The 72089-nt window shown below is 34.9% G+C and overlaps 3 protein-coding genes and 1 long non-coding RNA gene across 6 annotated transcripts; 2 read left to right on the forward strand and 2 right to left on the reverse strand.

Annotated features, from left to right (window-relative positions):
• Positions 1-2925: 2925 nt before the first annotated feature.
• On the reverse strand, positions 2926-15006 carry Sse (extra spindle pole bodies like 1, separase). The gene is made up of 25 exons (XM_090168239.1): positions 14738-15006; positions 13021-13242; positions 11084-11996; positions 10422-10517; positions 10217-10362; positions 9971-10158; positions 9815-9913; positions 9621-9758; positions 9152-9566; positions 8843-9094; positions 8488-8773; positions 8258-8411; positions 6752-8203; positions 6480-6661; positions 6285-6397; positions 5988-6079; positions 5798-5931; positions 5594-5739; positions 5419-5538; positions 5184-5351; positions 4626-4799; positions 4305-4525; positions 4167-4247; positions 3356-3523; positions 2926-3241 (listed from the first exon to the last, which is right to left on the reverse strand). The coding sequence occupies exons 1-25, from the start codon at positions 14798-14800 to the stop codon at positions 2995-2997; spliced, it is 6270 nt and encodes a 2089-aa protein (XP_090024365.1). The 5' UTR covers positions 14801-15006; the 3' UTR covers positions 2926-2994.
• Positions 15007-17367: 2361 nt separating this feature from the next.
• On the forward strand, positions 17368-34624 carry Cip4 (formin-binding protein 1-like Cip4). Of its 3 annotated transcripts, none has more exons than XM_090168241.1 (14): positions 17368-17803; positions 27156-27271; positions 27337-27387; positions 27454-27601; positions 27886-27948; positions 28181-28285; positions 28352-28480; positions 28567-28713; positions 28776-28985; positions 31002-31120; positions 31302-31434; positions 31517-31686; positions 31807-31985; positions 32060-34624. In XM_090168241.1, exons 1-14 carry the CDS (start codon positions 17780-17782, stop codon positions 32215-32217), a joined length of 1752 nt encoding a protein of 583 aa, XP_090024367.1. In that variant the 5' UTR covers positions 17368-17779; the 3' UTR covers positions 32218-34624. The 3 variants fall into 3 exon arrangements, with proteins under 3 accessions (XP_090024367.1, XP_090024368.1, XP_090024369.1); XM_090168242.1 differs by having other exon boundaries at positions 17369-17803; positions 31819-31985; XM_090168243.1 differs by having other exon boundaries at positions 17369-17803; positions 31023-31120.
• Positions 34625-35013: 389 nt separating this feature from the next.
• THADA (Thyroid adenoma-associated protein homolog) lies at positions 35014-46918 on the forward strand. The gene is made up of 29 exons (XM_090168244.1): positions 35014-35283; positions 35342-35457; positions 35698-35882; positions 35943-35991; positions 36065-36317; positions 37521-37720; positions 37790-37855; positions 37918-38038; positions 38391-38460; positions 38522-38706; positions 39528-39665; positions 39733-39820; positions 40026-40180; positions 40235-40390; positions 40980-41081; positions 41147-41428; positions 41555-41886; positions 41946-42333; positions 42396-42644; positions 42765-43007; positions 43071-43267; positions 43344-43605; positions 44906-45083; positions 45139-45521; positions 45581-45690; positions 45746-45815; positions 45887-46043; positions 46113-46390; positions 46459-46918. The coding sequence occupies exons 1-29, from the start codon at positions 35191-35193 to the stop codon at positions 46903-46905; spliced, it is 5553 nt and encodes a 1850-aa protein (XP_090024370.1). The 5' UTR covers positions 35014-35190; the 3' UTR covers positions 46906-46918.
• On the reverse strand, positions 37851-39097 carry LOC149951815 (uncharacterized). The gene is made up of 3 exons (XR_016479872.1): positions 38805-39097; positions 38570-38725; positions 37851-37924 (listed from the first exon to the last, which is right to left on the reverse strand). It is a non-coding gene; the product is annotated as an uncharacterized LOC149951815 (long non-coding RNA).
• Positions 46919-72089: the final 25171 nt, after the last annotated feature.

Raw genomic sequence — 72089 nt, forward strand, 5'->3', positions numbered from 1 at the left:
TCCTTTATTATATTAACTCGAAACTTATTATATCAACGTTTCTTATTGTTTTTTTCTGTATTACCATTATGTACCTGCGAGCCTTTGCTCCTCCCTGATTTAAAAGGTATCTTATGGGAAAATAAAATTCATTCTTTCATTCATTCATACCTGGCTACGCGGTAACGGACCGGGGACTCTGGAGTTACGGGGCCTAGCGAAAGAGAGATAATAAGGGATGTGCGAGTAGTGGTTTTTGGTGATCGAGTCGGGTATCGAGTACTCGACAAGCTTTCGTCGAGTAGTCGAGTCGGGTAATATTTTTCCTTATTCGAGTATCGAGTATTTAAGAAAAATCGTTCGGGTACTCGAGTAGTTTGAAAAATCGCCCGGGGTTGTCGATTAAAGAAAAACCAGTAGCTAATTAAAATTTTTAATTAATTTTAATAACTTTAAAATCTAAATTAACTTAATTATATTATTCTTCTACTTAGCTTTAACATAGTTCCGTACGGTTTTTAATTGTTAAAAGAATACGTTAAGCCTTAAGCTTGTTTTCCACCAGCGCGCGTCAAAAAGCGACACTCAGCTTTGAAACGTGCAAATGTTCTTACGCGCGACAAAAAATTAACATTATGACGCGCTCTTACGCGCGTTGGTGGAAACCAAGCTTAACACCCGAAAAACGCCGCCGTAAGAGTCGTGAAAAACCGCCTAAGTGAAGCTCGATTCGAAACCGAAACTTTAGAGAAAGTTCTAGAAGTACAGGAAGTCCGCCTTACTTGTTACTACTACCAATTCAAAGCTAGCCGTCGTACCGTATGCCTAAGAGCACCAGGTAACGGTGGCATTTATTTATATCATAGCTGTGTACTGCGCAGCCGCGTGTTGAAGATAAAATAAAACGCTTCATCGGTGGAGAAAAGGGCTAGACGAAGAGAAAGAGACTCTTTTAGAGGGGGAGTGTGGCGTTTTTTAGACGATTACACGACGGGCTGAAATAACTCGACGAGTTTAGCAAGCGGTTTATTCGAGTAGTCGAGTACTCGAATAAGGCAAATTTGTACTACTCGATAATCGACGAGTATTTAAATTTTCTTATTCGAGTTCGAGTTTCGAGTACTCGACCTAAAAAAATGTCGGGTACTCGATGATGATCGAGTACTCGCACACCCCAGATAATACGGTAAATTACGAGGGTCTTCTAGGCTATGGTAGAAGTCTTAGGTGAGATAGTACTATATTGTACTATTCTTGTGGTACTCATAAAATAAAGTTAACTATTTTGAATACGTGTAAAGTTAATGTTACCAACATAATCTAACTTCTAAACATGTAGTATAGGTTTTTTTTGGCTTATAAATGACATTAGAACATTTTATATAAGAACAGTTTAATAATGCATAAGCTAGGGGGTCACTGGTCATAAGGACCAGTTTAAAAAAACCTTATTTCCAAGGCTGTGCACCACACGGGATTAGAGAAACGTCAACACGATGCGGAGAGAGTTTAAGCTTAGGAAATATAGGGTACGTTCAGCAGAGCTCATCGGACTCACCGATTACTAATCGGTGACATCGGTTTCCTACTGTACGCTTTGTCGCGTTTCCGGTTTTGACGTCACGATAGTCATCGGTTACTCACCGAAGTCATCGGCTGGAGGAGTCGGTTTTTGCGATGACTGACGTCATTTCTGACGTAAAACTACTATAAAAGCTACGGCATTTTAAAAAACACCGATGACTGAATAAAAGCGTTCAGCAACTTACGACGTCATTATGACGAAAAAGCTCATCGGTGGAAAATATCAAATCCATTGGGTTTTTTCCCGTTGACTGCTGCTGAACGCAGTGTTGCCAATGTGTGGGGTAAATCCATAGAAATCTCATAGGTAACTAGAATGCTGCCGCCTACGGCCGAGCTTGACGCCAGTTCGCCTTGAACCTTCAGCCAATGAGAGGCCGTAGAGTGGTTCCGCCAAGGAGGATAATAATCCTCCTTAGATCCGCTACTATAGCGGGAGATAGGTGACGTCATTCTCTCTGGTGACATTAAATTCTTGGCAGAACCACTCTTTGAGCTCTGATTGGCTGAGATCTGGCTATCGTCTGCCACGGCGTTTGGCCCATTTTCCAGTTACACGGCAGCATTCTAGTTACCTATGAGATTTCTATGGATAAATCCCACATTGTGGGATTTTTTGGGCTGTGTGGGATAAAGGGATTTTTAAGCGAAAATCGTTGATTTGGTGGGATTTTTGGCCTGCATTTTTGAAAAAGCACTATTTCCAGAAATTCATAAACCGAAAATATCAGACTTCTATAATCACAATAACCATAATATTAAATCTCTTGCAATTTTAAAAATACTGCTCATTTAAGCGTACGTTTCAATCAAAGAAGATGGTAAAATGACTTAACAAAACATTTCCTAAAGATTTTTTTAGAAAAATTATTAGTAATTTTTATTTAATTTTTTTCCCGCGCTGGCCTACGAAACTTGAAAATATTTGGCATGTTTTCCGCTGAGTTTTGGGAGTGGGCATGGCTAGAAACGTGTAGGGGGTTTGGCTGGAAATTTTGGAACTGGACTGTGGGATTTTCACTCGTCAAACATTGGCAACACTGGCTGAACGTAGCCATAGCGCCATCTGCCTCAATATCCGTAAACTAAATATGTAAAGAAATAACAGACACCTTTTGAATTTCTAGGTTTTCCGGTGGAACTTTCAGCTGTTATGCACAGAGAATTTTGAACGAGCAGACAGCTTTCATATATTTAATTTAAAACTCGGTCGATAGGCGGCGATACTTATGACCAAATTTAAACTAGACAGGAAGCTGAGACTTCACCCGCAAATAGAAAAAGTTTAAGAAAGATACAAAGAATTCGAAATATAATGCAAACTTAGAAATTCCATCACAACATTAAATTAAAAAACAATAATTTCTCATTTAAAAATTTTATTAAGTCTAAAAATTTTTGTAAAGTGTTATTTAAAAACTCAAAATAATTTTAAACATTTGAACGAACTTCCAAAAACTTGGAAATGGGAGCAGGAACTCCATAAATAATAGGAGCAGCTCCTACTAGGTACTTTAATCTACAACTGTCCCTTCCATTTGAGATGGCTTCAGATAACCTATTAAGATCATTTGCATTATAGTTTTTGTTCTTTGTTAGCCAGGTACATAAGACTTTGAGCGTAAAATTATCAATGTCAACATCAGTAACGTCCCACAAGTTTGACACAACCAATGGGCTGAAAAATAAAACCACACAAAATATAATGAAGATATACAAGCCTAAATCCAAAGCTTAATGATATGAACACTCCCTGTCTTCGGTTAAAAAGGAAAAACAAATAAAATGTTACCATCCTCCCATCCAATATTGCCAAGTTATCCCAAGATTTGGTTCCAGCCCTCCTAACTGCTTTAATTTTCCACTGCTGCAGCCCATCAAAATGACTGCTGCTCGACATTTTTTCTGCTGGATAGACTCTCCTTTAAAAAAGACTTTGCCAGAACCATGTCCACAGTATCTGGAATTAAAAAAGGTTTAAAATATTGGAGTAGAATCAAATCAGTGGTGCATTTACACCAGGGCTGTGCGAATACTCTGACTCTAACTCTAATATTGTTATTTTATTACTCGAATGGACTAGCGAAGCCTTCACCAAGGCCTCAAAATTACTCGCTAATCCCTTATTTTCCAACAAGTCCACAGACTTCTTTAATTTTTTTTTAATTTTTTTATTTTTTTATTAAAATTCCCCTATTGGCGCTGCTGTGATTGGTACGAATTTTAAATATTAATTAATCATTTCATTTTTGGAATGATTCTGACCAATATAACGCTCAGATTGGGCTCAACTGCAAATTGTAGACTCTGAATATATTTAAGACTCAAACTGGACTCTTAAAATATCTCTGACTCATTCTGGACTTGATTATAAATTTAGGACTCGTGGCTAATTCTTAAGGACTCTGATGAGTACCCAAAAATGGGACTCGAGAATTGGTGTGCCGAATTTTTGGGACTGACTCGACTCGAAATCGCAAAAAGAGGACTCACACAGCCCTAATTTACACCAACTGGAGCTCATGATTTTGAGCTCCTAAACTATTGCTGAAACATAGGCCTACAATTTCCATTGGATGAAAACAATTACCAAGTTTACTTACACATACAAGTCATTGTCCGTAACAGAACGAACCATTTCTTCTGGAGTTGGTGTTTTTGAACAAATCATTGGCCAACTTGCACTAGAAAAGACCAGATTATACGAACTAAATAAATACAGTACAGTTCATTGGACTTACCTCCTAAAAAATGGTTCAAGTTTCTGTTCAGTCTTTGAAAGGTTTGAATCTGGATTTAATATGCAAAATCCTTTCTCAGAGTTTATTCCTGAATTGACTAAACAGTTTTCCTCCTGCCTGTATGCCAGGAGCTGAGTTTTGAGCATGGCTAAGGATGGAATACGGAATACTGCCTTAGTCCTTAGAATCGGCATTGATTCCCAAGGCAAGCTGTGTAAGAACTGGAATAATGTACGAGAAATTCAAAGTTATAATATATCATTACTCTTTGCGTTAATCTGAAGTCCAGTTCACTTAAATAGAAATCATCAAAAATATTACTTTGTCCAAGATAAGAAACACGGGATGCCTTTTATGGTTCCCTATTTCTTGAATGTATGTGTTGAGTTTTGAGATTAATTCAGCTTGTTGGTCCAATGTGGAACAGTTAAATAAAGTAGCTACGACTTCTTGGCAATCACCTTCATTCATGACTGAGCCCCCGGACAAGAAAACCTTGCAAATAAATTATTTTTAAAAAAATATTACAAAGACCACTGTATTATAATACTAATAATTTGCCTTCTTTTAAATAGTCACACTGGCATTCGAATTTTATTAATTCCCGAGCAAACTCTGGAAATAGTGCTGGAAAACCCCAAGAATTCAATTGGTTGGACTTGCCATCAACCATATTACGAAATACTAGCTTCCTAAATGGCCTTTAATTAAGGGATATCCTCTTCAATTAGTTACCTTTGGGGAAAGGTGGTGGATAGCCAGCTCGGAATGCTAACTACTACCATTCCAAAGCTTAGTTTTAACGTATGAATATTACCTTGCTACAAGGTAATAATGCATACCAATGATACCACTTTTATAAAAACTAAAAATACATACTTGAAACATGTTTCTATCGAGGCACATGATGCCATTTTCCTCACATTCATGCAGGAAAGCGTTACACATTTCATCCACATAGACACTTTTTTCTGTGGACACAAAGGCACCGAGAAGAAGACATTTATAAAATCGAAACCATTGTGATTCCATATCTTTTAAGAGTTCCTAAAATATACAATCAAAATTAACGTGAGGAAATCGAACCACAAATTGGTCAGTTACTCTAAAATACCTCAAGTAGGCGATCAAGTTTGTTTCTTTCTTGCCACCAAATAGTAGGGGGAGCTTTCTTAAGCGACTGGCTTTGTTTCACAAATAGATCTTCTAACTTCAACCAGAACGAGCATTTGAACTAAAATATCAAAAATAAGCATTATACAAATCAAGAATTTCACTAAGAAAAATACCTGTTCATCTTCAATTTTGATAATAGACATCACAGGCTCTTTATTTTTTTGATAACGGGTAACAACCAACGTTGGCGTTTCGCTGAGTTTGTTTATTGGCATATACAATGGTTTTCTTAAAATATTAAGCTGAATTGCAGTCCAACCTTAAAATAAAAAAATTTAACACCTTCATGGTAGCAAATATTTAGAAGAAAAATTTACCTTCAGGAATGAACTCAAAGCTCGGCATGAGCATTTGATTAGCCTTTTGGTTGCTTCCGGACAAATGAAATAATTCATTAAAAAGGGATTCCTCCCTGACTCTATGAACAATATCTACTTCTTGAGAACAACACCTGAAATTTTTTAATTTCTTTTGTAAGTTTTAAAATAAAAATGGCCAATAACTTGCCTTATGTTCTGCAAAGAAGCAATCCATTGATGATGAAGTGATACTGAGACATTTTGGCTCATGTAGTAGCCAGCAAGAACTGGATTTCTTAACTAAAAATTAGAGTTAATATTGTTTATAAAATAGTTGTTTACTTCAAATAAAATTTTAAATGTATTTAGCAAAATTTAGTTTAAGTTAATAAAAAAAATGTTCTTGGGTAAAAAATAGATCAATAGTAAAGAAAATAATGACCTTCGTTAAAAATTAGTTGAGATTACTTAAAATATTTAAATGTGACCAAGTGTATAAAAATACCTCATTATTCAAAATCCCAAGTAAAAAATGTATGTCTTGATAAAGTGAGCAAATTGGATAATGCTGAATCAAAGACTTAGCATGCAAAAGCGTTTCATTAAGAGATTGCAAACCTGAAAAAGTATTGATACACAAAAGTAAATTAATACAATAACATAAAAAATGTGACTCTTTTAATTAAAGATTTAAACTAACTTTCCATTTCAATGCATTGGTGCTCTTTTTCAGGTGGCTGAGTGTAAATTTTGAAGGGTGAATTTTGCAATGTTTCATGATCCCTACGACTAATTTCACTTTGATCAGTACTAGCATTTACTTTCGCTTGGTTTGGGCTTTGATCATTGGACCGAATATTTTCAGTGGCTAATCTCGTGGTTCTTAATTTTAACGATAAAAGTAATAAAAAATGAATTATAAACTAAACTTATTCTAATAAACATTTGAATTTGTTTGGTTAAAGCATTCACCTAGAAGATTTGGGCTTTCTTTTTGTGGAAGCTTTCTGAAATTTGTCAGGCTTTCCAATCTCATCCTCGTCCGTTGACTCAACGATTTTCATTTCATGCATTTTTTTAGCAAGCCTCGTCACTCTGCCCTGATTGGGAACTACTTTTTCGAAAGTTGGTGGTGTATCAGTTGAACTACTTGAACTTAACAAATCAACCACTTTTTTTGTTGAAGATTTCCTTGTTGAATTGGTGTTAGACATTTTAACTTTTGAACTAATTGGCCTTTTAAACTTCTCAGCTGGAACTCGTGTGGGTTTCGATTTGCTAGAATATGGAGTGGTGAACGTAGATACTTTGGATGATGGAGGAACGTTTTCTTGTCCTACAGGATTAGTTTCTGGGGACGTTTGTGAGTCTGATGAAAAAGTGACATTTTTATCTCTTAATACTCTTTTTTTAACAAGTGGTGATATATGTACAATGTCTGGTAAAGGATTGATGGTAATTTTGTCATATATTGATTGTGGCTTTTTCTTTGGTGCATTAACAACATGAGATGATGACAATTTTTCTTTTTCGGGTGTAAGAGATAACATATTTCCTGTATTTGGAATTTGTTCAATGACTCGTTGGTTTATATGAGATGTTAAACTGAAATAGTTCTCTAGAGTCAAATTACTTAACTGACAACTAAGAACAATTTTTATGGTGGTTAATCGATTGATTAATGCGGCTTCAATATGGTTAATCATATGGTGTCCGCAATAACTTTTAACTTCTTTAAGTGCATCTGTAAGAATTTCAGTAGCTTTGGAGAAATTTTTCAAGTTCAAGGAAGAGTAACACTCAGCGAGAGCATCTTTTACTTGTAATTTAAAGGCAAAAGTAATTGGTAATGGTAGCGAATAAGAATTTTTTTTCATTTTGTCAATGTTGTTATTAAATTTAAAACTTGAAAGCATGTTACTAACATTCCTGTGTGTAGCATTTATGAATGAAATGTCTTTCTGTATGGTAGTCACTAGATGTGATTCAACAACTCTGAGTAAGTTTAATGCCTCAGAGGCTTTTCCTTCAAACAGTAACGTCCTTGCACTGATAACCAACGCTTTCATGTAAACCAACTCGTAACCGACAAATTGGCAGTAAGTGCAGCAGCAATTGGGTTTATGAAAGAAAGCTTCCGGGAATTTCGTACGTTTGAGCTTAGCCATGTGCCAATCAGTAAGAAATATATCTTCGCTCACATCCAAAACGTTTTCATTTACATTTTCAATGACATTTAACATGTATCCACAATCATCCTTCTCAGAGCTTTCCAAGGATGTAGTCTCAACTACCTCAGGAAGAGACTTCTCAAGCCTTTTATAAGTTAGCATGTAAAATATTCCTTCTATCTTAATATCACAGTCAATATTTTCTTTCGCGAGAATGTTATAATTGGCCAACTCCAACAATGAAAGTGCACCACTGAAAACAAATAAATTAAATCCAATCCAATATGATAAATCAATAACATCTTACAAAATATTTCTAATGCCCATTTTTGTTTGTCGCACGCATTCTAGCCAATGCACTCTTGCGTCAGAGGAGGCCCCAATATCTAGGCAGCATTTCCCCAATTCCATCAATACAATAATATAAAGACTCTTGCAATAACGTTCAAAGCTCAAATGAACTATAACCAAATTAAAAATTGTTAAACACACGCATGTAAAAAAATAAGAGGAATAAGAACGGAAGCAAATATTTACGATTGCTGTCCAGTCGTGTATAATCAAATCTTTCATGGAAATGGAGGTCTTTAATAATGTTGTAGCACTCTTTTAAAACTATAATTGGCATCCATGAAAAATACTCCAGGTAATTTGCGTGTAGCACCGAGCTAGCAACAGTAGCGAGTGGAGTGACTTTCTTATACTTGAAAAGTAATAAAAAGGATTTTACTTTAACTATCTTGGAAAATAAACCTAGTTGAGAAGAATCAGCGTCGTATATTTTTTGGAGTGAAATAGTCAACAGTTTTATTCCATCCTCAACCTATAAAAATCAATGTTAAAAATAATAAATATTCTGGATAGAAATCAATAAATGTTTGAAATAAAATACCTTTCCAGTTTCTAAGTAGATCTCTGATTTAATAAGTCTGTAATAATTCTCCATAAATGTAGTATCTGGACTTTGAACCAATAATTTTATGTTTTGTTCCACTTTTGGACACATTTCTAAAGCTGTTGAAGACATTCCGTTGTTTACCAGCAATTCCATAAGTTTAAAGATTCCATGAACCCAGAAAGACTTTTTCTCCAACCCAAATGAAAGCTTGAGCAAAGTAAAAGCTGCTCCAATAGCTTCAGTAATCTGTAAAAGCAGAAGTCAATGTACAGTTAATATTATATAAAGAAAAAAGATTCTTACCAAATTTGCACCAGAGAAAATATCCACCGCCAATCCAGTCAATTCCACTAGCATGTTTTTGTAATATAGATCTATTTTCTTGTCACGAATGCTATCACATAACTCTTCTGCCAAGCTAGAGAATTTTTTCAGAGAGCTAAGCACATCAGCTTCAGTGATCATATTGTAAAACGCATATGATGTTGTTATATCAGATATTTCAGGCGTTTCTTCATCTCCCCTAGGTACAAATGGGACTGAAATTTCTTGCAGAGTCTTTCCATTATCTTCCTCGCTTATTGTTTTGGCAATTCGCAATGATTTCTCTTTCCATACCACAAAATGCGCAATAGCGGTGTGAATTTTAATTTGATCATCAATGTTCTCCGCTTTTTCCAAAACTTCGATACAATCCAAACAAACTTGCTCAAAATTCCTGTCAATTTAATTTTTAAACATTTTACCTAAGAAAATTGTGAAAGTGGCGTACCAGTCAGTTGGTTTGCCTTTGGAAGTGACTGAAAAACAGAGTATAATCTTTGCAATAGCAACATCGACTAAAGTAGCGGAAGGATGGTTGACTATTTGAAGAGCAGCAAAGTTTTTAAGTCTTAGATACGCATCACAACTAAAAATGAATGAGCTTGTGTAAACAATTTTTTATATAAATTAGTTTTAAGTTACTTCTTATTAGAATAACTTGAAATTTCTCGTTTCAATAGTTCTAAAGTTCTTCCATCAGGCTCGCACAAATTCAATTTGACAAGTTGATCTTGAATAGTTCTGCACAAGCAAGAAAATGGTCTTTCAAAGTAGATTATTTATAGTAAAAAAACTCACCTAGTAACGCAATCCTCATTTTTGTCCCAAAACCGATTCTTGAGACTGCGCCATGTGTTCAATATTTCACTCTTATGCATACCAAAATAGTAAATCCATGTTCCACACGCTTCAAAGGCGGCGTTCGCACGAAAGCTTTGCTGATAACACAACCGGGGTAGTTCGCAATTTTGAACGAAATCAAGGCTCTATAAAATGATAAATTTCAATACATAAAAGGTACAATCTGCACTTCTGGTAACATACCTCTGAAGAATGTTCCATCAAAATATCATATGAATAGAGGTCTATGAAGCGGTATATGGCTTTACAAAATGCCTCACCATATTTTGCAGCGATGTTGTACAGTTTTAACTTATGTGTAACAACTCCCAAGTTATACAGCCATATAGCTGGAAACAATGAAAATTAGTAAAATTTTCTTGATAAAAAATAAAAATTAAATAATTACAAAGATTGATATATAAATCCTGGTTCTGTTCCAAACAGGTCATGCTGTATGACAAAATTTCCACTGGTGGTTCCATAAAAACCGATTGGGAAGTGTCTATTCACAAAGAACAAAACATGAATTTAATTACAGGGGCGGCGATCGGAAAATATTTCTGTGGGGGCGAGGGCCATTATTTTTTCATCCAAAAATTCATATACTTTAAACTTAAGCAAGAAAATGTACAGCTCTAAATTTTTATTACTATGTATATTTCTTTCTTATATCTCATCCGTCAATGAATTCAATGACAACCAAATTTAAGTCGATATCTTTAGAAAAATATCCATGTACATTGCTAGATTATTAAGCCCTACTTGGTCACATACTTAACAAAGGTATTTTAGGTAAAATAGGGTGCACGACGGGTCGATTTTCTGTTTGGACGAATCTATCGAAATCAATTTTACTCGCATCTGTAATTTCAAAATAACTTCTGTAAAGAGACTGAATTTGGAGCCAAATAAAGGCAGTGAGATTATAAATTTTTCCCTGATTGCTATTTTTCCTCAATTTTATTTCTGTGGGGGCTCTGCCCTCGTTTGTTTTTCCTGTGGGGGCCCGAGCCCCAGAGCCCCCACGGGATCGCCGTCACTGTCTCATTATAAAGCTGAAAAACTCACCTCCTTTATTAAACACGCTATGAACGAAGCGTGCATAATTGTGCATTAGCGTATAAATTGTACCAGAATGTGAATTTTGTTGCTTCAGAACAGTTAGTGACCATTTCACAATATCCTTCCAATAGCAAATATCTCCAATGGAACATGACTGGTAACTACTTTTCCATTTGCTGCTATCTTGGGCAATACATATGGCTACTTTAGTTTCGAGATCATTGTCTTTAAAAATACCGAAACTTTCTCTTCCTGACAACTTGGATAACAATTCACAGGAGGGTTTATTCATGTTTTTCATTGCATTTTGCAGAACATCGCCATCTCCACAAAACAATTCCACAACTAAATTTATCAGCTGTTTTTTCTCTTGCGAGACTCCGCATATAGTACAGCTATCACAATTTTCAAAAACCATTCTTTCACACCAATTTTTAACGTCACATATAACTCTGATATGGTCTCTCCTTAAATTGGTAAACAGCATGATTAACATTATGAAATAATGAACCAAGTCAGATTTTTTTAAACAGTTATTAGTGCAAGTTTCGTTTCTCTTTAAAATACAAGCCCATATGCTGTTCAAATACGATTTCAATTCACTATTCGGGCCTTTGTGTAACGTATGTAATTTAATCAAGTCTTCGAGTTTAGAGCTTAGACAAAGAATTTCTGAGTGACCGTTAAACAAAAGTAGATACATATTCAGTGAGCACTGATAAAATGCGAATGCCAGCTTGAAATCATCAGAAGCAACAATTTTTCCTTTCTCCCAAAGAATTAAGTGGAGATTATTCAACATATGTGGTAATTCGGCAGCCATAAAATCATTTTCATTACTTTCTCGCAAATATGGCAAATCTTCCTGACATAACTCGTAAAGTTTTTCTGCGAGTTTTAAAAGATACTTCGAAGAATTCTACATATTAAAAGATAATATGTATTAATAATAATGAAATGTTAATTATTATTTTAAAATTAGAGGAACACGGATTGTAAAATTTCAAGTTTTGTTTTGTGTTATCTAAAAAAAAATTTTCAGATCTAAAAAATTCAAAACATTTAACAAATAAGAATTATATATCCTTTTACCGTGTTGAATGAAAGAAATTAAACATCCAATTTAAAAAGCATATTAATTTTAACATTGTAAATTATCTAGTATAATAATACCCCTCTGAAAAATTACAGGTGGCTTGGAAAGATCTGAACTTTAATACAGTAAAACCGTGATGCAACCTGAAGGAGCTCCATGATGTACAGAATTACTTATTTTCTAAACTAAACCTAAACTCGAAAATTCACCTTATAGGTATCTCAAAAAAAAATTGGTTTCATGCCTTTGGTTTCTTACAAGACAAAGTGGATGGTAAATATGGCAAAAGTTAAGTTTCTGAAAATAACTGCCGATTGATTAGTTATTAACCTGGCGACCCAAATTTAAACGCTAGATGACTTGGGGCTAGGGGGGGGGGGGGGGTGGAGAGGACTAATATATAAAATTTTAATAGTTAAATTAGATTTCTTATTTTAATTTGTGGCGTCCAAAATATTTATATATTTTTTTAAGCGCCACTCCCTCTAATTTCCTTTAAAAGTAGATTTCTTAGCTGAACTGTTCTACTTTAATTGTACCAGGAATATAATGTGTGTAGGGGGGTGGATCAGCAAAAACTACCTTGGCATTGGAGCCCAAAATGTCTTAATCCGGCCCTGTATGTAAATAACTAATACAAAAGCGGGGTCACTAAAGGCAGCTTTCATGGGTTAAGAAAATAATTGAATATTTCATACCTCCAAAAATACTGACTGTAACTTTATATCATAAAACATAAATATTTAAAAAATCTACCTTTAAAATGGTTTAGACATAATGGGAATCTCAGACTTCAATTTACATATTACGCTAATGCAAGAAATCTTTAATTCAACTATTGTCTTACCTCTTTGGCAAAAATGGTGATAACATGATACAGGTGTTTATAAACTTTGGAGTAGGATTCATGGTTGAAATTCTCCAATAGTTGGGTGCAGCAAAAGTATAGTGCTTTTGATAAAGTAATTAGATTCTCAGTGTTATCGGCTTTCAAAACTTTGCTAATCGATCTCCTCACGAAGAAGACCACTTTATCATCAGGGATTTCAACATGGGAATTGAATAAACCCTAGAAATAGAGAAAATTCTAAACTTGTACTCTTATTTATTTATTTATTTATTTGAACAGTAAACATCTGTGAAGCCGTTGCCGACTTATATACAGACTGCGGATTAGATACAAAAGTAATGTGATTCCAGAATATAATGAGATCATATGAGTGAGAAAAAGAAAAGAATACATAAAAAAAAATTAAAAATTATTTACAGACAATGCCCGATAGGGACTAGAGTATAACAGAAAAAAAGGGGGGCAAATGTTAGTTATACATGATTAGGGAACAGTAATAAACAGGTTATTAAACACAAAAGAAAGAAAAAAATATCTAATACTAATTGAAATGGTCTATTAAAGAGGTCCAAAATTTGGAATAGGTTTTAAGGGAAATAATTTCTTGGGGCAAAGAGTTCCAGTCGTTTATAACGGTGTGAGCAAATGAATTAAGTCGAGTGGCAGTGAGAACTCGGGGCTTACTTAATTTTAGGGAATGACCTCTTGTGTGCGAACCAACAGGTACAGTGAAGAATTCATTGAAGTCAAGAACCAGGTTATATAAACCAAATTTTTCACTTTAACCATATCATCTATGAGCAACAAACACAGCACCCCACACAAGGAGAACGCAACCCGTCAAAAGTCGTGCATTTTCTTGTGTACGTTTTTCATTGGCTAGACGCTTTAGCGCCTACTGCCGTCGGAAGGGGAAAATTCGGAAATTGTCTTCCCCTCCGCCCGTAAAACGTTCAGCGTAAAGGCTCGTGACGCTCGTCCAATGAAATTCGTACACAACCCTTCGTTAGCGTGTTTAAAGGCTAGCTGCGTTCTCCTTGTGTTTGTTGCTCCTAGGTATCATTAACTAACCATGCAACAAAATAATTCAGAAATTTGATAAACGCCTTTTTTGAAAATCTTTGAAGTTATTTTATAAATGTAAATGCATGACCACTATTTCACGCGAGAAACTTGAGTTTTAAAATTTCAGAGCCTTCTAAAACCCTTTTGGCTTTGACAGGTACTATTACGTATATATAAAATAAATTATGAGTTGGAGTACTACTAAATTTATTTTCCTGTAATTTTATTACGAAATTAAAAGCTATTGAAAAAAGTAGCTATAGCTATAATTTTGCTTTTGAATCCAGATTGAACTGTGGAAAGAATGCAGCTCAGTATGCCCTAAAAATTATATAGTTATATAACCATCATAACCAATATTCACACTAACCTTTTAAGTTAAGGGTCAAAAAGGCGAGCAAAGAGGTAAAACAATAAAAACTGATACAAAAAATTAAACGGAACATTAGTAATAATGTAACTATAACAGTAAACTGCGCTTCACACCCAACCCAGGCTTTTCATAGCTTGAAGAAAAACCTAGTGTAAAGCTTGAAATAAAGCAACGACCATGGTATTTTACATGAATTGGTGTAAACGGGTACACAGTACTTATTTTAATGGTAGACTTCATTGCATCAATAATTAAAAAGGTAAGTTTGGTACTTACGATTAACTTCTTGCTAGCATCTTCTAGAGCGTTATCATGAATTAACTTAACTATAGTATCCATGATTCAGATACTCAGTCCCATTTCCATACGAATACACATTAAATAAGTTTCAATTCCAGTGCGAGTAAAACTGGTAGGTTTATAACAGAAAAGCAACACAATAGAATAAATAATGAATTGGTATCCTAAGCAAAAACAAAACAACAGTTACAATCTTCAAAATGAGCGGGACGCCTAGTCCTAATAACATCCAACTGTACAGTATTGCAGACAACTTCACACGTGACTAAAAATTAAGAGCTAGAAATAAGAATTAGTTAAAAAAAAATTATTATTATGTCTATAGTAAAAAACAAGGATAATGGAGATTTATATAGTGTAAAAAAGTCACACTTCTATGATATATCTATATTGTTGCATAAGATCGGGCCACTGTAATAAAGTGAAATCGGAATAACGTGAGAAGGGAATAACGTGGCAAATGTAAAAACCGAAAAACGTGGAATCGGAATAACTTGGAAAATGTTAAAGTTCGATTAACATGGAACCTGAAAAGGTGGAAACTGCGGAAACTGGAATAACGTGGAAACTGCAGAACAATGATACTTGGATTTTAATATATTTTTTGCATCGTTTGCTTATATTTTGATAAGTTTTTTTTATTCAAGGAAGGAAGATACAAGCAGAGATCATCTCTGATACAAGGGCTGAGTGGGTCTGAGAAGACCGCGAGCCCGGCGAAGATTTTTGAGGCGTGAGCGGGACGGGGGGGACAAATGCGGTCCGCCCGTCCACCGGATTAATCAGGGTGAGATATGTGTAACGGCCACGCCAACGGGGGGATACGTGCAAGATACGTGGGGACAGGGGTGGGGACACCCGTGGCGGATGTATTCCGACCACCCAGCCATCCACAAACTCTGCCTCCCAGACGTTTGGGATTACAGGAGTACGCCACTACTCCCGGCTTGATAAGTTTATTTAAGAAAAATTGTTCTTATGACTGTTTAATTTGTCTGTAGCAGACGCTAGATCATAGACGCAACCTAGGAGAAGCTGCTAGCGCCGTTACGCCTTGGAGGAATTAAACAAGTATACAGGAGTTGCGGAGAGCTGCGAAATCGGTTACGTCAGTGACCGTGAACTCGCGCGAGACGGAGGGGTTCAAACGCGACTAGCGCCAACTGCATACGGAATTTTGCAACTATTATCATTTTACAGCATTGTTTTCACGTCGTCTGGTTTGTTTTGAAACATTTCTAAATTCTTTGCGCTTTTTTCCAAAATGACTCGTATTTGTTTGGAGGAATAAAACAAACCAGACGACGCGAAAACAATGATATAAAACGATAATAGTTGCAAAATTCCATATGCAGTTGGCGCTAGTCGCGTTTGAACCCCTCCGTCTCGCACGAGTTCACGGTCACTGACGAAACCGATTTCGCAGCTCTCCGCAACTCCTGTATACTTGTTTTATTCCTCCAAGGTTACGCCACCTAGACTCGTTTCGGTCGCGAATACTCTAACCAACTACATTTTCTTAAAACAAAGTGTAACAGACTCGAAAATTTAAATTGATGAAACTGAAATCGTTGTTTAAAAAAATGTACTTTAAATTAAATTTTTCCGTTAAAGTTTTCCCAAAATAATTGGCTTTGCACCGTGAAAACATCGGGGGCGGCATGGAAAATAGTTCACATTGGTAGAGCCATAGAAATCTCATAAGTAACTAGAATGCTGTCGTGTAACTGGCAAATGGACCAAACGCCGTGGCAGACGATAGCCAGATCTCAGCCAACCAGAGCTCAAAGAGTGGTTCTGCCAAGAATTTAATGTCATCAGAGAGAATGACGTCACCTAGCTCCCGCGATAGTAGCGGAAGTGTGGAACCAAGGTGGATTATTATCCTCCTTGGCGGAACCACTTTACGGCCTCTCATTGTCTGAAGGTTTAAAACGAACTGGCGACAAGCTCGGCCGTAGGCAAGGGCGTATTTAAGGGGGGGGGGGTTCAACCCCCCCCCCCGAAATGCTGATGAGGGGGTGGTTGCCTAATAAAAATCAGTGAAACTTCCGTCAGCACCCCCCCCTTGAAATTTTCCGCCAAAACCCCCCCTGAAATAAAATCCTGGATACGCCCTTGGCCGTAGGCGGCAGCATTCTAGTTACCTATGAGATTTCTATGGGTAGAGCGGCGGTATAAGGGTCTACCAAAGATAATTTAAACTCGTACCCTAGATTCGAATACTGAGAGCTTTCCCACTGACGGTTTTGTTATGAAGCGTTTACCCTTTTCCAGCACGTGACCTCAGAAAAATCGTGCTCCATCGGTTGCGGTAAGGCGCAAACCATGGAGCGAATTTTTTCTGAGCTCCAGCGGGAAGTTGGTAAACGCTATCGGCAACGCGCGAGAGAGTGATTTCGAATCTAGGGTACGAGTTTAAATTATCTTTGGGTCTACTAAACTGTAATTCATTTGAGTTAATAATTAAAAATTAATTTTTATAAAATTTTGATCGGCTGCTTTTGTTGAAAGGTTGACCTAAATAACTAGACAAAATAGGCCTACAGAAATATAATTGCCGAACTCAACGCTTCCAAAAATTGTAAGTTCCCAGAAACATGCCAGAAACAGGCCTTGCCTCTGGCATTCTGGCAAACCTGTTAAGCGTTCGAGTGCATTTTTTCCATCAAACGCCAAATGATGTTTTATCGGCGAGACAGGGAATTCACGCAGTTTTGAAAGAGCGAGTAAAATCGGTATTGGGTATTTTCTTTAAATTATTGTGCTAAAATGATAAAATTAAAATTGTCAATTTCGCGAACGAAGTGCAAAAGTGCCCCGTCGGATTAAGTGTCAAGAAAATAAACGAAACGGATATTCGAAATTCCAAATTGGATAGACATTTCTTTGGGCCTTGGCCAATTGTGGCGTCTAACGTCTTACTCCTCAGTCTCTTCAGTCTAAACTCCGAAGACTAAAATCAAAGTTCTGTATCATTAGCCTCTTTCTCACGAAAATATCAACAGATGTGAAATCATGACTTGGGGAGTAGAGCTTTGGGTGAGTTTAATTTTTGATATTTACTAATAACGAGACATTGATACAAATAAATTTGAACAGAATTATGCCTTAACTTACTGAACTTAAGAAATCTCAAGGAGGGGCTATAAGAGTTTTATATCTCAAAAAACTATAATTTTGGTTATTTAAGAGGATTTCTTATATTTTACCGTTGTATGAAAGAAACTATGAATTTCCAGCATAGTTCATGTATAAATGTACAGTTGAGGCTAGTAAACCTGTTAACAAAATTGTTCAACCTCTTGTTACCGTATTTAAGGAATTTGTAACTCGCTTTTTAAACTGGTAACTCTCTTAGTTTTACATTATTTAATATTACATATTACATTAAAAATGTTAATAATTTTAAAACAGAGATTTCACCCAACAGTTAATTTTCAGAATTCTTATATACCAAAATTCCTAAATCATGCGAATCGCAGCGAACTGAATCATATTAGACACAACCAATTGTCACGCTTAAGATCTATAACATTTCATCTTTGATTTGAAATTACATACTACACTCATTTACAACTAGTCCTATGTCCTATAGAATATCGCCCACTTTTCTTGTTTCTTAAAAAGAAAGAAATTCTAAACTATTAAACCAGTTGAAAATGAATCTATGGTGAGCCACCCATATTAAATGACTCCAATGTGTTTCTCCGTATCTGGATCATCTGATCCTAGTTTTTTAAGAAGCCATAGAAGTTCTGACTGAGCCCCAATTTGTTCTCCCTAAGAAGTAACCCACCCTTTCATTAACGGTTTTCGGTAGCATTGTTACCCCATATATTTCTTCCCATTATATTTTCCGCTCCCCATCCGCGCGTAGGATTCTTAACCCCAGTGCTAAGGATACTCGCTCAATTTAAGACGGCCGCAGCCCGTACCTCTTGCTCCGCCTGCCAACAAACTATGATCGAATTTGAAGCTACACCGTGGCGGAAATTGGCGCGACTAATTTTAATTGCTTTCGCAGCCGATTCAACTCGGGTCTATTACCAATTTAAGCTTCGCATTACCATCTTTCCTACTGTACGGTCGCATCCTAAATTTCATTAATATAAATATGTTATTGCCACGCGCAGGGGCGTATGGCTCAGTAACTTTCAAAGCGGAAAAAATGAACGGATTTTTCATAATTTCCTAGTATACGAAATTATAACATAAAATACCTCCGTAAAAAATGTCGCCATAAAAAAAACTGAAATTTCTGGATAACTGCTCTTAATTCGTTATCTTTTAGTCACTGAACGCTCCACTTGAGCGATTACAAGTTCTATTCCATGTAAGAGAAATTACGAGTTTAATTGAAATGGAATCGGAAATATCAGTCGTGTAAATGCTAGTATCTAAAGCCCTCTTTTTTTTTCAATTTGGATAGCTACTAGGAAACATGACTATCCCCTTTAAAGGCTGGAGAGAAACCACCTTTGAACGTATGTCTGCATGACGAGGGTTAAAAATCCCAGGTTTTTTTAGGGTCTTTTCGATAGTTAAAGGTCTGGTATACCTGATACAATCGCGATGAAAGAGAGTCTATGTCGCAGCTGTTCGGTCTGGTACCAGACGCTGTTGGCCATCAGTTGAATTTTTTGAATTTAATAGTCTAGCCGTCATTTTAGGCGATGGGAGGGGGGTCTTGTACAGGGCGTTTTTATGAATAGGCATTTTTTGGTAAATATATTGACTCAAATTTTCCTTAGTTGGACTTGTAATCATTGCGTGACTCTCTGTATATTCTTAAACATATATTAAAGGAATAGGAGCTTTTACGAGGCTTCAAAATGTTCTCGAAGGGTTTGCACCGGGTACTTCCGGTAAATTTATTTTCTTTAGGCGAGGATTTAGTCATAACATTACCGGAAATTAATAGGCCTAAAATACCCCCTAGACGATAAATCGGCGGAGTTGTTATTCCTCTTTTATATTTTCTGTGGTATTATTCAGACAGTAATTGCACCATAGCTTTAAATATATCTGGTGTATGAATCATACCTAACGAATGTTTTTATTGCCATCGCTAAACGATATCCTTGTTCGGATTTCCATTGAAAAGTAAACACAAAAATAAATACTCTGTCTCGCCTTCCGCCCAGTTTCGATAAATTTAATTATTTCTGGTTATCAATAGTATTTAATATTTAATTGGGGAAAAATGATATTAAGATTACCCGAAGTAATAATTAAAAAATTTTAGTAATAATTTCAATTTGTGTTTCATTAATTGAATCATTAATCTTTTAGTTGGAAAAATAAACAAAATTAATTAATTTAATAGAAGTTAGGGGTGATTAGCGCTAGTTACGTTAAGAACGAGACGTAGCGTGATTTGGCGGACTATTTTTCGGTTAATTTCAGACTCCCTTTAAGATTACCATAAAATTCAGTAAGCATTTGAATTTTTTGTATCATAAAGTGGATTTTTTTATTCGTTGAAAATAAACAATTTAAGATTAAGATTTTTATAAATTTTAGTAAGCAACAATTTTCTGTTTCATAAAATAGTAAAATTGAATTTTTTTGGCGTTAAAAAGAAACAAATATTAAAGATTTTAACAATTTTTATGCTCGATTTGGTAAACTTGTATAAACAGGGTTCGTACACTACCTGGAAAAGTCAGGGAATTTGAAAATGTTTCCAAAGGTCAGGAAAAGGCAGGGAATTTGAAAATGTTTCCAAAATGTCAGAGAAAAGTCAAGAAATCTGAAAATGGTCTCAAAAAGTAAGGGAAAAGTCAGGGAATTTGAAAATTATTTAAAAATGTCAGAGAAAAGTCAAGAAATCTAAAAATGGTCCCAAAAAGTCAGGGAATTTGAAAATTATTCCAAAATGTCAGAGAAAAGTCAAGAAATCTGAAAATGGTCCCAAAAAGTAAGGGAATTTTAAAATGACCCCCAAAAAAATCGGGCAAATAAATATTTGAAAGTAAATATTTTTCAAGATTTTCATCTCAAACCATTCATTTATTCTACAAAAATGGTCAGGGAAAATCTGGAAATGTCAGAGAATTTAATTCCTGAAATTTTGTACGAACCCTGATAAAGGACTACTTATTCGCATCTAAAACATTTGGAATTCCTAGCATTCTATGGTATCATATTAATAATAATAAAAAATTTATTAATTTATCGTATAGCTCGAAAATATTTCTCAGTTCAAGGGCTCGTAATTATTTACTCTACGGCGTAAAATTATATATAAAAAAAAAGTCCGCCTTAGGCATGGCGTTAATGAAACTGCCGTTTCGGGTACTAGGAACCAAAGAGAGACAAAAAAGAAAAGAAATTATAAACATTTATTTTGCTTTTGCCGGGTTGGGGAAACGTTCGCTTGGAGGGCTTTTGGAAATCATTTCCTATCTCTTCTTTAATTTGGCCGATATAGGGAAGGCAAATGGAAATTTGGTTTCTTTTAATCCGCTTCGTCCAAAGAACTGTCATTCTTAGTCGTGCTTTCCAATGGGGTATTGTTCTCTGGTTTGCCCCCTTTATTTTTCAAACTATAAAAGACGATATTTTGTAAAGGGGTTTGTTTGTGAGCGTTCGAGAATGAAAGTGTAGCTCTTTTTCGTATGAAGGAAATCGAGGGGGTTGTCATATCGGGAAATCCGTTAGCATTTTTTTGCTTTATTTGGTTTGCGAGATAACTCGGTCGTTATCGGTTGGCGTTACGTGAAATTACAAGTGGTTAAATAGCCGTATTACACGGGTGTAGTTTATGCCAAAATATTTGTTTATTAATTCTGTTTGCCGTAAATTCAGGGACCCTCAGAGATCCCATAATTCCTACAAAATCCTATATTTTCAGAAATGTTCTGTAACATCCTATATTTTCAGAAATGTTCTGTAACATCCTATATTTTCAGAAATGTTCTATAACATCCTATATTTTCAGAAATGTTCTATAACATCCTATATTTTCAGAAATGTTCTATAACATCCTATATTTTCAGAAATGTTTTGTAACATCCTATATTTTCAGAAATGTTCTATAACATCCTATATTTTCAGAAATGTTCTATAACATCCTATATTTTCAGAAATGTTCTGTAACATCCTATATTTTCAGAAATGTTCTGTAACATCCTATATTTTCAGAAATGTTCTGTAACATCCTATATTTTCAGAAATGTTCTATAACCTCCTATATTTTCAGACATGTTCTGTAACCTCCTATATTTTCAGAAATGTTCTGTAACATCCTATATTTTCAGAAATGTTCTGTAACATCCTATATTTTCAGAAATGTTCTGTAACATCCTATATTTTCAGAAATGTTCTGTAACATCCTATATTTTCAGAAATGTTCTGTAACATCCTATATTTTCAGAAATGTTCTGTAACATCCTATATTTTCAGAAATGTTCTATAACATCCTATATTTTCAGAAATGTTCTATAACATCCTATATTTTCAGAAATGTTCTATAACATCCTATATTTTCAGAAATGTTCTATAACATCCTATATTTTTAGCAAAATCCCCACAAGTCCTATAAAATCCTATAATTTTGATATTTTGCCCTTTTCAAATCCATCCACTCACTTTTCAGTTAAATTGCTAGATTTAGTTATAGCATAAATTCCTATACAAAGTCATTCCAGTTTCTGTTTTTGTTAACATAGTTAGCTACTAAAGTATTGTTTTGATAAAATGGTTAAATACTTTATATTTTTGAGTATTTATTATTTCACTAAATATAGATTTTGTTTTAAATGCATTAACTTAGTAAAGGAAATAGCATATATAGTCCTATAAAATCCTATAAAATCATATAATTTTTAAAAAAATAGTCCAATAAAATCCTATCATTTTGAAAAATGCCCCAATAAAATCATATAGTTTTGAAAAAATAGTCCTATAAAATCCTATAGTTTTGAAAAAATAGTCCTATAAAATCCTATAGTTTTGAAAAAATAGTCCTATAAAATCATATAATTTTGAAAAAATAGTCCAATAAAATCATATAATTTTGAAAAAAAAAGTCTTATATCATCCCATAATTTTTAAAAAAATAGCCTTAAAATCCTATAATTTTGAAAAAATAGTCCAATAAAATCCTATAATTTTGTCGTTAATTATATATATTTATTTGCGTAAATCAAGCGTAAATTAGATTTATTTGCCTAATTCTCGAATCTCGACGGGGTTTGCCTCCTTTATTTTTCAAACTATAAAAGACGATATTTTGTAAAGGGTTTTGTGTGTGAGCGTTCGAGAATGAAAGTGTAGCTCTTTTTCGTATGAAGGAAATTGAGGGAGTTTTTATATCGGGAAATCCGTTAGCATTTTTTTGCTTTATTTGGTTTGCGAGATAACTCGGTCGTTATCGGCTTGCGTTACATGAAATAACAAGTGGTTAATTAGCCGTATTACGCGGGTGTAGTTTATGCCAAAATATTTGTTTATTAATTATAAAAACTGAAGATTTGAGTGGGGACACTGCCGTAAATTTGATAGATTTATTTGCCGTAAATTAGATAGATTTATTTGCCGTAAATTAGATAGATTTATTTGCCTAATTCTCGAATCTCGACGTGATTTTTGAAATTTCCCCTTATCGATTAACCTAAAAATAACCGTGATAAAATCAATATATTTTCGACTATCGTGAACAGCGGGAATATCCACTTCTAAATTCCCATTTAGTCGATGAATGTTATGCAATTTCTAGGGTTAGTTTGCATCTCTCTTTTGTAATGTCATCCAAATTACGGTCAAGATATGTAAGGGCATTTCGGAATTCCAGAACTTATTTTCATATTTTAAAGTGATTTTCGTGCTGTGAAGTATTCGAGATTTTGATTTTAAAATTTATATATTTTTCTAAAAACTATTCAAGATTTTATGATTTGAAAATTTAATTAATTTTCTGCTAAATATTCGAGATTTTATGATTTGTAAATTTAATTAATTTTCTGCAAAATATCAAAGGTTTTATGATTTTAAAATTTATATTATTTTCTGTGAAATATTCGTGATTTTAGGAATTTAAAGTTGATTTTAAAATTTATTTTAATGTAAAATATTCAAAATTTTAAGGTTTTGAAGTTGATTTTGAAAATTATATATTTTTCTAAAAACTATTCAAGATTTTATGATTTTCAAAATTTAATTAATTTTTCTGCTAAATATTCGAGATTTTATGATTTTAAATTTTTTATACTTTTCTGCCAAATATCTGAGATTTTAGAAATTTAAAGTTGATTTTAAAATTTACATAATTTTATGTAAAATATTCAAAATTTTAAGATTTTAAAGTTGATTATGAAATGTATACAATTTTTTGTAAATTATTCGCATCGTCTTGAACCGAGGAATGTGTGTTTATTTCTTCTTAGGAAGGATGATTATGTTGACTCCAAGTGTAAACTCCCCCCCCCTCCCCTTTTCCCTCAAAAATCCAATCAGCTCGGTATCACTTTGGACGCCAATGGAGCAAACGCCGGTGACGTCCCCCCCCCTCACTTACCCGGCGGAAATTGGATCATTCTCGCTAAATATAAATATATTCTTGCTTGAACAAATTATGCTCATTATCTACTCAATTTTTATTAAATTCCTATAAGCTTCCATAACACTACCTCGTACCATGGGCCCATGATATTTTAGATACACATGAGCGTTATATCATGTATTTCTGGTTATATCTTTATCAAATATTTAATATCATAAGTTACATAAAAACAATAAGCATGTCATTTTGTCAATTAACGAAGATTATTACGCCTTTTTATAAAGCAACATTTACCTTCTTGTTTTTGATGATGCTACTGCGTCACGGGTACCCTAGACATAAGAGTAAATTCGACGAGGCACCCTGTTTATAAACTGAACTGAACTGAACTTCTACGTATTTCATGACGAATGAACTACATTAAAACAAGTTCAGCCAGCGTAGCCATCGCGTAGCTTTGGGCTATGGCCGCCATTTTGAGGGCAGTTTTTTATCTATAGGAAAAAGCATGGGTGACGTCGACATACGTCACACTGATATTACTCTATTATGGCGTATTCCATTGGGACCGTTTTCGAGTGATCTGGATTATACGGTGACGTCACTACTCGAGCTCCGATGTGACAAAACTCCTCGCCAGAGCAGCTCTCAATGAAATATGAATTTTTAAGAGAGTGGCGTATCGTCTGCTATTTTCCGAAAGTCAAGCTTAAGTGTATGAAGTTCGTATTCCATTGGTGATCCGAGCTGCTCGATTTTTCCCAATGGAAAACGAAAATAAATCCCGAGCGCTCCGAGCATCCCAATGGAATACGCTATTAGTATGTATTTAAATATGCCAAAGACGAACTATACTAGTACCACGGACGATAATTTACCACTCAGTATGGTTGCAAGTCCAAATCGGATCTGTGTGATATTATCAGTACCGGAAAAAGGCCAGAAAAATAGCGTTAAAACAATAGGAAGTGCCATACTTATTGTTATTACATTACTTATGTTAATATTCATTTTAAAATGACCAAATACATTTAAACTCCATTAATATCTGAACTTTGACACCCATCGCGGTGAAATTCGTGTTTATATCATCGAGAAACTTTCAATTTCAAGCGTTTCATTTTTCAAAAGGTGCTAAAACGAAATTTGTAGAATCTTTTTCAAAACTCGTATAAAAAGAAACTAGTTTCTTCCCCTCAGTGATCGCTTTTCATTGCTATCAACATATTACAGAAGAAGTAAAAAAGTATCTTCGCCCGTACCCTACCGATAAAGATTTCGAATGTTTGACCTTAATAAGCCTAGGGCCTGTTTTGTGACGATTGCCCCGATAACTGGCTATTTTTTTTGCGGGCAAAAAGAAACGCCTGCCAAAACCGTCGGAAAAATTAAGTTTATTCCTCGAGAAAGACGTTGTCCAAAAAATATCGCTTAAAAACTGGTTATAAACATTCCTGATACAGCCCAAGTTACGCGGTCCAGGGTTACGAGGCTAATAATATTTTTGTATATAGTAATTCATTCTTCTAACGGAAGTAGATTTCGTAAGTGACCCCCCCTGGTTTTGGTACTATTTCGGGAGAGTACTCTTACCCCCTTCCTTACCCATTATTTTTTTTTTTGCTTAATCTTTTACATTGAAGTACCGGCGGATGTAAACATAACGGTATAATACAGTCGACAAGATACCGAACTACAAACTTCCGACTTCTTTGGCTGATGGTTCGAGGGAACTTTGCGGAGGGGTAAAGTTGGTGATAGTTTGGTTTTGTTTGGATTGTCAGATGTGACGACTGACTTCCGTGCCGAGAACTTCGACCTTCCTCTACATTCTGATTCCATTGTTTTCCCCAAATTAAATCCATGAATGACTTTTGTAATTGTTTAGCGGCCTCTAAGTTGCCGTCCATTCAATTTCCTTTCTTCGGGAAAATATTTCCAGATAAAAGGATGTGGCTTTTAAGCACTATAAATAAAGAAAATATCTGCGAAGTCCAACCTTTAGAGACAATCAAACTATCATTGAGGCTTTTACCTCCCCCCACTTCTAAAACCAAAATACATTCCTTAACATCTAATTAAATATTATAATTAAGAAATTAAATTAGAACATAAATATTAAAAATTTCATATTGAAAGACCTTAACTATCCATGTAATTTTTTTTGGTGAACCAGATATCAGTGTTGTTTGATTTAAATAATTTTTTATTAAATTACAATTGAATTTTATTGAAATCTTGATTAAAGAATTTGTGAAAATGTTCAAAATAGTTTTTGTTTCAATAAAATAAAAGAGACTTAAAACGGTTTTAAAATTAACAATTTATTTATTTAAAAAATTCCACGTTTCCGAGGTTGTTCCTCCGAAACGTTGGATTTTTTAAATAAATAAATTGTTAATTTTAAAACCGTTTTAAGTCTCTTTTAATTTAGTTTTTTCACCATGTGCTTCTCTTCACCTCTATTTTGTTTCAATGCTATTGCGAAGCTAATTAAAATTCATAGTAATTAATAAATTAAATTTAAAACAAGTTTTAGTTTTCATATTCAATGAATAGTAATTATCAATTTTCCATGGAAAAAAGGCATATTATGTGTTAAAATCAATGAAACAACAAGTCATTTAAAATGAATAATCCGATTTAAATCATCAAGTTAATTTTATTGTAAATTAATAATATCCACAAAATTGCTAGAAAGGCATTCAAACTATTTATGTTATCGTAAAATACCTTAGACCTTTTCTTTTGGGAAACCTACAAATGTTTACACATTGAAGGCCACAACCTATTTACTCTACGTCCACCTGTATTTACTGTTGTATCCTATAAAAAAAAGTGCTGTCAAGGCTAGAAATTAATGGTTGATTTTTTTCACTTTTATAGGACCAGTTTGACAATATATCCCAACACACGCTACGTGGCCTTGATTTCCTAGAAAAATTTTGTCAATTTATTAAAGATAGGTGTACGATAGAATTGGAATATGCGGGTAAACTTAGGTAAATATATATTTAAATTATTATCTATCATATAAATTTCCACGGTTATTAATTTTTATTTATAGAAGGCTATGTAAAAATTATCAGCCGAAGAAAAAAGAGGAGGAAGATTATCAGTTAGTAATTTTATTTATTTATGAATTTATTTGGTGTTTAATGAAATATTTGCGTGCATTTTAAAGGTTCTCATCATGTAAAGCTTTCGTGCTCATGTTAAATGAAGTCAACGACATGGCTGGACAGCATGAGTTAGTGGCTGAGAATATGACAGCCAAAATAGTTAAAGAAATTTCTGTTCTGTTAAAGGAACTTAAAGACGAAAGGAAAAAAGTATGGAAGTTTAATTTCTTCATGGTCTCTTAATTTTTTTTGGGCCCTTCTCCCCATTTTGGTCCTCCTTTTTAATCGCCCACAATCTCATTCTATTGATACATGTAATTCCCAATCTCAAGCCTCTCTCAGTTGGGGTGAATTTGAAACCGTATTTTTTTATTGTTGGTGCAATTTCTTAAAGACTCCTTATTCATCCATTTCCTGTCTGAATTTGCTTTTCTGTCTCATCTTAAAAACATTTTTGCAAGATTTTTATTTGGTGTTTACGATATCTTTTTAAGCATCTACACGAGGGAGTGAGATTGCAGAATAATTTAAATGCGTCGTTGGGATTTTTAGATAAGGTATCTAATTTCGTAGCTTTCACTGTACCACCCACGTTTAAAACAAAGTAAAATACAGAGTTTTCATGCTAAAAAAGTATGAATCACTTTGTTATACTTATTAATTGGTAATGTCCGATTCTGATTTTTACTCTAATCTCATATTTTATGAGTGCATACTTTGTTTTGTGCGTTGCTAGTACCAATGTTTGATGAATATTAGGTTAAAGCACTGACGAATTATTTGTTACAGTCCAAAAAGGCATATGAAAAAGCTTATCGGGAAGCGGAAAAAGCCCAAGATGCTTTTACAAAAGCTGACCAAGATTATAATTTATCACGTGCTGATGTTGGAAAAGTAAAGATTATTATTACTATGTACAGAGGAACATGATTATCATATTTGTAATTGTTGCGTATATAGGCGAAACAAATATCAGTGACCAAAACACAGATCTGCGAAGACTGTAAAACCGACTATGCGAATCAATTACAGAAAACCAACGAATTACAAAGACTCCATTATACTGATCTGATGCCAACTGTCTTTCAAGTAAATATCCTTGGTTTTTTAGTAGAATTTTGCATATCAAAACTAACAGAACAGGAAAAAAATGAGTGTGTCGTTCCATTAATTAGCAACTTCAGGAAGTTGACGAAAGGCGGATAACTTGTATTCAGAATTTTGTCAAACAAAAATCAGAGATCCAAAGAAATGTGATACCAATTATTAATCAATGCTTAGACGGAGTTGTCAAATCGGCTGAATCAATTGATTCCAAAGAGGTAATGACTTAAGATTAATATTCATAAAATACCCAACTTTTAATTTTTATTTATGTTTCCAGGATTCTTTATTAGTCATAGAAAGATATAAGTCTGGTTTTCCAATTCCCGAGGACCATCCATTTGAGGATTTAAGCGCTATAAGGATTAACGACAACTCCAGTACTATAACGTCTTACCCAACCCTACGGAATGACACGATAAAAGGAACCTTGTCAACTGGAAAGCTCAAAAAGCGAACTGGAATCTTTGGTCTCTTCAGCACTACTAAGGTACGTTGACTGGTTTAATGTTTCTTGCCAATATATCTGATATTCAGATCAAGTTCAAAATTGTTCGGGGATAAAATACCTTGGTTAATATTAATTTAAATCTGATAGCAATTAGTGAAATAATTTTGAAATTCCCTATACAGTCTCTGCCTTCATTTACAATTTTAATATCTCTTTTAATTTTGATCTTTTTTATCTCTCTCTGTCTTCAGAAGGTGTTTTGGGTAATAACTTTAAATGTTTTATTCAATTATCTTCCCTTCATTTTTTTAGATTAGCTTGTTTCACTCTATTAGCTTGAAAGATGAAAGTATTCCAACACTTTATTAGTACTTTTGTTTTTCAACTCTTTTTTTTTTAATTTATAGCAAAGTTTGTATGTAAAGTTGATTGTTTTTATCAATCTTTTTTTTTCCCTCCTTTCGATGGTATTTCTGAACTTTTCTGGCCTGTGGTTATTGGTGGGGTTTATGATGCCTGTTTTATCTATTCCGGAGTAAGTAAATATGCGTGAATGAGTTGCCATAGCTACTCGCATCTCTTTCGAACCTTTGAACCTTTTGGTTGTATTGTTTATGTAATGATTTAATCCTTTTGCTTTTGCTATGGTAGTAACTATGCACTTTCAAACTCAATATTACAAAGTTCGGCTAAAATCTATTAACATCCCTTATTCCTTTTATTTCAATCCTTACTGTTAACAGAGTATGGTTTGTCGTGTAGGAGAGATCTAGTTTCGTAAAATATTTCAGTAAAAAAAGGGTTTATTTAATTTAAGTTATATCAGAAGTATATAAATATTTGTATAAATTGAATTTCATATATATAAATATTTATCTTCTGAGAGAAGTATCCATCAAGTTCATTAAAGTAAAACATTGTCAGTAAAAAAATTGGATTTATTTAATTTAAGTTATATCAGAAGTATATAAATATTTCTTTTATGAGAGAAGTATCCATCAAGTTCATAAAAATAAACCTGTATTTTAACATGTACTTTTGGCAGGCTCTAATTGCTGCGTATTTCCTGCCAAAGTGTACAAACTTACATCAAATATTGGCTCAAAATATAATGCGTGTATTACTCTGCCTAATTATGTGAAATTAATCATACTTTTCACTATAATAGTCTTAGGAAATATCTGTCCAGCACAATTTTTCTTCCAAATATGTCATTTGAAGAAGTAGTGGGAACCTGCAAAGGTGTTTCAAGCATATGTAACATAATCCCTCATAAGTATGCCTCTGTATAACATTTCCATAGACAAAACTTCTTATAATCCTTGCTCTATTGAAAAGGTTGCCATGGAACAAAATCTACTAATAGCGATGCACCAGCTAATCTATAGATTGTCGAACACAGAAAATCGTGATCAAAACTGCGGTGTTTTAAAATCTGCTTCACTAACTTCAGTTTCTCTTTAATAAAATTAACGACGCAATTTTCGTCACGGAGATGGAAATGACGTAATTTACGAAATATCCTGTCAACAAGGTTTCATTATAGAAAATGTTTTTATGGCAAACTTATGAATGATTATGTTACATATGATTAATGAGATTTTGGGAATGGAAAGATTGGACAGACTGTAAACAGAGCGAGTTATTTAAGTTTTTGTGGAAGCAATAGGGAGATGAATACCTCTTCTAAGAGATATATTATATACTCGTAGTTACAAGTAGTAGTATTCGCATGTGTAGGGTTTTAACCTCGCTGGAGACATAATTGTTAAAGTTATGGCTGCTAATGTTTTAGTGAAAGTACTTCAATGATTATCAGCCACGAGTAGCCCCCAGTTTACCCCTCGCATAGTTTTAACAGAAGTTGAGAGTTCACAGTTTGCACTGTCTCGTTATTTTTTTAAAATCCTAACCACTTAAACGTTGTATGAGTAGCCTTAGAGCCTTTGTTGTATTCCTTTTGGTTTCTCCACTAATTATCACCCTTACACCCTTTGTTCCACAAATGTGGCAAGAAGGAATTTTAAAATAATTGAACCAATAATGCAAACTTAGAATCACGTTGATGAATCGAAGGAAGACTTTAGCGATCAACCTCCTATGCAGAGGAAAAAGAAACTTCAGCAGGCAATTGACCAAATTAATGCTAAAATACAGCAAGAAACTGCTGCCAGGTAAAATTACATAATTTGAATGTTTAATTAGCCTTTAAAGTTCATAAACTCCTGGATTTACGCAGATGTTTACAACAAATCTAGCAGTTTATGAACATCACGCTTTGGCTGCTAAGTCACTTAATGTAAATTGAAAAGGCTAATTTACTAAATATTTATCTCCTTTAATTGAATGGCTTAGAGACGGTCTGATCAAAATGCGGGATGTATATGAAAAGAATCCAGCCTTAGGCAATTTATTAAGTGTGGAAGGACAATTAGCGGAAAATGGTATTCAACTAGACAAACTACAAAGCGAGCTACAGAAATATCAGGTAATTAAAAGGATTTCTTCATTTTTTACTGTCTGAAAAAAATTAGTTTATATGGATTTAATTTATTTTTCCCATTTTACAGGGTTACCTTATGGAGGCTGATTTAAAACCCCATACGCCTAATGTAAATAAAAAAGATAGAAATAGTATTTCAGAGGAATCATTGTCACGGAGTGCTTCTGATTCCAGCGTCTGTAACCCTAACAATAATAATAAATTATCAGCACCTGGTACGCCATTGCCAGCCCATGGGTGAGTGTTCGTTTCTGCTGATCTTTTTCAAATGGGAGTTTTGTGTTTAAACTAAGAACTTAGATAATTGGTAGAGTTGAAACCTCCTTAGCATTTGATTTAGTGAAGCTCTTTTGCTAGCTCGTCTAACAGTCCTGAAAGTGGAATTGGAACGAGTCATACTAGCATACCTGATGCAGATGCCGATGCCGATGCGGATGGAGCTTTAGAGGGGGAATATGAAAATAATGGTGATTTACAAGAATTTGATGAACTATTACCAGTTTTGGGTACGGCAAGAGCTTTATACGCTTTTGAAGGTAACTTTCATTCTTTTGTCGTGTTTTTTGGATATTTTTCTTATTTATACAACATTTTTTCATTCTACTATAAGCTCAAAGTGAGGGTTCCATACCTATGTTTGAAGGGGAAGATTTTGATGTGGTTGAACTTGATCAAGGAGACGGGTGGACTCGCGTTCGTAAAAGTAACATGGAGGAAGGGTTTGTGCCAACCACATACATAGAATGTCACCTCTACAATAGTTGCTGATCCTTCTCAAATTTGGTAAACTTATTTTATCATAAAAGACATAGCAAGCTCACATTGCGATGTGCAATATGTTGCATGCTAATTCTGAACATCGTAAAAAGAGCCCATTTCAGTTTAAACACTGTTGCGCTTTGGTTGTGCGGGACTTAAAATAAAAATAACATTTATTCGGTTTTAGCTTAGAATCTGTCGCAAAAAAATGTAGAATATCATATATTCTTAAATATCTCTCTACTCCATGACCATAAATTTTTTATATTCTTGAAATGGGGGGGAAAACTGATAAAAAAGACTTGGTAAATTTGGGATCTGTAATATCAGGAGTTATTATTTACTCTTGTCCTTTTGCGTTAGTTTGCGCTATTGTTGAAATGCATTGTGCAAGAGTCAGAACTGTTGTTCATTTTGCAGTTGCTCAAATCAATTTTTATTTACTTATATTGAAAAAAAAACATGAACACAAATATTGCATTTTTGTTAGTGACCCCAATTTCTTTAATGTATATGGAACTATGTTACCTTTTTATTTAAGATTTGGTAAGTTAAGCAATATCGTTCGGAGATGACGAACAGGTATTATAGTGGACTATTTGATTTTTTAGAACGCTGTAAGTTTTAAAAAATATTTTAGAATTTGTAACGAGTTTATTTTCTAAGGTGCCTTAAATCTTTTTATTTTTAGATACATGTAATTACTAATTATGTATTAGTCTTTAATTCCAATGTGATGAGAAACGTTACTGTATTTAAAATCATCCAGGTTTTTGTGTTTTAAAAAGTTTAAAATTCAAGTTCCTTCAATTTTAGTAAAGAGAAATTAACAAAGCTACAAAAATTGAGAAATTACAAATTTTCATGTACTTTTTTTTAACTTTCATCAAAGTAAATGTCATACGCAGGTCTCTGACTGGCTAGCTCTAATTTTTGTCCTAGTAATTTTTAACCACTAATTGCGTGCGCAAATTTTCCGGCCCAAGATAGCCAGTTATTGTTTAAACCTAAGGGCTCTGAACTCCTACATAAAGATGAGGTTTTTGTTTCTCTTTCCTACAATCAATCTCTACCCATTTGACTGAATTCTGCAACATGGTGCGAGCATGATTTAAAAGCCAACGTTGGGTTAATGTTATTCACAAAATTAAAAAAAATTGTCACAGTTTAAATTTTTAATAGTTTGACGCTCATAACCTTTTTATTGAAACAATATCTTAAAAATTAACTTTTTAATAGTTAAAACAATTTTTGAAGAGCCATTTTTGAGCCTGCTAGGAACAACTTTACACATTTGTGTTTTCATTAACAAGTTACACAAATGCATGTACGCCTGCTTTGGTTTTATATGTCATTTATAGATCATAATTCAAAGTAAAACGGAAGTGATGTTTGTACAATAATAAAATATTCTTTAAAATATTGCATTTTTCCTCTTGTTTAAATGACCGTATCCCATTTCATCAGACTGTAGCATGTATAGTTTACAATATATATTAAATAGTAGAACAAGCTTCATTTTGTAGCTTGTGAAAGCATCTGCAGTTACTGTAAATATAGTCTTTGTATATTTTTACATTTTGTTACATTTTTTAGTTGAAACTTACATTTACTTACAAACCTCAGTTGACCTGCAGGACTAATAGGTTTCTTATTTTAATTACATTAATATTTTATATACACTGTAACTCTCAGAAAATATAATATAATCGTTTAAAATGGCTCATCTTGGGAACATGTATTTCATTCTAAAAGGTTTTGTGTGTAAGGCTAATAGCCTAAGAAATTTTGCCCATCCTGCATTTGGTATCGCAGGATTATTATTAAGAAATTGTGGTGATCTATGACTTCATGAATAATGTGAAATTACATTGATGCTACTCTGCCCAAAAAGTGGTCCTTATCAAATTTTATATAGGAAAAGGAGGAGTGCAATTTGTGTTAGTGTACGTGAGATCAATAATTTAATGTGAGAAGATTTGAGGTTGTGCCATATTCGTACTACTCTCCAGAAATATTGTGTATTTAATAACAATTGGTATTTTATATCAGCTTTAATGAACTTAAAATTTGGTTGATATATATATATATAGGTATCGGCATTTCTAATTTAGGGAAATTGCGAGGGTGTAAAAAATGATTTATCAAAGGTGTTTGCCACTGTTGAATTTTATCGCATTCTCCTTCGGTTATGTCAGAAGCAATTTAGGGTTACAGAATACAAGTTGGGACAAGTAAAAACGTTATTTCTATTGTACAAATTCTTCACGATTATTAATATTATGATACCCGCGATTTGTGTTGTTTCTCCTGATCAAAATACATGTTACCCTTAATTTGGGCTGTTATAGTAATTTATTTACTGTTGCTGTATAGCAGCTAATATTGTCGAAAATAAAAATGTGGTTTTGTCTTATTTATGTGTTATACATGTCAGTTACTGCCGCACAGTACCAAGACAAGGCGTGCTTTTTTGGCCTCACCCATGGCCCATAAAATCTATCTTTTTAATTGACACAAAATTATTGGGACGGCTTTTTCGGTTCGATTCTTTTTAGTGCTTATGACAAATATTTGAAGTATTGATTAAGATTTGGGTGACACATCTGATTAAAAAAAAAGGTAATTATTGAAGCCTTGTGGTTATTATCGAAGATTCAAATTTACCGCCAATTCTTAAGCCTACTATAATTTTGTTTACGTAATCATTTGAGTTTTAAGATCTGGCAACGCTGTGTTTGTACTCCATGCGTGAAAATATTGCCACTTTTTAAATTGTCAATTACAGGTTACTTTACTTAAAATATTCGTGTAAACTGTTAAGTAGTTACAAATTAATGCACTTATTTCAGTCACTATCATAAGATTAATATAAAGAATTCAAAGAATATACAAGTTTTTTCCTTCAACCTAAGATTGGGCCCATGCGTTCATTAAAAGCTAGGACATTGCTTTAAGTAACGAACGCGAGAAGTTTAATTCATGGCTTTGGTTTGTTGTGTTGATGATATTTGGAACCTTTTTGTAAATAAATCTGCCGTGTTACCTAATGGCAAAGTTTCATTTTCGAAACAAGTAAGCTTTCATGTATAAATTATACTGTGCCAATGGCTCAAATATCATGTTTTATCAGTTTACTCTCATGGTGGAAACCTGTTCGGTCCCAGAACTTGAGCATGTTATGATGACATTAGTACAGTCATTTTTTACTATGGAACTTAAAAATCCAATGAAAAAAACAATAGCTAGGTAAATTATATTGTACCCTACTGAAAATGTATTTAGGTTAATAGAGAATATCTGGGCAACACTGTTCGCTTTGTCCACTGAAGTTCTAAAGAAAATAAAGCCCCTCCGTCTTTCCTCGCTCAATTTATTCCCCTTCGCAGAATCTTGAAAACAGATTATAGTTGTGACCTTGTATTTTATGTTAACCTTAATACATTCTTGACTGTATGAAGTAACTTGTTTATTTCTTTTATTTTTTAGTCTAATATCATCTTTGTCAGAGTTAGATAATAATCAGATTCAAAATGTTTTTTCTGAAAATTTTTATTTATTTCTAAATGGAGAGATCTCTATTTTAAATACACAACTTGTGGGAGAAAGTATCATGGCTTGCCTAGATAAATTTAATGTTGGGAAGTTAACTATAACGAGCAATTTTACATCAGGTACATTTTCATTCATTTACTTACCAAAAGCTTAAATTATTAATAATAAATATTTTGTAGTATTTACGTTTATTGAAGAACGTCTGAATTGGTTAAAAAGACAATTAGAGTATGTATCATTTTTTTTTAATATTTGTAATTTACCCATTCTGAGTTTATGAATATTTTTTCTTGGTTACTAGTCCGTTACCAAGTCCTCAAGAAACTACAAATCTGTTTAATGTCAGCCAAATTTTGTTAAAAGCTCTTAGCCTTACCTTACAAGAATATGAAATCCAACAAAAAACCATATATAAAGAGTTTGCAAACATATATGCGTTAGTAATTTGGTTTTTGCAATCAGAAAATGTTGTTTTGAATTGCAAGCTAAGTGCTGGAATTGTGTATGTAAATTTACTAAAAAATATGGCTTCCGATGGATTGATCAATTTAATAGTAAGTATTTTTTGTAAGATATGTGGGTTATAAGTTGCCAAAATATAATTTTAACTAGATCAAATTACCATAGTTTTAATTTTTGGTACTTTTAGATTAGGGATGCACCAATATATCCATAACCGATATATAGGCCTATTTTTCTAATATTGGTATCAGCCGATATTGGCCGATACTGGTATTAGAAAATATTTTCAGAAAATTTACAAATGATATTTGATTTGATTGGCTGTGCCACGTATGACAGACTTCACAAGCTAGATCATGCCTTTTTTTAGACGGGGGGGGGGGGGGGGGTTACGAGTGTAAACAAGTAAGAAACAACGATATTCGATTTGTGATATGTAAAATGAAAAGAAACATTTGGATATGCTCTTGCTAACTTTTTTAATGAAAAATTATAATAAAATGGTATGACAGTGTACTGAACCGTCTTTTACAATGATTTTATCATATACAATGCTGTAATGATAGATATCCTTTTTTAATATCGGTGCATCCTTATTTTAGATCTTGGGGCAATCATTTATGTGGTAAGGTGTATTTTCCTTCATCTTGGAAAGTAGCTGCTCAAAATCGTAAAAGCCATGCTAAATAGGTGGGGTGGCTGAGTGGTTAGCACTTTAGCCTCGCAGCAAGAGGAGCCGGGTTCGATCCCAGCTAGTAGTACTGGGTGAAAATCCAGAACTACTCCTTCTGCGTAGAGTTTGTAAGTTCTCTCCCCACTGGTTAAAGGGGTTTTCCACCGAGATCTTCGGTTTCCCCTTCCCATAAAAACTTGCTGAGGTTAACGGTAATAGTTAGTGTAGGGAGCTCTTGGCTCGCGTGGCATGAAGGGCTTGCCACCAGCCTCCTATGCATTGTAACCCGGTCACCTGTTACTTGATCACGCACAAGCAACATTGCTTATGTGGTCGAAGGTGGTGCCTTGGGTATTAGCTCTATTTAAAAAAAAAAAAATATCCTTAGAAAATTACTGAATGACTTAAGCATGTATATGTTTTATGGAAAGAAAGTTTCAATGGTTTTTGTGGTTTAAATTATTTGCCATTTTCCAAGATGGTAGCAAAAATATACCTGTGAATGAGTTACTTATAATCTATAAGATCATCCAAAATCAAAGCTTTTTAAATTTTTTCTGGGTTCTGGATTTTTATTGATAAAATGACTGGCCTATTATTAATTTTTATATATTTTTAATAGGACAAAGAAAATTTTATATATGAAAATTATGAAATTTCGCTATTATTTCATTCAATGTCCTTGTCTGACGTCAGCAAGCTGTGCCTTTGGAATGGCTTTCTTGTTAGCCTTTCATTAAATGAACTAATTTGTTATCGTGAAAATTCAGAAACTGTTCTTGTTAAAATATTTCACAACCTGTTTTCGTTAGAAAATTTAAGGTGTGGCTTCTCTAAAAAAATTGTAAATGCTTTTCCTTTCATCTAATGTCTCTAATTTTTTATCTTTAGCAACGAAGAAAGTGCAGTGCTAATAGCATTTTCAAGAACGCTATTAACATGGTCTGAAAAATCATGGTATTTCACTATTTTATTTCTTGTAGTAATACATCCTTATAATTTTCATAAATGTTTTTAAGTGATATTCTGAAAATGGAAGAGCCTCTTATAAAAATTAAAAGCCTATTTGATGGAGCTAATAGTGATTTCGTAAATCGAATGCTGAATTATGTTTATAGCAATTGGGACCACTCTATTGATGTGAGATTAAATAAGTAAATACTGTAATTTTGGGTAGACTGCCAGGATTCCCCCCAAAAAGATTTAATAATGAATAAGTTGAATCTGATTCGCATAAGCCTATTGTGCATGGTTTTATCAAACTATCTTCTGTCCCCAAATGATTATTTTTTTTTCTTATCAAATGTCAAAAACTATTATTTAACTTCCAAATTAGGTAAATTTCAATCTGTAAACATAGAAAAGACGAAAGGTTGTCAAATTTTTTACATTTTTGAGATAGGCAGCTTTGAAGAATAAATCACACCTGCGTATCTACCCAAAATTCCAAAAACAAAATTGAGGTATAAAATTAAATCATAAATTCCCACAGAGTTTAAGACATCATTCAAAATCAATCTTTCAAAACATCATTATCTGTCACTCCTTAAGCTGTGATAAACGTAATTTTGTTTTTATTTATTTTGTGCTATAGAATGTTTTATATTGTCTTCTTTTTATTAGAAAACGATCCCTTCCTTTTTGAGCTAACCAAGAATTTACTAAACTTACCTTGGCACTGTAAAGGAAGATATGGAGCTCTTTGTCACATTGTCCAAGTGGTCAAAGCCAGTGTTATGTTGACTGTTAAGCCATGTATCGTTGATGAACTCGTCCAAGCACTGACAGAACTCAGTCTAGCCCCGCATGTATTATTTATTCAGTCATCTAAAAGCAAGTGGAAACTCGTGTATACTCCTTCAATGGCTCCATGGATTGCAGTTAGCTAGTTGATTAGGTTACTTACTGGAATTAAAAAACTATTGTATATTGTTAGCAGGGCAGAAGGCGTCACTTTATAAAGTCCTTTTCTTCTATCTGTCCCTTGTGCTTAATACTTTGGGTGGGTGTCTTATGACCAAAGCCAAGAATGTATTGAAGTTACTAAGAATATTGGACTACAGGATTCTGATTCCCATCCTCGCAGCCTTTGTAGCTTAAATTTGTCTGCTTTCCCATTCAAGTTTGCTATGGTATGACTTTGAATGCCCCTTAAATGCAGACGAACTTTCTCCACGAAAGCTGAGGATGGTACCAGGAGTTAATGCTATGCTGAAATATTCTTAGTAACTTCAATACATTCTTGCCAAAGCTTAGAGCTACATTTAGACATCTTTTCAATTAATTTTGTTTATTAACCAAGATGGTATTAAAATGTTTAAAGAGGTTCTTATCGGGTGATAACTTTAAAATGTTTTGTGCTGCTGCTACAACAGAGGGCATTACTTTTAGTGTAATAGAGTGTTGTCGTCTGATACGATTTTGAAAACTTGTAACGTCACAGCTGTAGTGTTAATAGTGGCCGCCATGACAGTTACCGTTTTTTTATCAATAGGCAAATTACAATGGTGACGTCGCAGGGTTTCAGACGACAACACTATAGGGAAAAGCATCCAAGGATTTAATTGGAGCCACCGCCGCTTGCTTTATCCCTTACTCTCGTGTTTTACAAATTAAGTTATATTCTTAGGTTAGTGAATTTTTTACTGTAATCTGCAAATCCCATCATCATGAGGTTGCTATTTCTGAGTGGCAAGTTATTTGGCTTGATCCTATTATTAAATGTCTATGCCTTGGCAATAATGTTCAGAAGTCATCTGCACAGCAAGTAAACTTCAAACAAAACTTAATTTATGAACAAAAAGTAATGGCTTCTTAAAAATTTTCTTTCATAGTATGTTCTACCAAAAATACTTCAAATTGAACCAAAAGCATTACAATATTTGGTCTACGAATTGGCTTCATCTAAATCTGAAGATAAAGGTTATGGTTACAAATATCTAAGCCTTGGCTCTTGATATTAAGCCTTGGCTCTTGGTATTAAGCCTTGGCTCTTGGTATTAAGCCTTGGCTCTTGGTATTAAGCCTTGGTTCTTGATATTAAGCCTTGGTTCTTGATATTAAGCCTTTGTTTCTTTAGCCTAAGCTTTGGCATTTAAATTAAAATGGATATTTAAAAACATTACAGAACGTTCCATGTGTGTTACAATTGCTTGTGTAAAAACTGCAAAATGTAACAAAATTCCGTATAATATCTTGGGTAATGCATTAGATAATACTATGTGGAAAAATTGCTTACCTTACGAAACTATAAAATTGGCTCTTTGTCATGCAGAAGAACAGGTGACTTTTAATGTTATATGAATCTTTTTTTTTAATCATTTGTCTTGTTATTAGGTTCGGTTGGATGCTTTAAGTGTATTATGTGATAGTCCAAAATCAACGGAACCCCTGATGGAGGAAGAACTTAAACTCTTGGAGTTTTTCATAAAATATAATCTTAACATTCAGTCTCCAGCTTTCAGGCAAAAAATGGTGTCTTTATTTAAAAAGGTAACTTGATATCTTCTTTTTTCTATGTTATAATATTGTTAAAATTAGTTCATATGTTATCTTGCTTATGTTATTCGCTTGAAACATATGTACCTGTGTTTTCTTAAAGTTTGTTAAAAAAAATGCAGGGTGAAGACTTTCATATATTGATTTCTCAATACTGTTTCATCGGTAAAATATGGTTTCTCAATAGTTAAATATCCCCTATGAGGTGTAATTTTTATAATTTACATCTTTCCCCGAAGTAATAGAATCGGTAAATTTTAAATGCCTAGATGGATACTTCTCTCACAAGTGATACTTTATAAACTTCTGGTATCCGTTAGTCGTCTTGAGGCTCAAATACTTATTTTTGCCGATTTATCAAAAAAACTACCAATACTGATTTTTTTTCCAATTTTTTCCCTTTACTACACTAACCTAATTAAAATAACGTCATTTTCATGTTTGTTAACTAACGTTTTTTCAGTGAAAAATGAGTTTCAGTACTGATTTGGAAAAATCCGCATAGATATTGGTTGAAACTCAAAATCTGTTAAATTACAATAGTGGTCAACACTAGTTAAAATTAATCAACACTTTTTTTTAGATGCTAAATAGAATTAAATTAAGCTCGATAATTGAGTTAAGGAAAATGGAAAAGAATGACGAAAATGTATTGAGGGAAAATAAGATGTTATCTAGCTATTTGGTAAAAAACTTCAGATTTTTTATCTTCTCCATCTAAAAACCCTCTTATGTTATTAATATTTGCAGTATTTCCTTCATTGGCTTAACCACTTTTTGGTTGAGAACTTGTTTCCTGAAGCCAATTTTCCACGTCGCTGCACTGTTTTGCAACTTCTTGTTCTTCTGAATGATACATTTAGGCCTGTAAAAGAGAAGAATAGTAATTTCAAAGAGCTCCCATTCCAAGTAAAATTTGAAAGCTACTTCTGCCGCACTCTTTGGGATTTACTTCGAGATACTTATGAGAACAACAAAGAATCAGTGGAAAAGTTACTAAGTTCTGTTCCAATAGAAGATCTCAACTTAAATGTTGGTTATTATTTATTGCCTACAAAAATTATTGGTTATATAATGGCTTGAAAAATTTTAATACCAAAACCAAAGAGACTTCATTAAAAAAGGACAATTTATAAAAAAATTATTGTATTGTTTCAGAATGAAAACGTCTTTATGGAGATTATGGACATATCAGTGCTATTAGCTTCTAGCTCCCGTCCGCCTGATTCAGTAACAGCAGCATATATGTTGAAAATTCTATGCAATTCAGATATTTGCATTTTGGCCGCCTCAAAATTCTGCTGTGTTTCATCTGGCGAGTTTACATCAGTGCCAGAATGCCGCGTATATGCCTTATTGAAGGTATTAGTCATGAAACTTGAAGATCAGTTATCTCTAGCATATTTGAATCTATTACAAGCTGCCTCAAATGGCCCATTGTATGGTATAATTTTATGCATCCATAAACTACTGGAAACCATCGATTTGCAGTGAGAAATTTTTGTCTTGTGAGATTTTATTCCATGTTTTAAAATTAAATTTTCTGCAGATATAAGTGTAATTGTTCTGAGTGGAGAGAATTAATCCAGAAAACAATCAAAAACTGCTTAGAAGCTGGTGCTGTTGTGCAACCTGTGGTTTGCAATGCGTCTCCTGAAGGCCATTTGCCTATGGATACAGATGCTCAAAGCATTGGCTGTTTGCAAGTGGCAATTCAAAAAGCTATTGGACGTAGGTTTACGACAGCGGTGGTTGCAACAGATGATGCTTCATCTGCTAATAAAAGTTTAAAAATTGATATGGTGAAAACCAAAGCGGTGACTGCTCAAATGCTGCTTCTGTGTAGTTGGAGAACGCATAAGGAAGTTTCGCTGTTATTAGGTTTGTTGACTGAAAAATGCTCAATTGGTTCTGAAGGTTTAATTTTCCCTGAGCAAGTAAGTAATATTTTCTTATGCTATGTGCTTTTATTATGTGTGAATAACTTTATCTCTCTTAGTTCTTAGTTATTGGAACATATTTCACGAAGCAGTTGACAGAAATCAAACATAGAGGTGCATTTGAACAGGCTTATGTAGGATTTACGAAGCTTTGCTATCGTTTGTGGCGATGTGAAAATTCCGAACTGCATAGCTTACCTGAACAATGGCTTAAAGATCTAATTGAAATGATTTCCGAAAATAAAAGCAAAACCGATAGCTCCACCGGCCCTACTCGAAGAAGCGCTGGCGTTCCATTCATAGTTCAGGTATGACTTTATCTAATTGTATAACGTGTTGGTATTGGATTAGGAGTCTTGTGTGTAAAATCTACCCACCTTGCGTGTTTTGACTATCTTATGGGTTTTTTTCTTTATATTCCTTAATAGGCATTACTTGTTAGTGAACCAGAATCAACCAACCGCAAATGCTTCAAAAAAGCCCTTCCTGATATATTAAACTTAACAGAACTACGTTTTGATAATAAAGAACCAATAGAAAACAGTAGAATTCATTCTATGAATGTGCTTAGAGCTCTTTATCGAGATGCTCATTTGGGTGAGGACATAATGCCTTTTGTTTCTGATGGAATCAAAGCAGCTGTTCTAGGATTCAAATCTGAAAATTGGGGGGTAAACGTGATTTTATCTAAATCAATGTAAAATATATTATATTTTAAAATAAATAATTTATAGGTTCGAAACTCAGCAACATTATTGTTCACCACGTTAGTTACACGTGTATTTGGTGTAAATCGGTCACGAAGAGAACCACAGAAAAAGAATTGCCTCACAGGAAGAGTTTTCTTCCAACGTTTTCCTCAACTTTTTGAGTTTCTTCTTTCAGAACTACAATTGGCCACAGAAAATTTGTCAATGTTACAGTCTAGCGCGTAATTTGATTTGGCTGCTTATGTATGAATGACAGTTTTTCTAATATTTAAATTTATCCATTCAAATGTTATACAGGCTTCATCCAATATTACTGTTGCTCTCAAGACTCTATCCATCTCCAGTTGAAGGAAGTAGTTCTTATGTTAAGTTGACGGTTTTCATACCTTTAGTGAGGAAGTGTGCTTCTAAATCACAAGTCTGGTGGACTAGGCGTCTGGCATCTCAAGCTGTAGTGCCTCTGATACCCATCGAGGAATACGAACAATTTTTAAACTCCTGTTTTCTGGCATTATCTAAAGAAAAATCTCACAATGAAAATCATGGACTCTTATTACAGGTTCATAACTTAAACATAAATATGCTTTCAAAGTAATGCTTCGCTTTTAAAAACAAAAGGCCTAGCATGTTCAACACCAAGTCCTATCGTGATCGAACCAAGGCCTATTATTATCACACCCAGCAGTCTTAGAAATAAGCTTTTTCGAAAAACTGGACAAAGAGAGCACCTGCTCCTGTTTAATAACCATTTCAATTTTACTACTCAAGGGTTTTGCTCTGATTTTGTCGATGAGGTAATTGATCTCATTACAATTCAGAGAGAAATGGAGAATTATTAGCTGATTATTAGTATTATGTTTTGTACACTTGAGCACTATTAACTACCAAAAAAAAAATTGTACTAAATATGTGCTCCGAGAGCTATCTCAATCGTTTGATCTGTCAAATTGGCGGATTGGTTTCAAGTAATATCATTGCACTTGACTACAGTGGGACATGCCAAAATTGAATGAAGCAAATTGAGTATGCAAATGGAACATGAAAAGTTGATTGAGGCTAGTTTGAGCACTCAAGAGCTGTCAAATGGATAATACTATAGAACTATTATCATGTATGACAACCTATTTTCTTCTGATTTTACAATGCTACATAGTGGCAGGAACAACTTAGTTTTTAGGACTGACTGGAAAAGGAGGCTATCATCGTTAATCACTCCAGTTCCATTTTGTTAATTAATTAATATTAACTGGTCTTGATTGGCTTCGTATAAACTAGATCAATGCCTTATTTCTAAGACTGAAATTATGCCTAGTGTGGCTGAAGCCAGGATTAGCTTATTCGTACTTTGGGTTAAATACAAGCTTACATTATGTATCCAAATCTTTGCCTGCTCCCACTAACAAGGAAACGACCCGAGGTGTTACACACCGATTTTGTTCAAACTCGGGGGATTTTCCCATTGAAAATAACATGGGATTTGGACCGATTCCAAAAAAAAATTTAAAAAATTTTAAAATACCAAAACTATAAAAAAATTGTTAAAAATTGACGAAAAAAATCAAAATTGATAACTTTTTTATCAATTTGAACCAAATGGGTGAAAATGAACCGATATGGCTTAAATATTAAAAATTTCCATTTTATGTTGTCAAAAACATTTTTCATTGCCATGGCAAAACCGTTGCCCATTGAATAAATTCTCTTTAGGATTTTTCAAGTTACATGAAGGTCTACCAATCCCTCGAGTTTGAACGAAATCGGTGTGTAACACCTTGGGTCGTCTCCTTGTAAGTCTTATACTTGAGCTATGGCTTTATGATTCTTAACCTGAAAAGTGACAATTCAATTTATAATTTCAGATTTTACATGTTTTGAAAGATGTGAAGAGCTGGCCTGAGGCTATTGTTACGAAGATCAATAATAAAATAGAATATTGGCTTATTACCTCATCATGGCTTCTTAACAATCGCTGTAGTATGATTAAATCATTATATTTGGAAATTGTTCACTGTCTTACAAACACATTTTCAAGTTTAGGTAAGTTCGTTTGAATGATTTTGTTCTTTTCAATTCTGAGTGAAGTTTATTTTAGCTGATATTACACAACTGATTCAAAGCACTATGAATGTCAATAGCGAGGACTGGTCTACGAGAGTATTGCTGAATTCCTTACTGAAAAATGTGAATCCAGACCATCAGGCTATAGAAACGCTACTAATTTCATCACTCAAGACGCAAACTTATGAAACTCGAATGGCAGCTTTGGACTTTCTATCGTTCTTATTTGACTGTGATGATGACATACGGGAAAGTCGAAGCCTTGATTTTGTACCATTAAGCAAAAATATCAACTGGTTATTTAATTTGGAAAATCAATATAATTTAAAAATTAAATTGGGAAATTCTGGAAAGTTTTACGAGATGCTGTTGCTGTTAACTAAAGGCCAAGAAACTCAACCATGGTGTTTAGCAGAGGTAACTAGCCCTAAGATATTATTCTTGTTCCCTGGTGCTTATCAATTTCATTTTGTTAGATGTACTTCATTTTAAGCAAGATACCTTTGCCAGATGATTTATATCCGAATTTAGACTCAGTAATAGATGAACTTAGTTTAGTTTTGGATGAAATGGATGAAACAACTGTGTATGTATTCATGAAGATTTTGTGTTTTAAGATTAATGAACTTATAATATTACAGTGATGACATCTCAGTTTCAATTCTGCATTATTTAGGGTGTATTGCGTTACATCTGTACAACAAAGCTAAGGTAATTTGTAGGACAGTGCTCTTGATTGAAGATCTAGCTTTCAAATTTATGTAAATTTATTTTTTCGCCAGGAAATAGGTCAGATTGATGTACAAGGTAGAAAAATAATTGAAAGGTGGGCTTGTTCAGTTGTTGAAAAAGCCTCTTCAGATAACAGTAGTTTAATGCGTCTATCAGTTACTCACGTGTTAATGACAAATGCTGAGATGATGATAGATACTTTTTTGGGTAAATACAGACAACAATTTTTGGGAAAAATATTTACTTTTTCTCTCAAAAATTTAAAATTTTTGCCAGGTTCTACAGCGTTTGCTCTGTGGGATGCCGCTGTTATGTTACTTCAAGATGATGAACCTGATATTAGGAGTGGAATAATCAAACTGGTGGTCAAATTGGGCTCTTTCCCACAATCAAACTCTGATTATCCTTATCCAATTGTTTCTTCATTGGCAATGGATTTGCTTTTATCATACTTTGTTAAATTTCATAGTACAAGCGAACCATGCCAATGCCTGAGTCTCTTAATAAGTTGGAATCTTCGTTGCGAGCTTGATTCACAAAATCTGGAAGATCAAGTTAGTTGTTTTAGCTATTAAAATATAAAAGTATGCAAAATAACATTAAATTTATGAAATTTTGAAAGAGTGACGAGCAGCCATTTGACAAAGGAGAGATGAATGTATTTTTGGAAGAAATTACATTATCACGTTCAGCTTGCAATCAAATTAAAAATCTTCTAGAAAGAAACCTAGCCCATCGTGAACTTTTCATTTCAAAACCGTCTTGGATACTGTCCGTTCCTTGTTTGAGTGAAAAGGATTCGGTTACATTGGATGACTTTTTAGAAATTTGTTTACAAGAAAGCATTGACCTTCTGAAAGACCTTACCACGTGTAATCTAACTCACATTTATTTGTGTCATTTAGTCGATGGTTTGAGTGTTAAATTATATCAGTTAAAATCATTGACCAATGCCTTGCTATCACAAAGCAATGAAAATTCCAACAAGCGATTCAAGCAAATTTATGAATGTATTTCCACATGGAAATATCATAGTGCTTTTATATTTGCTTTAAAAGAATCTTTATAGCTATTTACTACGCTATTAGATTTTTTTACCTTTGGAAATTAAATTAATTTGTTTAACAATTCTTTTATTTGGCAAAATACTTTGGAAAATATAAATAATGGTTGGGATGCATTGTAAATTATTGTGGCAGGCAGATGTAACGAAGAGTTTGTATTAAGCAGAGGTCTTTAGCATGGATTTTCAACTTTTTAGGAGGTAATTGGGCCAAGAAGTATTCTCTAAACATTTTCCAATTGCGCCAATCTGGGTGCACAATTCTTGGACTAAGCTATTTCCTTTTGCTATGCGAGTAAATTCTATGCTTTAGGGGTAATGGCAGTAAACCTCTAGGCAGGGCCGTTTTATCCAATGGGCACTGTGCCCAGGGCCTACGAAATTTGAAAACCTCCTTGGCTATACTTAAGCTATCGTACCTCCTGGATAGAGCTCCAATGTGGCGCCTTAAAGATGGCCTCAGATCTTTTTATAACACGCTTCGGTATATTGGAACGTCCCCATTACATATCCAGTTTTCAAGGATAGTCTTAGAATCCGTCACACCTCCAAACTCGCTCTTCCAACTTTTTTTGGTCATCAATTTCTAGTGTCACTGACTTGGTTCTCAATCTAGTATTTGTAACTCAGGAGTCAATTGTTTGCCAATGCGAAATTCTTCCAGAAGCAACCCTGCCTTACCCAGATCATCAGATTTATCACTGTTTGGGAGAGCCCAATTTCTGACAACTCCGTACAGTTTTTAGGACCTCTAGTCAACGAGATAAATCGTGACTTCTCTCAGTTCCGTTTCCTGGTTGGACGCTCTTTCGTCCTTGGGTACCGTCATAAACCATTAAACGGCGGGTCTTTCCGCATACCCGTTAGTCTAAGCTTGGGCGCCCACATCTATGTGTCTGAGGAAGCCAAGCAGTTATCCCGCCATGGACTGGTGCGGTCAACGGCATTTTAAAGCACGCTTTGGTAACTGATGGAGTTCCGTCCATTCTTGAGCCCCCAAGGTTATTTCGCGACGATAGTTAACTCGCCGATGCCATGTCTCTTGTTCCGTGGTCCGGCGCGAGATCGTTGGTGTGGGATCTCACCAGCACTGACCGACTAGCACCCTCGTATTTGCTCACGTCTCCTACGGAGGCCTCTGTCACAGAGGCTCTGTGTTAAACACTTTTCCCATGGGTACCTCTCGTGAAATGGCTTTTCTCTGGGCTTGTAGAAATATTTTTGTCTTTTATGGATGATAAGCTTTTCAATATTCCTTCAAAAAATAGCAATTTAGTTATGTCCAACAACTACAGGCGGTGCTTAATGCGTTTGAACCTCTGTTACTTCTCGTTTATTGCGGGGCTCTAGAAGCCTTGCGACAATGGAATATCGAGCCAATTTCGGCACTTGGGAAAGTTGCGGCACAGATTTTTCTTGATTATATTAAGAAATAGGGGATTGTGTTCAAATATTTCGTGACATCTTGTTTTAGGCCTCAACGAGGTTTATAGCGTGGATTAATTAAACACAGGGATATACCGGTCCAGCTTAAAACTCCATTATGTAGCAGAAAAGATTGTTATAAACCCTCTAACCCCTTGCTCTAACAGAGGAAATCGGCGAATAAACGGAAGTCCCCATTTAGTCCAATAGCCCATGACAAAATAAGCGACCGATAAGGTACACGATGGGTCTATATTTTTTTGAATTACCATTATGAAGGGTAACCAATAAATGTTTGTCTTACGGGCCGTAGTGGGGGGCTTTTTGGGATATTGGTCAAATGACGTCACTTTGGTGGACCCATTTAGCAACATTTACTAATTAGTACGTGGCTGAAAAATACCTTATTTATTAGGCATTTGTGTGTATTTAACGAAACTATTATGTCAGGTGGACCAAGTGGGGACATACGTCATATCAGACTGATTACGTCACCGTCTGATACGCCCATTAAGCAACTTATAAGGTACAAAGCTGGAAAGGTTCTCATTCCATAGATCTCGGCGTCTACTTTCTGAAAAATATCATTTTGACTACCAAAGTGGGGCCATATAATAAATCTGACTACTTTTATTGTACCTAACCTTATAATTTTTTTTAACGAAACGATTTAGGAAATGGGGTTAAAAATTGGTTCAATTTCTTCATAATTAAGATTTGAACATTGATTTTAGTCAATTTGAGAGAGCTGATTTTGAATATGGTGCTTTCCGGTTTCAAAAAAACTTCATTATTTGAGAAAATCTTATGTTTATAGGGTTAATTTCACCATTTTTCTTTAAGATAATTTTTATTGCGAATATGGTTATAACAAACCATAAATGATTAAAATTAATACTTAAATTACAAATAAGGCTGGATTTTTCAGTGTAGGTGTCGCGATACGCACAATACTCCGTAATCCGGAAAAAAGCGCGCGTCGTTGTGTAGCCGAGCCTCAATCCAGGAGACGCAAAAACGTTGATTAAATGCAAAAGTTCAAACTTCCTAAAAAATATAAATAAATTTGCGATTTCAATTTAGCCGCAAAAGGAGCCCAGTACCATGCAATGTGTAGGGCAACTTATCAAAAAAGGCCAAATCCGTCAATTTAGAAAATCCGAAAAACTCATCCTGGCATTTATTGAGATTGGCTCACAAAGCAGTGTTGGTGAATTTATGCACATATATTCAAGAATCAGTCATTGAGAACGAAGAAGTTCACCTGTTGAAAGATTTAAACATTCAATATTCTGCACTTGTTAACGAGTATTATAACGGTGACCCAGTGGATTTAGCTGAAGATTGTTCTATTATGGCTTTAGAAATTAAATTGTTTGAACATTTGGGAGACGCAATATCCAAAGACGACCAGGAAAACCGAAGAAGATGAAACATTTATTTATTTATTATCACATGTTGTACCTACAAAGCCGTAATAGGCTTATATGCAGGCTTCCAATCTCTTACAGTTATTTATAATAGTAGCATGGAACTCCGGAACGCTTTGAGAATGGTTTTTAACTAAAAATACAAATCTAAATCGGCCATCGGTGATGTCGCATATGCACTTCGTAATGCAATTTTAAAAATTGAAAGGACTCCGTTACGCTCAAATTTAACAGTAAACGATGTATTGAAAGGAGAAGCCGTAACAAACGGTCTCGTCAAACCTTCGAAACATCTACAGTTAGGTCTAGCCGTTAAGAGCTTGAGTGGGAGAAGATAGCTTCGTGAGATGATGGAGAAACAGTCAACTACGGCTGCGCTGAAAAAAAAGAAACCGAATTAGCGTTTTCCTCCTTGGAATATAAAAGAGTAACTCCGAGAGGTATAAAGCTATAGTTGGAAATGTATCAACTGGCGTAGCCTGGGACAACTACGATGCATTCGTTGATACTACTGATGGAAAATCTACACTACATGACACCTTTGGAATTTGCTTTCAAAATGTCGACACATCCGTGTTCGAAAGTGACGAAATACTTGAGGATGAGCAGAGAATAAATGCAGATTCTTTACAAAATGGCCGCAAAAGATGATCATGAATAGCCACTGGGCTGGAGCTATCTCCGTACCGAAAACGAGCTCGAATGAGAACAAGTGGGTTGATTCCACTCAACGATGAAAAGAGGTTAGCGATACCTTTCGAGATTGAAACATTCGAAGTTCTCGACACAGTTTGGATGATTTCGTTAGCTTTAAAAATTAAGGGAACGCCCCTGTGGTGTGGCTGGAATTCTAACGTTCTCATTGATAAACAGCCCGAACAAGTCATAAGTTATTTACCTCAGATAAATCCGTCGCCTACATCGCTTCAAGTAGTTGTCGAAACTTTGAAAAGATCTTTGAAAACCGCGGAAGAATGCGATCAGGAATATATTGTCGTTTCGTACCATCTAGCAATAGTGAAATGGCTCCTGATCATACAAGCCGAAGAGAGTCCGATGTTCGACAACCTTTTCATTATGTTAGGACCATTTCATATATGTATGGCGTATTTTAAAGCTGTAGGAAAATATTTAGAAGAATCTGGTGGAACACATATTTTAGGAGAGTCAGGAATATTGGCGGAAAGATCTCCAAATGATTTTATTGGAGGATTACATTACAACAGATGTAAAAGAGTCCATTTACTTCTAGCAACTTCCTTACAAATACTTCATTTTCGACAATTTTGTTCAACATTTGAAATACCAGATAATTTGGCGCAAGACATCAGTGACTTATATTATTTGCACACAAATTTTGACTTACAAGAACACAGCGAAAACGTTGGAACCGTAATAACAGAATACGCCGAAAATGGGGGACACTGTAAAACTGCTCAGTACTGGTATTTGTACATAAAAATGATTCGCCTTTATTTGAAGGTCGCACGTAGTGTTCACACCGGAAATTCCAAATTGTACATCCACTGCAAAACTATTTTTTACTTTCAATAAGCCTAACTACGCGAGATGGCTATAGTTCGTTTAGAAGACAATTTCCTTAAGATGGAAGAAACTCATCCAGGAATCACAAAGCAGTTTGAAAACGGAGCTCTTTCAATCCGTCGTACGAGTAAAAACTTCGAGAACAGCTATTGATTTGACGTTAGAACAAACTATCAACGCAGATGCCGCAAACTCCATTTCAGCTAGGCAACGATGGGCTAGAAGTAACTTTATGAGAACTCAAATTTTGAGCAATTTGTTCGATGAACTCGGATTACAAAGGAAAGAAGAAGTCAGCCCAGAGCTCCGTCCAAGTAACATTGCAAAGAACCATTACCAAATAGAGCTGATTTCAACAAAAATTTAACAATGTTTAAATCCTTTTGAATCGCGGATCGAAAAAGAAGAACTATATAACATTAGTACCGAAAAGGCTACTTCCGTCAAAACTGCAAAGTTTCTATTTGACGTCTTACATATAGGAAATGACGCCAGAATTTTATTGAAGAATGTGCGGAAGACCCAGCACGGTTCGATCGTCCAATAAAACGAATTGGAAATTTTACATTTGCTTCAGAAGGAACCAAATATCGTAAAAAACACAAAGACGGAAAATAGTAGAAACAACAAGTTGGCAAGCCAAAATATACCTCTCCTCGGAAGAATGGTCCCTAGTGGTATTAATCTCTCGAGATAACCCTTAAAGATATATCCGCAATTCAGAGTTATTTACTAAAAACGTAATCCCGGTTCAATCCCGCACGGTATACAATTTAATTATAATTGAAATAATTGAGAAGAAACAGCCGAGTTTAATTTATTCAGAATATTATAAATTAAGTTGTTACAACAGTGAGTTAGACGAACTAGAACAACGCACAATTGAATTTAACCCTATTTACAGAACAAGTTTATCAGTTAAATGTAATACGTACGAAGCAAATTTTAATGAAAGAAATATCTACAGAGGGTATTTGTATTTTTCTCGCTTACGAAATAACAACACAAAAAACCTTTAAACACGAAAAAATGATAATTAAAAGCCAACAATACCGCTCAAAAGCTCAACACAATCAAAAAATAAAAATACCAAAACCCAATCGACCAAACTTTGGAGCCAAAACGACCAATAGAAAAATATATAATAACAACCCAATCAATCAGACCAGAGCAGAGCAAAAATAATTAATAGAAAAATATATAATAACAACGCAATCGATCAGGGTAAGAGCAACAATAACGAATAGAAAAATATTTAATAATATCCCAAATTATCAGGCTTCAGAGCAAAAATAACGAATAGAAAAAATTTATAATAATATCCCAATCAATCAGACTTCAGGATCAAAATAGCTCATAGAAAAATATTATTACGCAGTCGAGTAATAAATTAATTCAAAACCAAGCAATAGAAAATAGAAAATCAAGAAGCGCAACACCTTACCATTCACAAATAAGAATTTTCGACGTTATTATAATGAAATCGGATAAGCTTTAAGCCACGATGTAACCACTTTAAAGGTTCCACTAAAACTGAACTATTTCGAAAAATAAGCTTAAAAAACCAAGAATAGACAAAAAAACAACGTTATCTCGATCAGTAAAAATAACATAAAACCCTTACTTTGCCTGAAACCCAGATACTTTTTATATTTTAAAACAAGATTTGACCTTTAAAATTTCATACTTAAAAAATGTAGACTTTAACAAGATTAAATCAACGTAATTTCATTCGTAAAAAAACCAGATTAGGCCTTCATAAATTCATTCATAAAAAAATTCAAGACTTTATTACCTATTATGCTTACGATGAGTGTCTTATTTTCAGTGCAGCTAAGCAGCTATCGGTGGTTCTGTGATAGAGCGCTCGACTGTCAAGCCGAATGGCTTGGGTTCGAAACCTGGGAGGCGCATTTGTTTTTAATCAATAGAGAAAACGCTAAATTAGAATTTCTTCTATGCAATAATTTCAATTTCAATTCTATTTCAATTAAACCAAAATTTCGTACTCTATTAAATACGCTTCCGAAAAAACAAAATAAACATCTTCGTAGGGTGTTTAATGTTTATAATCTTCCCACTCAAACAAATATTACATTTATTTTTATTTACATCCCGAAGTGTAACCCACCGATTTTGTTCAAACTCGGGGGATTGGTAGACCTTCATGTAACTTGAAAAATCCTAAAGGGAATTTATTCAATGGGCAACCGTTTTGCCATGGCAACAAAAAATGTTTTTGACAACATAAAATATTAAATTTTCCCATTGAAAATAACATGGGATTTTGACCTCACATTGATCAAAAGTTGATCAGTTTTGATGTTTTTTTTTTGTCAATTTATATATATTTTTTCTATTTTGGTCATTTTCGAAATTTTGAAATTTGTTAAAATATTTCACAGGGAGGGCCCTAGGAATCGTTCAGAATCCCATGTTATTTTCAATGGGAAAATTTTAATTTATTGTTGTCCAAAACATTTTTTGTTGCCATGGCAAAACGGTTTCCCATTGAATAAATTCCCTTTAGGATTTTTCAAGTTACATGAAGGTCTACCAATCCCCCGAGTTTGAACAAAATCGGTGGGTTACACTTCGGGATGTCTCCTTGTTAGTTTACAGACCGTCAAGCATGGAAAGGTGATGCCCAAAATTTTCTGTGCGTACAAACTATTCAAATATCACCTAAACAAGTTGTCCACCAACATAACTTAAAGCAATTGCCAGCTTTAAAGAAAACCCCGTGATAGCTTTTCTGTATTGTCGAAATATAGATTCTACAAAGCTTGACCTTGACTTTTTTTTAACACCTCGTATATCTCGAGGAATTAACGTAATCAAGACATAAGTTTTTTTCTTGGTTTGTAGATAATACGGTAGGTAATAGTTTCACCTTGGATGAATAATAGTAGTTCCTACCTGGATATATTACTCTAGCGTTCCGTGCGCATTTCCTAAGTGTTGGTTACGAGTTCTGCCTTGTAGAAGGCTACGTGTTACGGGAGTTTCGGAAATTCCGCTAACTTTGCCGAAGCGGCGCTGCTGTCGCAAAAGCCATTTGCTGGTCAGGTTTTTGTTCAAGTGATATATCCAGATAGGAACTACTATTATCAATCCAAGGTTTAACTGTCTAAAAATATCATAAATTTTATTTATTTCTATAGGTTTTAAATGTTTCACCTCTGAAAAATCACCACTTTTATCTGATTTTTGGAATTTACCATCTATGATTCAGTGGGTGTTTTTGAAGTAGGGGGGTATGTAATCGGGTCTTCTACGCAATATAACCTGGCCACCTGAATTATAGGCATTCAATGTCGCTGGCTGACTCTGGTCTATGGAGGTGCCTTGGGTATTCGCCTAGATAATCACTGTCTCGGAATAAGAATAATTTGTAAATAGCCCTCTCTCTGACATCGATTAGGACTAATTATCAATTCCAAAATACTTGTAAAGCATTTGTCGAGCTGCAAAAACGAGTTCCCCCAAAAGTACGAAGTTAAGATTGCACTGTTAACTTTAAATGTTAACACAAGGAGAACGCAGCTAGCCTCTAAACACGCTAACGCCGTGTTGCGTACAAATTTCATTGGACGAGCCTATACGCTGAACGTTTTACGGAAAGGAGGAAGACCATTTCCGAATTTTCCCCTTCCAACGGCAGCAGGCGCTAACGCGTCTAACCAATGAAAATTGTACACAAGATAATCCACGACTTTTGACGGGTTGCGTTTTCCTTGTGTGGGGTGATGTGTTTGTTGCTCCTAGGTTTAATTAAGTAAAACAAATGAAATTAGTCGTTCGTATGAAAGGGTATCCCGATAAAACAGTTTTGTGTTTGAATAGCATTCAATATGGGCTAAAAGAGTATGCTCCATACTTCCCTCAACCTTGGTAAATGGCCTATCGGTGATGTTGGTGTAGACGCTCGCAGAACTCCTATATCTCTGTAAGATAATGCTGATTGTAGGGGATTTGAGTTCAATAAATACATTTATTATTTACTGACTGCACAGGTGCATTTAACAAAACTGTTTCAAAGTTGTAACGATCATCTTGGCCAGGGATCAACACCGTGTCGTGGTGGTTACTCTTTTCGAAGCACAATTTTTCAGTGCTTCCGTCATGCTCCTCTGGACTCTTTTCACGGCTTTTGGCGAGGCTTTTTGCATTACAAATTTTGCCTGTTACTCTGGCTTTCCTAATAATTAAAATGATATAAAATACTAAGATTACACTATTATTTAAATATAGTAGCTGAAGAAGGGCAAACTAGCCCAAAAACCAGCCGCCAATTAATTAGTTTTTAAATATCCGAAAATATCGGGCTTTCCCTGAAAGAAGCCCATTTTAAATAAATAAACTATTTATCGCCCAAATTGCTTTGCTAATTTTAATAGCTACTTCAAGACTGGTATAAAAACATTACGCTAAAGGTTTTTTCCTTAATTAATCAGTCATTTTCGAGGTATGAACAAAAATATTAAGGAGTAGTACTAAAATTAGGTCCTATTAGACCTCTTCCAATACTAAACTAATAGTTGAGCGTGGTGTTTTTTGTCACATAGTAGGAATATAGAGCCCAAAAGCCATCTTCAAATACAACATAAATTTACCTCTAGGTTACTGTTTACATAGTAAAATTACCTCTAGCTTACTACGATGCTATTAATTTAAATGTGAATATAACTTGTAAACTTTACAAGGAGTTATAATTTAAACACAATAGTGAAAAGTATTGCTACATATGGATTAAGTAGCAGTATTTCTTACTAGCGTTGTTAAATTTTACATATTGCACAATGGAACATAATTTTTAAATTTATGATTTTCAGGGAGTATTTTAAACGAAGTAACAAGATTACCAAATAATCAATTTGCCTGCTGCAGAGTGGTACGACCATCTATGGGTACGACCGAGGCGTAACGGTAGATCGGTCGGGAGTCTACGGTTACTGGAGAAGAATAAATATTGACCATTGAGAGGTTGGAAGTTGAGCCCCGGGATCCGATTGAGAGCTATTTCCATCGAGCCGTAGAGTCCATAGATAAAATAACTTCGTATATACTTGGAAGAGAGAAGGTTTTCCTGGAGGGGAAAATATAATACCAAGAGCATGGGCGATAGGTACCCGAGCGCGGGACAGGGGGAAGTCAGGGGCGGTAATTTTTGGTCGGACCTAGGACTTTAGTAGCATCTAGCGGTGGATAAATTTATTAAAAAATTCGAATTAGTCGTCTGCACATTTGGAAGACGTTTTTAGATCACACAAGGCTTAGGAATGCCCAACGGTCTTTTAATGCGTTAGTTTAAATATTAATACTTTTACAATTAATTCATTATTATGGGAAAGTACTGTTGTTATATAGATTGTAGAAGTGATTCAAGATTTCACAAGAATATAACTTTTTATCCAGTACCTAAACCCGGAAAGAAAAATTCTAAGTTAGAACTCACCCAAAAATGGATTTTAGTATTAACCGAAACTCCATTACTGCATCAACTTTAAAAAAAAAACATCATTGTTTGCAATTTGCAAAAAAAAAATATAGTTCCAAATTCCCATCAATGGTGGCAGCATTTAACGAGATTCCGACCAAAAAAAAAAACGTCCCGAGCTATGGTTTTCATGTTTTCCCCTTCTCTCCTCCAAGGTATATAGGTACCATGGAGGAATAGTAGGTACATAGGAAACTTCAATGGAGCAAACTGACTTTCAGCAGATTCCCCGACATCTAGTGACTGCGCCAGTTGGCTGTGTTCTCAAGAGCGTAGAGAGTATGTAGGAATTAAAGTCGGCGTTTTTGCTAATAAACTTATTTATAAAGGTAAATGCCTTCAAATATACAAGAAATAGCGTGTAAAACCAACTAGAAATCTTTACTGAATGCTATTTCTTTGTGCTTATTTTAAATTTGCTTTCAGTACATGAAAAAAGTATTTTTAATACACCTAGCTCACTCTAGCCTTTGCAATTGGCATTGTGACATAAATTCAGCCAATTTTAGTATCATTTAAATAAATTTTTAACATTCCTTAACCTTGGATATTTCAAACAATTTCCAGCCGCCTCATTCCAGGTTTATTAGTGAGCATTTACGCAAAAACCATGATTGGATATACGCATTTATCGATTTAGACCAATCTTTTTCAGAATGGAATTAGTTTCCTATCGAATAATATATATCTTACCTGAGGTACTTTATATAGATTGAATCTCGTTCTCCACTTAGAAAATCGTCAAAATATGGCTATTAACTGGATATTGAGAACAGATTTAATTGCAAATGATATATTTTCATGTTAAATAGTAAATAATAACAAAAATTGTGTTCAATCTCGTTATTATCTGTTTTCGCCGAAAACAGATAATAACGAGATTGAACACTACGCGTGTAACCAAAAGCAGATGGAGGATTAAAAAGTAAATGTTAAAATAAAATAAAACTTATATTTAAACACAATTTTTGTTATTATTTACTATTTAACATGAAAATATATAATTTGCAATTTAATCTGTTCTCAATATCCAGTTAGTAGCCATATTTTAGCGATTTTCTAAGTGGAGAACGAGATTCAATCTATATAAAGTACCTCAGGTAAGATATATATTATTCGATAGGAAATTTTTTCGCCGAAGGGTCAGGTTTTGGAGTTTGGACTTTTAGTCACGTGGTAGTGGGAATTATGAAAACAATAACATTGTATTGTGACATTCGATCAACCACTTTTTCTGAAAGCAGGGACCATGGTGGAATCATCGGAGCCAACAAACGTAATTTCTAACATTTGCATTTGCCTTGGTAGGTTTCACGTTAATGTCGTTCCTTGGTTCTATTGGATACGTGATGGGCTGCAGTGGAATTGAAGACATTTGGGAGACTGTTTACGCAATAAATTCTGCTCAACGGACACGCTTATTCAAGAGTACTGAGCAGTGGCGTAGACAAGGAGAGGGTTTCCGTGTCCAAACCCCCCCTTGGATGTAACTTTGGCTGTACTAAAATTTAAGCCCCGTCTCGACCCCTCTCAGGTATTTTACATACTTTGAACCCCTCCGTTGAAGTATTTCTGACTACGTCACTGCAGCAAGCCTTGTCGTATTTAATATTGAATAACTTAAGTTTGGATAGCTGCGTCATTGAGAATCTAGATTGGCAATTTGTTCCAGAAAATATTTAGAGTGAAAACCTATCATAAAAATAAACTGATAAAGTTAAAACAATCCAAAAGAACGACCAATATATTTATGGTCCACTGGGAAATGGTCGAAATTGTTAAGAATTTCATTTATGCTGAAAGCAGTGCAAATTAGGATTTGCATATTAATTATCTCAAACAAATGATTCCGTACTTCTTAGCTACTGGTCAATTAAATTACGTAAAAACTTCAATTTTGTATTTACATCCAATTAAAAAATTGAACTGCAAACGTTTGGAGTATGGTTGTAGAGCAGAACTTAATGCGGTCTATGAAAACGGTAGGTGGACTTACTCAAGGGAGAGGGTTTAACGATTCCTTGATAGCTAAATAGATTGCAGCGATGCCACACTGTTCGAAAATTAGTAATTCTAAAGAGGAATTCGTCGAAGTTAGGTCGGTTTCGACTGAATAACACGTCGAGTTAAGGGAAGCCAGAAAAGCTCGGGATAAAGACGATTTGCAAAAGTTTCGTAGCTGATTTGAGTCGAAGTCTCCATTTTCGAAAAGCTTGGGAACATACCTATATAGTTTCTTTAGCTAACGGATTGTAGCTGACAGAAACATAAACTGTGAGAGAGTAAAGGAAGTATGCGAAATCTTAGTAGAGAAGATCGTCGGTACGAACTAAGGAGATATGAAGTTGAAACGAAACGAGAAAGTCAAGACTCTTGCGGAAACTACTAAAAAAACAATCATAATTAAAGATATTGATGTCCCAATAAACCCAGTACAACTATTCAATCGAATTTTATGCACAAATAAGTCTCCAGAAGAATTGCAAGAATGCTTTGACTACGAGCTGGCATCGTACCCACCATCGCTGTTTCAAGATGGATGGATTCGAAAGTCCATAAAATCAAACCTCCTTAAAAAACTCGATAAAATTGAACCTCCTGGAAGTAAAATATCTGAAAAACAGACAAACACCCCTTACGAAAATGGTGGATAAAAATTTGATCCAAATTTCATCAAAAATTGGACAGATCAAACGGGGATCCAATTATAGACTTATCTGGATTAAATTTTGGATCCAACTGTTATCTATTTGGGATCCAAGGGTCTTGATCCAATGATAATTGGATCCGTTCTTGATCAAATGAGATTCGGATCCAGTCGGGATCCAATGAGATTTGGATCACGACTGGATCTAAGGATATTTGGATCAGCTCTTAATCCAATGAGAATTGGATCCAGTTGTGATCCAATGAGATTTGGATCCAGTTGGCATTCAAAGAGATTTGGATCTGGTCTGGATGCAATTAGTTTTGGAACAGCTTTTGATCCAAAGTTACTTTTATTTGGTCGGGATCCAATTATATTTGGATCCACTCTTGATCCAATTAGATTTGGATCAGCGCTTAATCCAATGAGAATTGGATCCAGTTGGGATCCAAAGAGATTTGGATACCGACTGGGACCAGCATTAAAAGTACGGAATCTGAGCGGTAAACAATACTTTGAAGACTAGGTAATTTTAGTGGCATGATTTATAGTTGAACTACATTAACAGAAGTTACTATACTTTTCACTTAACCGTGAGAGTAACACACAGTTGAGTACATTTGATTATTAATTTTAGCCAACATGACAAGAACATCGCCAAGTTTCGTGGAAACATTTGTTACATACATAACAAATCATGCCAATAAACGATAAGGTACTATAATGAAAAGCTCATTTTTAGGCGAAAAACCTAGGAAACCTACGATATCTGCCAAAAGTAGTCTACTTTGGCCTAAAATAAAGAAACTGATCAAAAAACGGCACGTGCATCACGTGCTCCAAGTGCTCAAAACGCGGTAAACGAAAACAATTGTGGTAAATATAACAAAAATTCACAAAAACAATGAATTATATCCCCACCGAAATCCCTTGTTTTTACCCCTGGTTCCGCTTAGATGGTAGATTAAATAAAACAAACAAATGTAATTGGCCAGAACCGAGTGACGTCACTGTAACTTTGAGAAGGCTAACTATTAGAGAACCGACTAGAGTGTAGAAGGCAGGGAACAGACTTAAAATAAGACGACGCGTAAACCAAAACCACCCAAACGAGGCTACCTTTTATAGCATTTTTACTAACCTTGGGCGTTACTGACTAATCCGCCAGTTTCAAATCGGCGGGTGGTCCATTGCAAAAATCGTTCTAGTAACATTCTGATTTCTATGCTGTAGAGTTTTATCAAAATGTAGACATAAAAAGTAGCCATCTAATCTCCTATCGCCTTCTATAATTATGTTTATACCATTGATAGTTAGGAATATATACTCTAGATTCTTGAACACTCTTTGATATCTGCTATGGTGTCACGGCTGGGACCACTTTCTAGAAACACTTACGGCGGCTGTCATTTATCATTATACGTTGCCGTCATCTATTTTAGAAATAATATATTTAAGCCACCGGCTTAAGTTATTCTCAGTGTTTCTAACCACTGGCGGTAGATGACGACAGCGTACGTGCAAGATTCCATATACGATTCCAAGAAAGTGTCCCGGCGAAATATCAATTGTTTCCAAATTTGATACAATTTTATTTGATCAAATTAATTTGTATGAAACTTGGATCCAATTCTTAGTTAAAGATTTTTTTGGATCTAAATTTGATACAATTTTATTTGATCAAATTAACTTGGATCCTATTTGGATCCAATTCTTAGTTAAGATTTTTTGGAACTAAAATTGATACAATTTTATTTGAACAGATTAATTTGTATCTAATGCTATTGGATCAAACCAATTTTGATCAAAATTGGATCAAGTTCTTCGTTAAAAGATTTTTTTGGATCCAAATTTGATAAAGATTGTTTGATCAAGAAATAGTTGATCCTTATTTTATCCCTTCATGATATAGCTTGATACAAATTGGATCCAATGTCCAAAATTGGATCAAGTCATTTTCGTAAGGGACATTTATCGTCGACGGTGGACATCTGTTACATACCGTTTGGCCTCGACCTTCAACATTTCATCATAATTTTGATCAATATGCAAAATATCTCAAACATCAATATGGAGAAAACGTTACTGTTGTAGTTGACGGATACGACACGGAAAAACTTAGCACTAAAAGTGAAGAGCACAGGCGTCGAGCAAGGTCAACTCCCGACGTAATAGTTCAGCCTAGTTTATCGTGCACCATTCCTCAAAACGATTTTTTGACAATACACAAAAAAAAACAGTCTTTAATAAATGAGCTCGCAATTACAGTACGAAATGCTAATTTTGGAGTTATTCACGCGCCGTCTGACGCGGACATTGTCATTGTATCTACTGTGATGGAAAGTAAACAACCAGAAAATTCAGTTTTCGTTGTAGCTGACGATACCGACATCATGGTATTATTAGCTTATCACTCATCTACATGTTAAGGCTCGGCAAGGGTTCTAAAAGCGATAGAATAACTGATATTTACAACTTAAAATACAAACTTAAAAATGTAGCCGATGTTTTGCCTTTGGTACACGCTTTATCCGGTCAAGGACAGTAGAGACAGGGACGAGAAAGCAGGGGGAAAAAATTCGATTTTTAATGTCTTCATATTAACGGGGAGTTAGATGTAAACAAACCGCGGCCATTGTTAAGACGTGGTTCACCTAGTGCTCGGATTTCGATTAATTTTTGAATAAAATAAGCTCGGCGATATTTAAATAATATTTATTTAAATAGCCAATAGTTGAATAAAAATTGTAAAATGTTTAAATAATCGAAAGTGAATAAGCCTATTATTTAAATAAAACAAACAATTATTTAAATAAAACAAACAATTATTTAAATAAATGCCACTTTTATTGCGTAAAAAACATAATTAAATAAGTTAAAATGATATTCTTTTTACCAACTTTTTTTAAATAAATCGGAAAATTTCTGGATAATGAATAAACAATCCCGAGCACTAGGTTCACCATGAACAGTATTATTGTAGTTAGTTTTTACCATTTTGATGTTAAATTAAAAATAAAACTACGAGCGTAAATAAAAAAATGCCCATTTGTTTTGAACACTTAAGCCTCGTCAAGAACCGCTAAAATTAGGTGACCGCAATTTTTTTGTTTACAACTAACTCTCCTTGCGTTTAGGTCGTTTTAGGAAAAGACTATATAACGCTTCGCTTACTAGACAGGCGTGTTCTATGGCTCAACTTGCATACCGATTGTGGCTCCATCTCGACGCTGGCCCAAAATTTCCCCTAGCTTGAGCTGTGTTACTAGTGGCCAGTGGCGTAGCTAAGACCCGCGAGGCCCCCCCGCAAAACAATATTCGGAATTTTATCCGGTATCTAGTATATACTTTGATATGAAATTAGGGGGCCCCTAAAGCTCCGGGGCCCCCCCGCACTGCGGGGTCTGCGGTGGCCTTATCTACGCCACTGCTAGTGGCGCCTCTAGCCGCGGGTCCAAATATTACCCCAGCTTTTACAGTGCTACAGAGGTGTTAACAGGTTTTTCCTAGGAACACGCCTGTCTAGTAAGCGAAGCGTTATATAGTCTTGGGTTTTAGGTGATATATTCCAACAGAGGCCGCCAATACACTTTCTCGTCCCTGTCTCTACTGTCCTTGATCCGGTTGCGATTCTACGTCTGCGTTTTTTAACAAGTAAGCCCAGGCGGAATATTAGTTTCACATCGACACGAAGTATGGTTAAACAAAACATGATGAACACAATTCTTTTAAATAATTGAAATTAGTGGAAACAAGATTTAAGAATTAAAACACAAAACTGGTAAAAAAGACCGTAAATTTAATAGTAATAAATCGCAGTATTTTGCCGAAGTACTGCGATTTATTACTATTAAATTTACGGTCTTTTTTACCAGTTTTGTCTTTTAATTCTTATATTTTGACCGTTGGTGGCCTCCTACTTTTGAAATAAGATTTAAATCAATACTTAAACTGGGATTCAAATGTGTTTATTTTTGGAAATTTATATCAAACATTTGGGTATGGTGGGCAAAAATAGTGAGCACTCGTTTTTGAAAATCCTGCAGTAATGAGCGAGCGCTTCAAATTCGAATTCCAGCTGCTCTTGTTCAGCGAGAGGGCTAAATTGAGCAGCCTCTGGGCGAGCGCCGAATAGTTCGCTCCGGCGTTGATGGCTGACGGCGCGCTGAGGGAGATTCCCCCCTCGACGGGTTAGTTCCCTCACTTTTAAGCGCTCACCGCGCGCTGAGCGAGATCTCCCGATCTTCGGAATAGCCCCCTCACTTTTAAGCGACGCGTTAGTACCCTCAGTAGAAAGCGCTGACGCAGCGTTAAGGGAAAATTACCGAGAGAAGGAATAGTTCGCTCAGATTTGTGCGCTAGCTACGCGCGGATTTTGATCACGGTGAGCGACGGTAAAGTTCGTTTACGCAAATCGCTCACAGCGCGGCGAGCAAAAAATCAAACATTAAACTATTACTCGGCTATGGGTTTATTATATACTTTTTTTATTAATAAAATGAAGGGTACTCTAAACGTCGGGAGTTAATGATATCTTCGATTGAATAAAATTCAAAGGTTCTTCCTAATTTATCCAACGATAAACTAGACTGCAAATATTCCGTTTAGTGTTAAAAGAGCTTTATTAAATATTAAAAGCCACAAATTATAACAATAGGCGCTAGTATACAATCTTTTGGTCTTGACAAACTTGGCAGGTGAAATGGGCTACGCGGTACGCGTTTCTTCATTTTTAGGGGATTGTGGCTCGCGCTACTTTAATGGGAAATATTAATTAATGATCGGTACCATAAAAACAAGTGGACATTTACTAACCCCTAATCGAACTCATTTGTAAATCTCCAGAATTTAATAGACAGTTTTAGCAACTACCTACAGGGGCGGTGCCAGAAGATTCTTAGGTGTAGGCTAATAATGTTTATCATTTGTGGGCCCCCTGTTCCTCAATATTGGGCCCCTCTATGTATTGACTTAAAATTCAATTTTGCAAATTCAGGTAATTTATTTATTATTTGATATTAGTGCGGTTTTTAAAATTTTACAGTATTAACTATCATCACATATTTTATTTGAATTTAAAAATCGACTTGATGTGGCCCCGTCAGATCGATTTGTGGGCCCCTATTTGAACACAAAAGTAGGTTATAGCTCTAGTTGCCTACCCCTATAACGCCGCTCCTGACTACCTACACCAGGATTTTAATCACAGTGAACGACGACAGAGTTCGTTTACGGTAAATCGCGAAGAGCAAACATTTCAAAAATTAAACTTCACATTTGTCGGTATGAATAAGTTAATAATAAGATTATTTTTAATGTATATGTAAAATATAATACAATATCTGTGCATATAACCATCTTCGATTTTGTCCATTGTTTATGACATCGACCAAAAATAACCATATCATCAAATGATCAAGCTAATTGCGAAGATTCACGGTTTTTAAATAATAATTTTTTTCAGGAAAAAAGGGAGGGGTTGGAATTAATATAATGGCCAGCCTGTGCCAATATTAAAACTGTTTTAGTTCCAAATTGAGGTAACTCGATTTACGCGAATTTTCTTTTTTGCCGTTTTTCAAACTTCTTTTACACTAAAAATATAAATATTACAAATAGCGGCCAATGTATAGTTACAAAGTTATCGATTATTTTCCATTTTTAAAAAGAATTACGTTATAAATTTTTATCAAATTTAAATAATATTTTTTAGATACCTGGTTTTGAAACTAATAGCGTTCTTTTCGTTTTTATTTCACACCGAATTTTAGTAATAATAAAAATGTTTGAATAATTCTAATGTCTAGTTTGTGCGGGTAACAAAAATCAACAGTGAAGAAGCTGTCAACGATCACCGTCAAGCTCAGCATGTGGGGAGTGGGGACCCGCTGGCTGCCGGGGAGTATGAACAAGGAGGGAGGGGGTGGCATTACCAAGGTAACCTATTTAAAGTTACTATAGACAATAGGCTATAATCACTATGCTGTAAACATCTGTGTCGTGCGAAAGCGATCCAAATCTAACGACTGACGATTATGATAAAAATTACATCATTCTTCCGAACTTCAAAAGGGCGTTATTTTATTTCTGGGGGGGGGGGGGATTTCTATTTTAACTTGTAATAACTTACACACAAATATTTTCTTTACATTTTTCTGTTTTTATTGCTTACGATGTTAAATTTTATATACAATATTGGAAATATTTCAATAATTATTTAAATCTTCGCTCTTGCTTGATACCTACAAAGATTCTCAAAAACATTGTGTGGAGCGTGTCATTTTCGCCTAATTTGGTTTGACAACAATGAAACGAAACCAAAATTAGTTACCGCCATACGCCAAACGAGGAGGCAATGAACACTGCTAATGCCCCACAATGGAACATTTTGAAAAAAAGGATCCACCGTGAAACTTCGGATGTCATTAGAAAGTGTTCATCTTGTAAAATACGGAAGCGAACTTAAAGCCTGAAACTGAATAAAAAAACTCAAGCCACAGTCGAAGTACTATAACTCCAAAACTATGGACTCGAAAAAATTAAACTTCGAAAGCGAGAAAAATTATGAACAGCTAAAGCAAAAAACACGAAAAAATTAAACTAAGGAAGGACCGAAATACGAATCGAAAGACGCAGACTTGAGAAAAGTCGACAAGAAACTGTAACGAAATGAGAAAGGAACCTACTATTTATACTATTATTGTAGAAAGGATTACGAAGCGAGGTATAAGTATAGGAAACTTCGAAATTGCCCTAGCATTGGCTATCTTAAACGGCTAAGACCCAAGGGAGGGGCGACTCATTGGCGTCAGTTCGGAATTCTGGCGTTGACCCCGTCATATGACGTTAAGAAGTACACGCTATTGTTGAAATTGAAAACTGCGAGAATGAAGAAAATGGGTTCGATGCTAAATAGAAAAAAACCTCCATCGACTGTCCCCCTATTTTAATATTTTTGTCAGGTGCAGTAACGAGTAAGTGGCGCCCTTGCTGTCTGGAATGGGCAGTGTTGAAAAAAAAAGCCCAAATGGGAAAAAAGGTTTGCAGAGCCAAATAGGATTTTATGAATCGGGCCAAGCCGCCAATTCAATGCTTTTGAATTAACTAATATTATTCTAATGTCTGAATATGTCGGCTATAGATTCCAAGGTTCAATAATATCTAATCGGCCCGATTAGTCACAACTTAGTAAATAGTAACACAGAATAAATAAACATTGTAAATAAATGTAGTAAAAATAGCTAATAATACCATTAGTTAATAATATTGTTACATAAGTATGACACGTCTTATTCTTTATATGCAAAACGTTTACTGATAACTAGCCACAAGAGACACTCTATATAGAGGGCTTCTCGTGTATGACGTGCCCTTTATCAGCATCTCGCTAGGGGTGATTTTTTACCGTGATGACGTCACTCTGTAAATAGGTTTTAGTGAATTATTTCCATTAAATTATGGATTTATGATATTACGTAGTATTTTTATTTTTATTGATTAACGTTTTCATGTTAGTCTATCCGTAGTCCAGAAAAATATACTTTGGAGCTAACGTTCCGTAGACGCGGCCCGAATATACATGGTTTTCTCCGTTTTCCTATATGGTATTTTATTATAGAATACTTATTTCGGTTTCAGAAGGGCTAGTTTTTAGGGGGAGTTCAGTTTAGCGAAAAGTATATTTATATATGTATATTATAAGTCAAGCCTAAATTAGCGAGTGAATGCCTATTTCGGGGAAATATTTGGTTAGTCATGTCCCGCTGCGACGAAGAGACGTTTCCTATGAGTGGTCAACCTTTCCCTGAGACGCCTTCGTGTCTGGACTCCACCTGCGGGTCCCAAAATTGAAACGATTGGGATAGTTTGGAAAGGGGTTGAGGTTTCACCCCCCCCCCCCCCCCTCTTTTCAAGCTTCAAGTTGAAAGCCGATCGCTAAAACGTAAATACAGCAAATTAGTTTTACCTATAGTTATTATTATTGTTACTAATTATTGATAATTTTTGTTTTTTTTATATTTTAGGACGATTTACAGAAAAATATTTTGATATTTTCTGTAACGAACAAGAACTCGACCAAAGGCCAGATGAGCTGATGAATGCCAAGTTAAAGAACGGGGCAATGGAATTTGAACTCCAGTTGTATAAGGAGCAGTTGGACAATGCCAACAAAGCCCCCGAAGTGGCTGAGCTGGTTGTTCTTGCGTAAAGGTCTCAAAAATTCAAAAACCAGAAGAAGCCAAATAATACACGAATGAGAGAATGGGGGGCATGAAGTGTGGGAGCCATTTTATAGTTTGGACGCGCTTCCGCTAGATACTTCCGGAATAGCAAAGTTACCAGTCTTAACTGTATTTTGTAGTCTTTGGCTAATTTTGTTGTCGAGTAAGATTGTTTTCGAAAATTCTAAACAACACGTAAAGTAATTTCTCATTATTCTCAAATTATTTTAAAAAGAAATGTCACGAGTGTGTTTTGTAGCGCGTTGTCAACAGAGATCTAGTCTGGATGATAGTGGTCAAAACCAAAACGGTCCTTTTCAGGACCACCTTCGTTTGGTCTAAAGGCCATAAGGCTGCGTGATTCTAAAATGCTGAACTATTGAAACTAAAATATATTCGCTGTTTTAATTGTTCCGTATTTGACAAGATGAACACTTTCTAATGACATCCGAAGTTCCACGGTGGATCCTTTTTTATTTCAAAATGTTCCATTGTGGGGCATTAGCGGTGTTCATTGCCTCCTCGTTTGGCGTATGGCGGTAACTAATTTTGGTTTCGTTTCATTGTTGTCAAACCAAATTAGGCGAAAATGACACGCTCCACACAATTTTCTTTGAGAATCTTTGTAGGTATCAAGCAAGAGCGAAGATTTAAATAATTATTGAAATATTTCCGATATTGTATATAAAATGTAACATCGTAAGCAATAAAAACAGAAAAATGTAAAGAAAATATTTGTGTGTAAGTTATTACAAGTTCAAATAGAAATCCCCCCCCCCAGAAATAAAATAACGCCCTTTTGAAGTTCGGAAGAATGATGTAATTTTTATCGTAATCGTCAGTCGTTAGATTTGGATCGCTTTCGCGCGACACAAATGTTTACAGCATAGTGATTATAGCCTATTGTCTATAGTAACTTTAAATAGGTTACCTTGGTAATACCACCCCCCTCCCTCCTTGTTCGTACTCACCGGCAGCCAGCGGGTCCCCACTCCCCACATGCTGAGCTTGACGGTGATCGTTGACAGCTTCTTCACTGTTGATTTTTTAAACATTATTAGCCTACACCTAAGAATCTTCTGGCACCGCCCCTGTAGGTAGTTGCTAAAACTGTCTATTAAATTCTGGAGATTTACAAATGAGTTGGATTAGGGGTTAGTAAATGTCCACTTGTTTTTATGGTACCGATCATTAATTAATATTTTCCATTAAAGTAGCGCGAGCCACAATCCCCTAAAAATGAAGAAACGCGTACCGCGTAGCCCATTTCACCTGCCAAGTTTGTCAAGACCAAAAGATTGTATACTAGCGCCTATTGTTATAATTTGTGGCTTTTAATATTTAATAAAGCTCTTTTAACACTAAACGGAATATTTGCAGTCTAGTTTATCGTTGGATAAATTAGGAAGAACCTTTGAATTTTATTCAATCGAAGATATCATTAACTCCCGACGTTTAGAGTACCCTTCATTTTATTAATAAAAAAAGTATATAATAAACCCATAGCCGAGTAATAGTTTAATGTTTGATTTTTGAAATTTTTGCTCGCCGCGCTGTGAGCGATTTGCGTAAACGAACTTTACCGTCGCTCACCGTGATCAAAATCCGCGCGTAGCTAGCGCACAAATCTGAGCGAACTATTCCTTCTCTCGGTAATTTTCCCTTAACGCTGCGTCAGCGCTTTCTACTGAGGGTACTAACGCGTCGCTTAAAAGTGAGGGGGCTATTCCGAAGATCGGGAGATCTCGCTCAGCGCGCGGTGAGCGCTTAAAAGTGAGGGAACTAACCCGTCGAGGGGGGAATCTCCCTCAGCGCGCCGTCAGCCATCAACGCCTGGAGCGAACTATTCGGCGCTCGCCCAGAGGCTTCTCAATAAGAGATTGAGAAAATAAACTCGTTTGCCTTGAGTACTCGCTCACTTGAGCAAGCCGTGTTTAAAACTCTATATGCTCATTTTTCCGAACGCTCGCAATTTTTTGCCCACCTTCAAGACGAAATTTAGGTTTCAAATGTTTAACTTTTTAAATAAATAAAAATTAAATGAAGATTTGGACCTTAACTTTTTAAATAAATGAAAATAATAAATGAAAATTGAAATAAGATTTGGACCACATTTCCCATTAATTTCTCCGACAAAACTTGTTCACGGAGAGGTATTTCTTTCGCCATGTATGTCTGTCTGGGTGTGTGTCTGTCACAGTGTTCGCAGTTGACGTCACGGGGCAAAAGGTAAGTACAGTGTTCGCAGCTGGTAGCCCGTGGAAAAGGGTTATCATTGCGTTCGCAGTTTCCAGAGACTAAGAAAAGGCACCAATTGTTTACGGTATACGTCTGATTGTCAAAACCAATAGCATCGGTTGGGATTCGAGCCCGGGTCACCTACCATGGCAGGCGCGTGCAGCATTGCACCACCGAAGCTTATTACTCAGTAGAGAAATTCAGGAATACGAAACGGTTGAATGTAAACGGTAAAATAAACTTAATCTTGAGTGGAAAAGAATACATTCGTGCCGGACGGGAATCGAACCCGGTTCAAATGCATTGTAGGCACCGACTCTTCGCCAACTCGCTGCCAGTATTGCGTTTACTGACTCGTCTTGACATTAATTAATAGTAATGGATTAAGATATTGGATCAGCCTTAGACTGTGATTTAAAATTGTATACGCTTGTTTTTCGTTTTAATTGAATTATATTGTTATTGGTCCGTTCAGGTGTTTGTCAAATATGTTATGTAACATATAATTAGTTGTTTTGTAGGTATAGTTTTTATTAATATATTAAAATTTGTATATACACATTTATTAAAAAAAAGTGGCGACTCTAATTTAAAAAATTTTCAAGTCGCGTTTTTCAGTGAAAAATAGGTCTTTTTCTATCAAACCAGAGGTAAACGTAGGTTTCAGATGATGCTCTACAAATTCTCAATTAATCTAGCACTTAGAGGTGAAAAAATAAATTTTCTAAAAGTGTGAAATGTAAAACGATGAAATTTTACCAATCAACTTAACCATAGTACCTTAAGTAGTTTTCGTAAAAAATAACTTGTCCGAACTAAAATAACATACTGTATACAGGGTGTTTCGAAAGGTTATGCAAAAAAATTTAAGGAGTTGTAGGGGGTGATTTGAGAAATATGCCTGTTTTTTCCCATTTTCCTACGATGAGTTAAAATAACGCCAGAGAGCTTCAAAGTGTGGTCTACCTGGAAGTAGGTTGCCACAAGTGCAAAACCAAGTAGCAGGGACTTTAAATACTGTTTAAGTTTACTTTTATACCCTGGTTACCTCGATTGGTTTACAAAGTCCTTTTTGACCTATCACACGAACCCAAACCTTAATGTTCGCAATTCCCTGCTGCATTTTGTATAACCTTTTGAAACACCCTGTATCTCTATATGTTTACCAATTTCAGATGTTTTTTTTTATTTTATATTCCCTAAAAACAAATTGAAAATTGTGGGAGTGGACAATAGCACAATTTGCTTACTTTGCACATTACTACATTGAGAACTATCGCGCAAGGTAACGGGTGTAGACAGACACAGAGATAAACAAACATGCAGACAGACACGCGAACTTTCTCAAACGCGCTTTAATACATTCAATTCGTATTTCTACATTTGATGTGTTATGTAAAGCCTTTTCTATCCTTCGTTCGTAATTTTATTTTCCCGAATGAAAACGGGTTACTCGAATAAGAATACGATGATGTGGGTAAATGCTTTATGTCAAAGCGTAATAGAGACTTGGCACTCCGTAGCTTTGGCCAAGGACAGTAAATACAGGGACGAGAATGTGTATTGGCGGCCTCTGTTGGAATATATTACCTAAAACGACTTAAACGCAAGGAGAGTTAATTGTAAACAAAAAATGGCGGCCACCTAATTTTAGCGGTTCTTGACGAGGCTTAAGTGTTCAAAACAAATGGGCATTTTTTATTTACGCTCGTAGTTTTATTTTTAATTTAACATCAAAATGGTAAAAACTAACTACAATAATACTGTCCATGGTGAACCACGTCTTAACAATGGCTGCGGTTTGTTTACATCTAACTCCCCGTGAATATGAAGACGTTTAAAATCGAATTTTTTTTCCTGCTTTCTCGTCCCTGTATATACTGTCCCTATCTAGTGGTGTGATGGGGTCACTGGAGCCTGTGGGGGGCTCCATACCCGGCTCTCAAGGTCATGTGATCGGGCCACTGGAACCTCATGGGTGTTCCACACTCGTCATTCTGTGACCTACTAAGGAGGGTAGTTTGCAGTGGAAGAGGAAGTCACTCTATTCCTCAGCTGTGCGAGGGTTGGTCTCGGGCAGCCCATGGTGTCGCCTTTTGTTGGGACGTGATGAGGGCGTTTGTTTGCTATATGTGAGGCGGTCAAAATGGCTGTCTCACTGGCCGAACGTTGTTTCGCAAAGC

This window comes from Leiobunum rupestre, chromosome 3 (genome assembly GCF_980474605.1).
Source record: "Leiobunum rupestre chromosome 3, qqLeiRupe1.1.hap1, whole genome shotgun sequence".
Classification (NCBI taxonomy): domain Eukaryota; kingdom Metazoa; phylum Arthropoda; class Arachnida; order Opiliones; family Sclerosomatidae; genus Leiobunum; species Leiobunum rupestre.

What these genes read in the sequence shown, in the direction of transcription:
- Sse (XM_090168239.1), bottom strand. Translation starts at nt 14,800, where the DNA reads ATGGATACTATAGTTAAGTTAATTCATGATAACGCTCTAGAAGATGCT. An exon ending in ATGCTAGCAAGAAGTTAATC is followed by an intron (nt 13,243 to 14,737) that starts GTAAGTACCAAA and finishes CTCTATTTCTAG; the next exon opens with GGTTTATTCAATTCCCATGT. An exon ending in ATGGGCATTAGAAATATTTT is followed by an intron (nt 8,204 to 8,257) that starts GTAAGATGTTAT and finishes ATTTGTTTTCAG; the next exon opens with TGGTGCACTTTCATTGTTGG.
- Cip4 (XM_090168241.1), top strand. Translation starts at nt 17,780, where the DNA reads ATGACTTGGGGAGTAGAGCTTTGG. An exon ending in ACGCCATTGCCAGCCCATGG is followed by an intron (nt 31,687 to 31,806) that starts GTGAGTGTTCGT and finishes CTCTTTTGCTAG; the next exon opens with CTCGTCTAACAGTCCTGAAA. An exon ending in AGCTTTATACGCTTTTGAAG is followed by an intron (nt 31,986 to 32,059) that starts GTAACTTTCATT and finishes TTCTACTATAAG; the next exon opens with CTCAAAGTGAGGGTTCCATA.
- THADA (XM_090168244.1), top strand. Translation starts at nt 35,191, where the DNA reads ATGGCTTTGGTTTGTTGTGTTGATGATATTTGGAACCTTTTTGTAAAT. An exon ending in ATGGATTGATCAATTTAATA is followed by an intron (nt 36,318 to 37,520) that starts GTAAGTATTTTT and finishes TATTTTTAATAG; the next exon opens with GACAAAGAAAATTTTATATA. An exon ending in TGGTGTCTTTATTTAAAAAG is followed by an intron (nt 40,391 to 40,979) that starts GTAACTTGATAT and finishes ACTTTTTTTTAG; the next exon opens with ATGCTAAATAGAATTAAATT.